Source organism: Chlorocebus sabaeus, chromosome 25, assembly GCF_047675955.1.
Source record: "Chlorocebus sabaeus isolate Y175 chromosome 25, mChlSab1.0.hap1, whole genome shotgun sequence".
Classification (NCBI taxonomy): domain Eukaryota; kingdom Metazoa; phylum Chordata; class Mammalia; order Primates; family Cercopithecidae; genus Chlorocebus; species Chlorocebus sabaeus.
This window is the reverse complement of record NC_132928.1, coordinates 1349749-1410696: the sequence shown is the minus strand read 5'-3', so window position 1 is coordinate 1410696 and position 60948 is coordinate 1349749. Positions and strand designations below refer to the sequence as shown.

Below are 60948 nucleotides of genomic sequence, written 5' to 3'. Positions count from 1 at the left end.
GGGAGGGCTTCCAGGAAGAGGTGAGCATGAGGACACTTCCTAGGGCTCCAACATCCTCCTGTAATTCTGAGACTGCATCTCTGTGGATGCCAAGAAAAAAAGTGGGTGCCCATGGCAGCAGGGGAGCCCTTGGAAGGGGCCCCCTGAAGCCTGGGAGCCACCACCCGCCTGCCTGGCCAGGATGGGAGCTCAGCAGAAGGTGCTAATTGCTGTTTAGCTCCAAGCTGACTCCTTGCTCTCTTTTTGTCTCTCTCTCTCTCTCTCTCTTTTTTTATTTGAGCCTCTAGAGCACACAGTAAACAGTCATTTGGCTCTTGGGGCCCTGCAAATTGGTGTTTATGGTGCGAAGATGAGGAGGATTTGTCCACCCAAACACAGGCTAGCTGGGAGGGAGGAAGCAGGGGTGGGACATCCCATCCAGGCCCAGCTCAGGGGAGCCTCCTTCAGACTGGGGAGCTGTGGTCTCACAAGCAGGGGACTGTGATTAACCCAAGAGAGCTTCTGGGAAGAGGTGAGGCATCGGCAGCAAAAAGACCTCCTCCAGTGGAAGTTGCAAAGGCTCCACCATACCCTCAGGTGCCCCTGGGGAGTACTGCCCTCCAGACCCAGTTGGGATCAGAGCTTCCTGGCTGGGTCCCAGCATGGGTCTCCTTCCAACAGCACACCTCACCTGCCCACCCAGCGGCCAGCTGCAGAATTACAAACTGGAATGCCGAGGCCCGGCCTCCTGGCAGGAGCAGGAAACACGGAAGTCCAGGCGCAGGCATATGGGCTGGATGTGTGGCTGAGAAAAGTGGATTTCCCCAGGTGTCTCCCCTTCATTCACGAGCCTGAGGTGGGCAGACCATGCCCCAGAGCCAGTGCCCAGGCTCCTGTTTTCTTCTGCTGCCCAAACACCCCACCATAGCAGAAGGCCAAGAGGCCAGACTGGCATTGCCCTCTCCCCACTCCATTCAAGGCCTGGCATGAAGCACCTGCCCTGCAGTGCCACTCCTCATTGGAGCAGGCAGCACCAACACCAAAGGCTGGGGAGGATGTGGGATGCTGGACATCAGGAGAATGCAGGAGGGGCAGTGTTAGCAAGTAGTGTAGACCAGAGTGTACAGGGCATGTAGAAGAATGGATAGTGTAGACAGGGTAGTGCAGAGGAATAGCACAGGCGGGATAGTGTAGGGGGATAGTGTGGGGGGATAGTGTAGGGGGGATAGTGTAGGGGGGATAGTGTAGGGAGAATAGCGTGGGGCATACTGTAGGGGATAGTGTAGGAGGATAGCATAAGGGGGATAGCATAGGGGGATAGTGTAGAGGGATAGTGTAGGGGGAATAGCATAGGGGGATAGTGTAAAGGGATAATGTAGGGGGTAGTGTAGGGGGATAGCATAGGGGGATAGAGTAGGGATATAGTATAGAGGAATAGTGTACGGGGAATAGCATAGGGGTATAGTGTAGGGGGATAATGTCAGGGGGATAGCATTGGGGAAATAGCGTGAGGGATAGCGTAGGGGGGCTAGCGTAAGGGGATAGTGTAGGTGGACAGTGTAGGGGGATAGTGTAGGGGACAGTGTAGGGGGATACTGTAGGAGGATAGTGTAGGAGGGATAGTGTAGGAGGATAGCATATAGGGATAGTGTAGGGGGGACAGTGTAGGGGGATAGTGTAAAGGGGATAGTGTAGGGGGATAGCGTAGGAGGGATAGTGTAGGAGGATAGCATATAGAGATAGTGTAGGGGGGATAGTGTAATAGGAACATAGTGTAGGGGGATAGCATGGGGGATAGCCTAAGGGTATAGCGTAGTGGGGATAGCATAGGGGGATAGAGTAGTGGGGACAGCATAGGTGGATAGCATAGAGGGATATCGTTGGGGGATAATGTAGGGGGATAGTGTTGGGCGATAATGTAGGGGGATACTGTGGGAGGAACAGTGTAGGGGGAATAGTGTAGGAGGGATAGTGTAGAGGGGATAGTGTAGGCAGATAGTGTAGGGGGATAGCATAAGGGGATAGAATAGGGGGATAGCGTAGGGGGGATAGCATGGGGATATCATGGGGGATAATGTAGGGGGATAGTGTGGGGGGAATAGTGTAGAGGGATAGTGTAGGGGGGATAGCTTAGGGGGATAGAGTGGGGGAGAGTGTAGGGAGATAGTGTAAGGGGAATACAGTAGAAGGATAGGGTAGGGGGATAGCATAGGGGAGATAGCGTAGGGGGACAGCATAGTGGTGATAGCATAGGGGGATAAGGGATAGCGTAGGGGGATAGTGTACAGGGATAGTGTAGGGGGGATAGATTAAGGGAATAGAGTAGAAGGATAGGGTAGGGGGATAGTGTAGGAGGGATACTGTAGGAGGGATAGCGTAGAGGGTAGTGTAGCGGGGATAGTGTAGGTGGATAGTGAAGGGGTAATAGCGTTGGGGGATGGCGTAGCAAGGATAGCGTAAGGGGATAGCATAAGGGATGGTGTAGGGAGAGAGCGTAGGGAGGATAGCATGGGGGATAGTGTAGAAGAAAACCGTAGGGGGATAGAGTAGGGGAGATAGCATAGGAGGATAGTATCGGGGTATAGTGTAGGGGGATAGCGCAGTAGGGATACCATAGGGGGATAAGGTAAGGGATAGTGTAGAGGCATAGCGTAGGGGGAATAGTGTAGAGAGAATAGCGTAGGGGGGATAGTGTAGGGGAATAGTATGGGGGGACAGTGTATGGGGAGAGGGTAGGAGGATAGTGTAGGGTACCATGTAGAGGAATAGTGTAGAAGGAGAGTGTGGGGGGTAGCATTGGAGGATAGTGTAGGGAGGATAGTGCAGAGGGATTGTGTGGAGGGACAGCATAGGGGGATAGCATTGGGTCATAGTGTAGTGGGATAGTGAAGGGAGGATAGTGTTGAGGGAGAGTGTGGGGGATAGTGTCGAGAAGATAGTGTAGGGGGATAGTGTAGGGGAGAACGTAGGGAGGAGAGTGTAGGGGATAAAGTAGGGGGATAGTGCAAGGGAAAACTGCACGGGGATGGTACGGGGGATTGTGTAGGGGGATAGCATGGGGGGTAGCAGAGAGGGGATAGTGTCGGGGGAATAGTGTAGGGGAAGAGTGTAGGGGGGATAGTGTAGGGGAAGAGTGTGGGGGGGATGGCGTATGGGATACTGTAGGGGGATAGTATACAGGGAGAGTGTAGGGAGATAGCACAGTGGGAGAGTGTGGGGGGATAGGGTAGGGGGATAGTGTAGGGGAGATAATGTAGGATACAGTGTAGGGGAATAGTGTACTAGGATAGTGTAGGGGGATAGCGTACGCGGAGAGTGTAGGGGGAATAGAGTAGGGGGATAGTGTGGGGGGATAGTGTAGCGGGATAGCATAGGGGGACAGTGTCGGGGGGATAGAGTAGTGGGATAGCATAGGGGGTAGCATGGGGGACAACAAAGGGGATAGCGTAGGGGAGATAGCATAGGGGTATAGTGCAGGGGTATAGCATAGTGGGGACAGTGTAGGGGATAACGTATGGGGGATAGAGTAGGGGGAATAGCATGGGGGCATACCATAGTGTAGGGGGATAGCGTAGGGGGATAGCATAGGGGGGTAGTATAGGGAGATAGTGTAGGAGGGATAGTGTAGGGTGATAGTGTAGGGGGAGAATGTAGGGTGATATAGCAGGAGGAATAGTGTTGGGGATAGTGTAGGGTGATAGTATAGAGGGATAGCATATGGGAGAGAGTGTAGGAGGATAGTGTAGGGCGATAGTGTAGAGGGATGGTGTAGGGGGATAGTGTAGGGAGGGGTAGTGTAGGGGGGATAGTGTAAGGGGAGAGTGTAGGGTGATATTGCAGAAGCAATAGTGTAGGGTATAGTGTAAGGGGATGGTGTGGGGGAGAGTGTGGGTGATAGTGTAGGGGGTAGTGTAGGGGAGTAGTGTAGGGGATAGTGTAGGGCAATAGTGTAGTAGGGTGATATTGCCAGGGTGATAGTGTAGGGTATCATGTAGGGGATGCTGTAGAGGGATAGTGTGGGGGGATAGTGTAGAATGATAGAGTAGGGGGGATAGTGTACGTGGGAGAGTACAGGGGGATAGTGTAGGGGAGATAGTGTAGGGCGATAGTGTAGGGTGATATTGCTGAGGCTATAGTGTAGGGGGTGCTGTAGAGGGATACTGTAGTGGGGAGAGTGTAGGAGGGATGGTTTAGGGTGATAGTGTAGAGGGATAGTGTAGGGGAATAGTGGAGGGGAACAGTGCAGGCGGGATACTGTACGGGGATACTATAGGTGGAGAGTGTAGGTGGATAGTGAAGGGGGATAGTGTAGGGCATAGTGTAGGTGGATAGTGTAGGTGATAGTGTAGAGGGATATTGTAGTGGGGATAGTGAAGGGGAATAGTGTAGGGGGACACTACAGGTGGATAGTGAAGGGGGATAGTGTGGGGTATAGTGTAGGTGGATAGTGTAGGGCATAGTGTAGGGGGATAGTGTAGGGGATAGTGCAGGGGTCACAGTGCTGTTGGGGTGTCAAGGCACCGTGCTCAGTGTCCATGATGGTTTGTGTACTTTGTGTCTGGGGCATCACGTGGGGATCCTGCAGACACAGAGTCCTGGTCACCTCCCCGTTTCTGTGTCACTTGGCCTGCCTCAGGTGGAGGGTCAGAGGCCAGTCTGTTCCCTGTTAGTGTGGGCACTTTCCTGGGCTGTGCCTAACCATAGGTGGCTCTGCTCAGGCCATCCTGGTTCAGTGCTGCCTAAAGGTGTGCAGTTGGCCACAACCCACTCTGAGTTGCTTCTTTGCGGGCCGGTCCAGAGTCAGGGAGGAGATCTGGCGTCTGCCTCTGTCCCCTGTTCTGTGGCCTGGGACTGATAAGCAGCCTCCACCTTTATGGCATGAATCCCACCCTGGCCCCTTGGACATCGTGGCCTGCCGTGTAGCACAAGGGGCTTCTCTGGGCTTCCACACCATCAGCCTGGGGTGATGCCTGGCTCCCAGGCTCCAGGCCATGTGCCTAGTCAGCAAATGGGGCCCCTTGACTAGCCCTCAGTGTGACTGCTGTGTGTACCTGCAAGTCCATTGCACCAGTGCATTGGTCGTTTAGATGTTTCCCAGCTGTTGCCAAGGGTTCATTTCTCTCCTGGATCACAAGCACCCCTGCGTGCCAGGTGCACAGGGCCTCCTCCCACCACCTGCCTACTTACTCAGACTCTGTGGAGGCCTCTGGGCCTGGACCACAGCCCTGGGAGGCCCGGATGGGTGCCTAGGCTCTGGGCGAGTGGCTGTCCTGCGGGCCACGGTGACACTCTGTCACCTCCTCATCTATCACCCCCTCCTTTGGGACAGAAGGGGGCCCAGCACTCCCTGACTGCTTAGTTCCTCTTTGTGCTCCTTCTGCTCCAAGGAGTCTGTCTCCCTCACTGCGGCTGAGCCCCAGGGCATACGCTGAGAGGGCAGTGTGACAGCCCTCCCCTGCCCTCCGTGCCAGCCTCCCTTATGGGGCCACCCACCCTCTGCATATTCCTGTGGCACCCAGAACCTTCCACAGCAGCCCTGGCTACTCCCTGCCTCCTGAGAAAGGGGTCTCCCGGGTGTAGGTGTGTAGCTGGGTCTGCAGGTGATGGGCAGTGGAGTGGGAAAGGGCAGGGTCACCGTGCAGTTGCCTGGGAGCCGTGGGCAGCACCCAGACCCCCAAGGTAGGAGTTAGGAGCTGACACAAGTAGGCCAGGACAGGCCAAGGTACTCTGGTGTCCCAGGGCCAGCTTCGCCCTCGCCCTCCCATGGTGGGAACACTGGGGCCCATCAGTTCAGGGTGTCCAGGGGGAGTCTCCTTTTCATTAAGGCCCCAGCAATGAACAAGGTCCCCCACTTAGGCTGGTTGCAGGCTGCAGTGACAGCTATGGGGGCTGGGGGCCCCTGGGGCATGGTTCTGCCCACCCCAGTAGCCCAGGCCTTGGGCACAGGTGGGGCATAGGCAGGCGGGTGCTGGCAGCAGATGCTAGAAAGACAACAATGCCTTCAGCTGGGCTTTTTAATTAACCTCAGTCGCCCCTCCTGAAGGGCCCCAATTAAGAGAAGAATGCACGGTAGAGTGGGGTCATGCTCGGGGCGGGTTTCAATTAAAGCTCTGTGGCCTGGGCAGGAGCGCCCCCGCCTGACTGCCTCCTCCCCTGTTTTTGTGCTGGGCAGCCATGCACCTCCAATGGGTGCTGCAGGCCTCTCCTCCTCCTGCCTGTCAGGACCCAGACCAGCCAGCCCCTCTCTGAGCCACCGTCCAGTCCTGGCATAGTCCCACCCGCCTGCTGGTTCAAGCATTGGCTGAGCGTCTATGGTGTGTCCACAGCAAAGGCAGACAGAAATCACACGAGTAACCATGTCAGATGTGCACATGCCATGAAGAAAGCAGGTGAGAGAGGGACAGAGGGAGACAGAAAGGGCTAGGCCACCATGCCCAGGACAGGAACCTGCAGGAGGCGGACAGGGAATGCATCTGGAGGGTAGGCCCTGTGGACAGGAGCAGGGGCCTGGCTGAGCAGCTGAGGGGTCAGCCTGTGGACATCCACACGCAAGAATGAGAGGGCAGACAGACATGTCTCCCGAGAAGATCTATAAACAGCAGCAGGCACATGGAAAGATGCTCAAAGTCACGAGTCCTTCAGGACACGCAAATCAAAACCACCACGAGACACCAGGTCACCCCATCAGGATGGCAGCTATTAAAGAAACAAACAAAAAAAAGTCACTGGATGCAGTGGCTCTCGCCTATAATCCCAGCTACTCAGGAGGCTGAGGTGGGAGGATCGCCTGAGGCCAGGAATTTGAGATCAGCCTGTGCAACATAGTAGGACACAGTCTGTACAAGAAAAAATATCTTAGTTAGCTGGCATGGTGGTGCGTGCCTACCATCCTAGGTATTCAAGAGGTTGAGGTGGGAGAATCACTTGAGCCCAGGAGGCGGAGGCTGTAGTGAGCTAAAATCATGCCACTGTACTCCAGCCTGGGTGACAGAGCAAGACCCTGTTTCAAAAAATTTAAATTCTTTTTAAAAGGTTAAAATGGTAAGTCCTATGTTATGGGTGTTTTACCACAATTTTTAAAATGAGAAAAATTTGAGGACAGAGGGCTGTGGGTATGGGGGGTTTTCAGCCGCACTCAGCAGAACAGGGGCTGTGTGGGGCTTCTGTGCAGGGACCCACACCAGGGGCCTGGCTCCCCACAAGACCCCCAGCCTCACACAATGTGGTGTGCCCCAGGACTGGGAGCCACACATTCACGGGTCCCACCACAAGAGCACATGCGCCCAAGAATAGCAGCTGGACAGGGCTAGCACGCAGGCATGTGTGTCCTGCTTTGTTCAGGGCATCTTTGCATTAATCACCACTGCAGGACCAACATTCTCCACAACTGGCTTCCTTTAGAAACACCTGTCCTTGGGAGCAATGAATGAAGGAAGCGTCTCCTCCAGGGTCACCATGAGCACTCTCCTCTGCCCAAGCCACGCCCCCTGGCCAGCCCCGACTCTCTCTCTCAAATCTGTGCGCCAAGGACTCCCTCCCCAACAAGGCTTGTGCTGGGGGATCCCTTTGGTTCTTCTGGGGATTCGGGATACAGTGTGCCCAGGAAGGGAGTAGTCTGATCCTAGTAGCCAGAGTCACTGTGGCAACAGGTGACATCAAAGCCCAGCAGCCCTGAGCCTTACATGGGACCCAACCTGCTCTCAAACTGACCCATGGGAGAGATACATGCTTGGCTGGGCAGGTCAGGTGGCTGCCTGCAGAAAACTCATGACCCTGAGGCTGTGTGGGCAGACACTCCATGCAGGGGTGCAAATAGGATCATCTGAGGAACCCCAGTGCTTTTAGCCCCAGGTATTTGACTCTCCCAGCCTTGGCACCAGACATGAGGGAAGGAGGTGTACTGGCATCACAGGGTGGCCACAGCAAGTTACCACAACCTGGGTGGCTCACAGCAGCAAGGGAGTTATTTCCTCGCAGCTCTGCAACCAGAAACCCCACATTGAAGTGTCCCGGGCATACTGTCTCCAAAGGTTCTGGGGAGGACCCTGCACAGCTTCCTCCAGCTCCTGGTGGCTCAGGTGCCTCAGGCGCATGGCCACACACTCCAGTTTCTGCCCTGTCCTCTCACGGCTGGTTCCCCATCTGTGCATCTCAGATCCCCCTCCCCTTTCTCTTAGATGATCACCTGTCACGGGTCCAGGGCCCACCTTAATTCAGGATGCCCTGGTCTCAACGTCACTCATTGAGGACGTCTGCCAAGATCCTGGTTCCACAGGAGGTCCTGCTCCAAGGCTCCAGCTGGACGTGAAGGGGGGTGCCCAACCTACCCCACCACAAAGCCTTCGAGGTAAACCCAGGCACTGACACCTCAGTTGAGACCTTAAGCAGAACCAGGTTGCCATGGAGCCCAGGGTCCTACTTCCCAAGAACTGTGAGAGACGAATCTATGTGGACTGCCGTTTTAAACCACTAACGTTTGCTGGAATTTGTCACCAAGCCTTGGACCACATACTGGGACCAACAGTTCCCCTCTCCCCAAACAAGACACGGGCTGTTCAGAATCCAGTGCCTTTGCTGCGGACTGCTGTGTCCTCTGGGTCCTGTCTGCCCTATGTGGAACAAGATCTATTTGGTTTTTTGTTCTTTTTTTGTTGGAGACAGAGACTCGCTGTCACCCAGGCTAGAGTGCAGTGGCATGATCAAGGCTCACTGCAGCCTCGAACTCCTGACCTCAAGTGATCCTCCCACCTCAGCCTCCTGAGTAGCTGGGAATATATATACACCACGACACCCAGCTAAGTTTTTAATGTTTTGTAGAGACGGGGTCTCACTGCGTTGCCCATGCTGGTCTCAAATTCCTGAGCTCAAGTGATCCTCCTGTCTCAGCCTCTCAATGTGCTGGGATTACAGGCTGAGCCACCATGCCTGGCCACTTTGATTTTAGTGTCCTTCTCTGGGGTGGTGAAAAGTTGACCACCCTACAGGAGTCCCCAATATCGTCCTGAGACATTACTGCTCCGTGCAGCCCCCAAGCTGGGGAGGTCACACACAGGGTGAGTCTGTGATGCATCTTGGAGACAAGGCCCCCAGCCCAGGCGTACCCCTCCTGCTAGCCTCTGCCTAGAAGCTTGGAAGGTGGAGAGGAAGCCCTGAAAGAGAGGTATAGACTCCAGTCCCCTAAAACCTGGAGGTGGGTCTCAAAAGTTAACAGCTTTACCCAAGGGGAGCCCAGCAGGCACCTTCACAATGTGCCTCTCCCTTTCCCCCATCCCTGGGAGCTGGCCCCTTTCTCACTCCCCACCCCACCACCTCATGGGAATGTCACCCAGGGGTTGCCATGGTCCCATGCCCTGGTCAGCCACCTGCTGGTGTCCTCATCACACCTCCATGTGGAACCTCTCTCACACCCACCTACAGGCCTCAGCCAGATGAGACTCCTGCCCCTTCACCCACACTGCCCTTCCCAAACGGGGCACACTCAGTCATTCTCTAAGGACAAAGGGAACCCCCCCAACCAGCTTTCCTCACCAACACATCTCTCCCATCTCTGACTTCCTGCCACATAAGGCTCGCCTTAAACAAGCCTTACTTGATGCCAACATCCCCTGACAAGCAGAGCCTTTTGTCAAAAGTCTGCTTAGCCTCTTGTGTGCCCACAGCAATGTGGTAGCTCACTGCCAAGATGCTTCTACATTTGGAGCTGCAATCTGTTCTTCTGTGTTGGCCCCGGCCACTAGGCTGGCTGTGTCCCCTGCCACAGACACCCTGTCTGTCCCCCAGTCCCTGGTTGCCCCCAGAGAGCTCTGACTCAAAAAGGCCCTAGAGTAAAATAGCTCCACACCTTCAGCTATGTCTTTTCAAATCCCTGGGGCAGCACCCAGTTCATTCCCAGGGCTCTGAGCTCAGATACAGGTCTCGACGGTGGCCAAGGAGATCCCAGGCAGGCCCCGAGCTGTGGGGCAAAGTTAGTCACTTTACAGAATCCCAGGTTCTGACGTCCAGCCTGGAAGTAGACGGGAAAGATCCCTCTCCCCAGGATTCCCCCGGGGTCTCAAGGCTCAAATGGCCATTATCATGCCACTCTACTCCATCTGGGGTGACAGAAGGAAGGAGGGAGGGAGGGAAGGAGGGAAGGAAGGCAAGGTATTAGGGTGGGGAGTTGGCAGGCAGACAACTTGCCAAAGTCCCACGGGCAGAAGGGAGTGTCTGAAAGTAGGCAGAGGCCCACAGTCAGGGCCACTATCTGAGTCCAGGACAGGGAGAAGGCTCATGTGTGCAGGCAGGCACCACTCTAGCCAAGTGGGGTTTCACCAATGCCTAAGATAAGTGATGCACGGGACTGGAGAAATGGCGTCATCAGACACTTTAAGACTTGTGGCATGTCACTTTGGGGATGCCATGTATTTTGTTATCCTGATGGCAGGAGTGGATCAGTACGTGTACCCAGAGTCAGAACTACTTTTGTTATTAGCACCTGAAATGTTAAAACCAGGCCACCTCTGTCACTTCAGTTGATCAGGGAGTTTAAACAGTATTTCCAGCCGGGCGTGGTAGTGCCCCCCTGTACTGCCAGCACTTTGGGAGGCTGGGTTAGGAAGGTCACTTTCCCAGAAATTCAAGACCAGCCCAAGCAACAAAGCAATACCTTGTCTTTAAAAATAAAAAAGAGAAAAATATCTTTACAGATTTCATGCAACAGCTCTGAGATGAAAAGTTCTGATATTTCAGCAACAAAAACCACAGGTACTGCTAATACTCCTTTTTGGGAATGCTGCTTGCATTCAAGATGGGAGGAAATGCTAAATGTCACTCAGAGGTTAAGAAGAGCCAAGATGTGTTTTTCTGCAACCCCTCCCCAGGGTGCTCACCTCACTGGCTCCCCATTTGTCCCCCTAGGCATGATAAGAGGCTGGAACCAGACAGAAAACAGTCCTTGCCCTGAGAAGCCAGCCTGCCTGGGAAAACAAGGTCCCCTGAGAGCTAGTTCAGAGGAGGGGCATGTGCAGCTCTAGGCTTTCATCTGAGGTTTGGAGGGCTGGCATGAGATGGGGAAACTGAGGCTGGAGTATTAGGGGAAACAGGTGATGCTTCAAAAGGACCAGAAGTCAGAGGAATATGAGCTAACTCCCTGGAGTTCACGGAACTCAACTGTAATTTCCTAAGCCACTATGTAGTGCAGGCAATCCCCTGGAACTCCCACCACTGGCCACCAGCTTCCCAAATGACCCCAGACCCCAGCCCAGGCTCAGAAGGCAGGGCAGGGCCACCCTGAGCTGGGAGGTGGGGGCCTCTCCCAGGGCCCATGCAGTCAGAACAGCCATAATAATTCCTGTGGCATGCTCCAGGTCCTGTAGTGTGACCAGCCAGAGGGTAGGCTTTGGGTAGGGGTCTGGAGGAGAAGGAAACAGGGCCAGGCAGAGGGGACAGCAAGGTCCTATCCCCACCTCACCCCCCAGAGAAGTCTTTAAGGGTATGAATTCTTCCTGCTACAGGTCTTAGAGGTTGAGTGTTTGGACTAAGCCCTGAGTGTGAGGAGAAAGTACTGATTTTGGTGGAGGCAGTGCCACCCCGCAAAATGCCCTGGCATCTTGCAGTGTGATTCTCCAGCTTTAGTCCATCTATAGTCTCCCAACAGAGAGAGCCGGCAGAGCAACCATGTGGGAGACAGAGTGGGGCAGGAAATCCAGAGAGGAGAACTCTGTCTTGGGATGCCTGGTGTAGTAGTGAGCTGCCCATCACTGGAGGAATCCAAGATAACATTGCAGTCTGCAGAGGCACCAAAGCGCTTGTTCCCCAAGAGGGAGGGCAGGGCTGGGGAAAGACTAAAGGTGTTGGCAATAAGCAGACTTGGGCATGGAGTAGTCAAGCTTCAGAGGGGTTTCATCCTAGCTGGGTGACATCAGGTACATGTGAGACCTCTCTGAACATCTGTGACCTGGCTCAAATGCCGCACACTTCATAGTCCTGCACTCAGAGGTTGACCAAAGTGCCTGCCAGGCCTGAGGTGGGCTGGGGTCCCCTTCACCTAGCCACAATGGCTGCCTACTAGGTCTCCAACATGGGTATTCCTGCTTCTTTGCTCTAGACAGCTCATCTGTCCCTCTAGCTGCATTCCCTAGGAGGCCAGCCCGTTCCGTTGTTTGGCATCCGTGTCTCTGACCTGGTTCTCAGGTGAAGAGAGAAGCCCAGCCCCACCTGAGCTGGCATCTTTGAGACTGACAGCGGAGGCAGCCACAAAGGCTGGAGGGTCCCTGTCCAGCCTGGCCCCCAATCCCCTCCCTCTAGCCAGCTCATCCCACCCCTCTTGGCTAAACCTCATCTGATCCCAGGGACCTCAGAGTAGAGAGAAAGGGATCCCTACTCCCTAGGCAGTGTTGGGAGAGCACCGGGGCCTCAATTTCCCCAGGAACTCACTGCCTGACACTTCTTAGCTCCCTAGTGGGTCTCCTTCCAGGGGAAGAAATCAGGGTGTGACTACCTGGGCTCCCCTGTGCCTGTCTGGCTTGAAGACATCACTTTTGTCCTGGTGGTGGTGGAAATCAGGAGCACAGAATCAGCAGAAAGGGACTTTTAAAAAAATTATTATTATTTGCAGACAGGGTCTCACTCTGCCACCCAGGCTGGAGTGCAGCGGCAGAGTCCTAGGTCACTGTAACCTTGAACTTCTGGGCCCAAGCGATCCTCCCACCTCAGCCTCCCAAGTAGCTGGAACTGCAGGTGTGTGTCACCATACCTGGCTATCTTTGTAAAATTTTTGTAGAGATGGGGTCTCATCATGTTGCCCAGGCTGGGGAAGGTACATTTCTTAACCCTACGGCTGTGTATACAGAAATCTATTTTATTGCTTTTTAAACTGTGCATGTATCTGACATACACTCTTTCCTGTCTGCATTTTTTCACATTTAAAATAAAATATTTTAAAGGGGCGAGGCACGGTGGCTCACACCTGTAATCCCAGCACTTTGGGAGGCCAAGGCTGGTGGATCACCTGAGATCAGGAGTTCGAGACCAGCCATGGCCAACATGGTGAAACCCTGTCTCCACTAAAAATACAAAAATTAGCTGGGCGTAGGGGCAGGCGCCTGCAATCCCAGCTACTTGGGAGGCTGAGGCAGCAGAATTGCTTGAACCCAGAAGGCGGAGATTGCAGTGAGCCAAGATTGTGTCACTGCACTCCAGTATGGGCGACACAGCAAGATTCCATCTCAAAAAAAGAAAAAAAAAAAATAGAGTATTTTAAAGGAAGGGGAAGCAGGCTCTGGTTCCCACACAATCCCCACTCAGTGACACTGGAGCCACCCCTGGCCATGCTCTGCCATCAGAGAACCAAAGCCAGGTCCCTTCAGCCCTAAAGTGGCCATAACCACATGTATCCCCCATGAAATGTCCGCACACGGCCCAGTTCTGGCTGAGCAGGAGAGGCAGCACAATCAGAAGGCTCCACAGGCATCCACACCCCTCCCTGGGGCTTTCCAAGAGTATCTGAGATGCCTGTAGGGTGGGAGGGAGACGTCCTTCCCCTAAACAGACAACCTGCCGCAGCTTCACAGAGGTGAGATTTCAGAGGGGAGCCCCAGGCAGAAAAAGGGACTGAATTTGGGGGCAGGAGGGTCACCACTTCTGGGGTCCTTCGAAGCCCCCGCAGGTGCAGCCCTGGGGGAGAACTCCGACCATCGCAGCCTGCAGTGGCAGTGAGGATGCCCTGCCCAAGGGGCAAGCAAGGTAGGTGATGGCGGCAGCAAAGGGGCACAGGAGGCCTGGGCCAGGCCCAGTGACCCCACCCTTCAGGCCCTGCCCCTGGGCCTCCCCCGGACAAATCAGGTTGATTCCCGACCTCCAGAATACCCAGAGAACTGTGCTGCAGGGACACTCTCCCACAAGCCCAATCCCTCACAGCTGCACAAGGGAAGAGGCAAGAAGACCTGAGGGTGGTGGGCAGAACCAGGCCTCTGTTCCCTTCTGACCAATCCAGGAGGGCTTCCTGGGAGCGGGGTCTCCTCCGCCTCAACTGGATCTCAGCTTAAAGGCCAGCTCATTAGAGACCGCTGTGACCTCCCTTCTGGGCACCAGTCCCCAGTTCTGGGCCCCACCCCCACAGCCCCGGCCTCCCCCCGGGGTCCCCAGGCCACCTCCTCCTTTGCTTCATCTGTAGCCAACTCCCCGGCATGAGCCCAGGCATGAGCCCGCGCGAGTCACTGCGGCCGCCGGGGCGCCGAGGCCAGTGCGGGGACATAGCAGGCCTCCCTCCTTCGGACCTTCCGCCGCGGCCCCGCGAGTGCCACAGGTTTCCACAGGGCCGGGGCACACGGACCCGCGCAGCCTGGGAGCCAGGGACCCCAATCCCAGCGAAGGGGCGCCTCGCACCCCAGTCCTCACGCGGTCCCCGAGGGCTCGCGGTGACTGCTGGGTCGGGGAGGAGGAGGGTGGCAACCCGGCCCCGCGGCTCCAGTGGCTGCAGCAGCCCCCCGGGCCTCAGTCTCCGAATCTGCCAAACGGGCGTGTGGCAGCCACAAGGTGTCTTTTCGGAAGACTCACAGGCGCAGGCGCAGACGGGTGCGCACCCCTAAGGCGCGCGCGAGCTAGGACCTCGGCCCGGGGCGGGGTGCCCCCGGTCCCGCCCCCTGCAGCCCTTCTGGAGCCAGCGCGCCTGCGTCGCGGGCGCACGGGGGCAGAGCTCCCGGCGTCTCCGCCCCTTACCCGGCGTTCCCCGCGCCCGCAGGCGCTGACGTGGCCGCCGTCAGAGCCGCCATCTTGTGGGAGCGAAACCAACGCCTGGCTCGGAGCAGCAGCCTCTGAGGTGAGGGCGAGGGGCGCGGGTCGGTGTGGGCCGCACACAAGTTGGAGCCGGCGGGGTCTGGGGACTGGCCTCGGGGCGACTTGAGGTTCGGGGCGAAGGGCACCTCGATCCCGGCGGCGGCGGCGGCGGCGGCGGCGACAGGGCCGGGCCGGGGGCGGACGAGGACGGGCCGGGCTGAGGCTGGGGAGTCGGGGCTGGGAGGGCGGGCGGGCGGGCGGGTCGGTGAGCTCCTCGCGCCCCTCACAGGTTCCCGGAGTCGCCCGCGGCCCCTTGTCCTCCTCTGCCAGTCCCTGCCCCCGCCCGTCGCCCGGAAGTCAGCCGGGACGCCAGGCTCTTCTCCAGGAAACCTGGGCTTCCTGCTTCCCTCACCTCTGCCCCTCACGTTTCCCGAGGCCGCCCGCGCGTGGAGGGTTGGGGTTAGCGGTCTCGGGGGCCGGTGGGGGTTGTAGGGCCTCCTCCACCCGAGTACAGGCTAGCGAGCGGCATCCGGGCAGACCGCTGCCTCGGGGACCGGGAAACTGAGGCTCAGGCGGCCCCAAGACGCCGTCAAGGTCACGTAGGTGGTGGGGGCTTGCACCTTCGCCTCCCGACTCCATCCAGCCCGTGTTTCCTCTGAGGAAGGCACTGGGTCAGGGGCGGTGAGAGCGAGCGGGCGGGCAGTGGACATGGACCCTGCGCCTTTCCCTGTCTGCTGAACGGAATGCGTGGACCTCCGGGGAAGCCCAGAGTGCCTCCCTTCACAACAGTGAGACGCGATTTGGGGTCAATATGAAGTCTCCGGTGGCTTCCAGAGGGCCGGTCGATGTTCGCTTTAACTCCAGGGTGGTTTCCTTGACGTTGTCGGCAGTAGATAAGAAGGCCTCTTTTGAGCTGGTGAATCTTTAACTTGCCTGCGGAACGACCTGCTCGCAGACTCTAGGCCGCAGAGGCCGGCCCCAGCGCTCTCTCGGGGCACAGCCTGGGTGGTTGGTTACGGCTTGTGAGATTGGGTCTGGACAGCCGTGCGCACCTAGAGTGTTAGATAACCATTCCGACGGCACCTCCTGGCGCACTCCCTTTCCGTCCAGGCAGCCAGTTGCTGCTTTGCAGGAACTGAGTAGAAATGCGCTCGGAATCGCGGGCAGGAAAAGGAGGGAGGTCGGAGTCTTTGGATGGTCCCCGAAGTCGCCGCCTAGTTGAGAGCTGTAGAGTTGGTGCCACTGCCCCTATTGGAGTGGGCAGTTGTATTTCTTGTTTCAGAACTAGTGGTCAGCAGTTTTCTCTGCCGCCGGTTGTTGCAAGGCTGGTGGTTCTGGCGTTTTCCGCAGTGTGTTGGGAGGAGTGTGAGATGCCGAGGTGCAGTTGTGTGCGGCCCCTGTGGCCCTCTGCTTTTGCGTTAGCCATTGTCTAACACGTGTGACTGCGTGAATGGTGTCCTCATTTAATTTGAATTTTCACCAGCACTACCAAGGTAGCCAGAACCATAAGGTCCTGAAATGCCGTACTATTAGCTGGGTCCAAAATTGAGAAGAATTGACTAGTGTAAATGTTAGTCACACATCTGATTGGCCACATTGTTAGAGGTGTGTTGTCCACGTTTTCACATGTTGGTAGACCGGAGAATATCTGTCACTTGTCTTTAGGTGTATCTTGTTGAAAATAAATCCAAATCATTGCAGCAGTAGGAATATGCTGTTGCCTGTCAGGCAGTTTTTCAGATTTGCTAGTTGAAAAAGATTTGAAACAGTTGGACAACAGCTGAGTCACACAGTAACTGTGAGTGAAAAGCAAAAACTGGTTCTGTGCCCCTCACAGTTCTGATTTTGTACATCATGTAGTCTAGCTATGCGCTGTACTTCTTGCACAATATGGAGAGGACATTCAGACATCTTCACCTGCTCATCTGCCCCTACGGACTGGACAGGCTTGAAACTATAGGAAGATGCATTTGGCCTTTCATTTTTCACTTCAGTAAAATTTAATATGGACTGTCAGCTGCTGCAGTGATCATAGAAGTAGACCTAACTAAGAGAAAAAAACCTGTTGTGCAAGTTCACACGCAAAGTATATGACTGTGGTTTCAGAGAGTTGAAGCAGTTCTTTCTAGATTCTTCAAATTAAATGTCTCATTGGTGTATTTAAACCAGCTCTTAGTCACAGGCCATGCTCACCAACTTTTGTACACACTTCTTCCTGAGCTGTGACCATTCTCTTGAGCAAGAGGCTGCAGCCAGCCTGGGCTGGCGGGCCCATACTGTCTCTCATAGGCATTCTGTCCTCTCCCCCTGACCTTTCACCTCGGTAAGCTCAAGAGGGTGAAAGGAAGTAGAGTGCACTGTCAGAGGTAATTGGGAGAGAAACACGAAAAGGCCTTGCAGTGGGGATCTTAAATTATGAGAACTTGTGTTTTCTGTGTTGTGTCTGCTCCTCATTGGTGTGGTTGGTTGGGAGGGGTATTCTGCCCGTAGCATCTGAAGTGGTCTTTTTGAAAAGGTTTAGCCCCTTCATGTTGGGATTCCAGGACTTGCCTTCATCCTCAGGTTCATATTTTCCTGTGGTTGTTTTAAACTCTTTAAAGCATAGTTGCACTTATCGCCTTACAGCTGTGCAGGTGCCCAGCACCGTCTTGGAAGGTAGTTTCACATTCTCAGGTGGGTCAGATGACCTCGTTAGCAACTTGACAGACATGTCCTGGATGTTTTTTGTTCCCAGGAGGCTCTCAGGTCCTCCCCCAGGGTCCTGTCACTCAACCATCTACAGGGATGAGAAGACAGTGAGGCTGGCTGATTAGCCATAATGTCCTTGACTAATCCTGGTTTCCTGGTTCTCACACAGTGGTAACAAGGGCTTGCAGCCGGTTGTCAGCCAACAGACTGGGAAGGGTGGTGCTTCTTACAGGCCCTGATAACAGGAGAAGCCTAAATGACATCAAGAGAAGAGACAGGGAAAGCATAAAAGGCAGATTTTCACAGGCACAGCAATTGAGAATGATTCTGTTTAGAAGGCAGACGTTCTCCCACACCCCTGAGGCCCAGGGCTCACTGTTAGTGTACAGCATGAAGTGAACGGGAGACTTGATGCAGTCCATGAACATTTCAGGAAGTTAGAAGTCTGTAGTTGTGGATTGCAAAATACATATCTGGCCTGCCTCCCATTTCCTGCCACACAACTACTAAAATACTTGGAATCTCCAAAGTGATGATGTCTTTTTGTACCCTAATGAGTTGACCAGTGACGGGCAGCCCCTACGAAACTTCAGGGTAGGGCTAGTCACGGGGCCAAGGCAGGATTAAAGGGTTTCAGCCCCACCCTCCAATTTCCCCAGAGTGGAGAGGGACTGAAGATTGAGCTGGTCACCAGTAGCCAATAATTTAATCAATCACACTAATATCATGAAGCCACACTTTTGCCTTCAGTAGTTAACAGCATCTACAGCCCCGTGTTTCCACATTTGTACAAAGGAATGTTCAGACTGAACCACACTTAAGTACAATTCTGAAATAGCATGAAATTCCTTGTTGATGGGAAATACCCAAAAGGCCTGCCTGGGCTTTCAGAGAGCTTCCAGAAAGCTGAATTCATGGAGGTTCCTGGAGGGTGGCACGCCCAGGAGGGCAAGGTAGCTCCGTGTCTCTTCCCTCATACCCCACCCTATGCATCTCTCCATCTGTATCCTTTGTAATATCCTTTATGAAAAACCAGTAAACTTTAGTGTTTTTCTGAGTTCTGTGAGCCACTCTAGCAAATTAATTGAACCCAAAGGGAAGGAGTTATGGGAACCCTGATTTATAGATGGTTGTCCAGAAGCACAGGTAAAATAACCTGGAGCTTGTGATTGCCTCCAGGTGGACAGTGTCAGGATTGAACTGAATTAAAGGACACCTATCCGGTGTCTTCTGCAGAACGCAGAACTGGTTGCTTACTTGGCATGTGTGGAGAAACCCCTGCTCATGTGGTGGGAGAAGCGACCTGTGTTATAAGAGTGTGTGAGAAACTGAGTTTGGGTTTTCCTGTGTCCTCAAAATAGTGTGTTTTGAAAATCTTCTAGGCAGAATGTATTAAAATAGTTTTTACTCCCTGAAGGGATGCCAGCAAGCTAGAAAGATTCATTTCCAAAGGACTTCCAGTGGTAGCATGGCTAGATATGAGACATCTTTCCATTTGTGTCATACAGCAAGTTATTTTTGCAGTACCATATACACTATACGGGAAACTTTTAAGTATTTTATAGGTTTTATTTAGGTATAAATGGTCAAGAGGACTATTGCTAGATATTATCTAGACTCATCCCGAGGATTGGGAACGCAGGCAGTTAGATGTGCCTGTGCTTCGTACCTTCTGTAGATGGGAATGCAGTTGCTCACTCACTAATCAAATGTATTGATTTGTATTAAAATACTATGAATACATCTGGCAGTTTTGGTGGTGACATATTCCTTAAAATATTTGTATTAACCAGGCACTGTGGCTCACACCTGTGTAGTGCAATCTACTTGGGAGGCTGAAGCAGGAGAGTGGATCACTTGAGCCTAGGAGGTCAAGGTTGCAGTGAGCTGTGATCATATCACTGCACTCCAGCTTGAGTAACAGAGCAAGAACCTTAGCTCTTTAAAAAAAAAAAAAAAAAAAAAGTATACCTACTCACCAGCTGAGGACCTGGGGGCAGGTTTAGAAAACAGATTTTGAACATGCATCCCTCTTGTGGTGTCTGACATCCCTGAGCTGCCACACTTTTTTGCCTTCAGCATCCTCAACCCCTTTTTTCCACATTTTTACAGTCAAATGAATGTTCAGACTAACCCACACGTGAGTACAGTTTTTAAACAGCATGAAATTCCTTGTTGACGCGATAGGTTTTTCGTGACAAACTTAATTTTTAGGGAAAGCACATCTGCAGATGTATACAGTTGATCTTCATGAGCCCTAGGGGCCTGATAAACATTCCTTTGCCATTGTTTTCTCCTCTCCTTGGTGGTGAGTCACTTGTGCAGTGCCCAGCGGAAGAGGGTGGGAGGCTGGGGAGGAAGGCCTGTTCTGGGCAAAGGAAGCCCTACTTGATGAGCATGAGGCTCCACGGGGGCAGGGGCTGTGACAGTGAGTGCCACGCAGAGCCACCCACACTGGTGGAGGGAAGGCAGGGAGATACCAGGACCATCCGGAAGGGGCTGTCATTTGACAGGTGCCATGTGAGCAGAGAAGTGGAGTGGCCTGGGACAATTAGGGCAGAATCCCTGAGGTGGATGCGCTGGCTGAGTTTGGAGACCTGTCAGGAACAGGGTGCATACTGGGTGGGAAGCCTGCTGGGGTGTGCAGTGGCCCTCAGAGGGGGTCTTCGATCCCCAGAAAAAGGATTTGGGGGATCTGGGGGGGCATTTTGGGTGGCAGTACTGGCACCTTTGGCAGTGGCAGGAACACTTCCTGTCTGACCTTCATGTAGGGGAGGTCATCTAATGTCCCAGATGACCTAGACCTATGTCCTAGACCTGTTATAAATATGAAAAAAAAAAAACAAAAAAAAAACTTTTGTGCATAGTTTTAACAGGTGTTCTGAAGTTTCAGGAACAGAATCACCTTATAAATCAAAGATGATTGTATATTGTTCCCTTCAGAATCATAGCAAGAATTCGGTTTCCAGAAGGAAAAACTACAGTAGTTGCTTCATGGACACAGCTTGCCCTTGAGATTGGAGGTGTCCGTTCATGAGCAGCCTGGTAAGGGTGGTTCTCTGGCTGCCACCTTTGGTCCTCTAGTGTAGTTGTGAAGTCACTTTCCTTTACTCCCCGTTGCATCATAGTTGGGGCAGAGCATTGGTTCTCTGCCATCTTGTGTGAGTGCTGGGATGCTGTCTCCACTTCCTTTTGGGTTGCCAGAGGCAGCATTTAGAGCACAGTGTGGGCATTATGTTGTGGACCAAGGCAGCCTGTTGCAAGGACCTGATCTGGAAGCAGCTGTGGGGCAGCTCTGAGCAGAGCATGGGGTCACCTGGCTGACTGGTGTGCTGAGAGCACGCAGGAGGAGGCTGGAGACAGGGTTCTTCTTGCCTGGGGAGAAGGAGGGAGGTTACTCGAATCACAGTGGAGAGTGCTTGTTGGGTTTGGGTGGGGGGTTTCCGGCAGCAAAGCTGGCTGTCAAGGGGCAGGAATTGGGAGGAGGGTCTAAAGCCTTGAAGAGAAATATGGGGTCGCTGTGTAGGGGCCGCCATCACCTGGAGAGCAGGGCAGATGCCAGCGTGTGTGTGAGACCTAGGTCACCTGAGGGGAGGTCCCCAGAGTGTGTCCCTGGGGTGTGCCTTTCTCTTACCTTCTGGAGTACATCCAGAAGCGAGGATTTCCTGCAAGGGTGGTGGCCTCCCAGGGCCTGTGGGGGTCGTCCCTGTCTCTTTACATGTCTGACCAGGGTGGAGTGGGATAGCAAGGCAGTGTTCATCCCAAAGCTGGGGGAAACCTGGTGATGGCTCCCACTCCCATTGTTGCACTTCGCTGTTGATTCCTCTGGAAGAGCAAGTCTTTGTGTGGTGTTTCCCCTCAGCCCACATTTTTAAAATGAAAGTTTCTTGAAGGCAGAAATCAAGTTTTAGGCATTGGCTCAATCACTGGTGCAGCCACTGCATTAATTTTCTTTAACCTGGTACGGAGAAGCTGCAAGGGCCCCACCCCCGCCTAGTGGTTGGAGGAAGGAGCAACTTGCTCTCCCAGTTTATGACAGCAACACCAGCAGTGTGCTGTTCCAGTTCCCCATTTTTTTTTTTCAAGTGATGTGGAAAGGGGCCTTCAGGGCGCTGGATCCCCCGGCCCCACACAAGGGTGGGCCCATGTTCACCCCGAACAGCGCCTGGCAGTAGCTCAGTGCCCAGCATGTCTGTGGTCAGTGTGTAGTTCAGGAAGTGAACTGGCAAAGCTGAATAAATGAGATTTACTTCCCAGCAGAAGTCAGAGGCCCTTTCACCCTCTCTTCCTGGGTTCTTGGCACTCCCCTGAAAACCAGGGTAGCATTGTCACATCAGATAGCTCTGCCATGTCTGCACTGACCATGCCGAGATGGGCACTGTGGACTCAGCCTCTGGTCATGGCTGGAACCAGCGGCCTCCATGTGAGGTATAGGGGAATGCACTGCTAGCAGATGGTTGGGGTATGGACACTCCTCCTGCCCTCTTGACTTGGTGCTGTGCCATCACAGTCACTCGCTGTTTAGCATGCTGTTTAGAGTGAATCACAAGTGTCCAGGCCCCTGGGAGTGCCGCCCCTCAAGTTGGAAGAGCCCTTGGGCACGGCATAGGCTCCTGGCAGAATTGGGCTGGGCCATGATCCAGGGCGTTGGCACCTCACCTAGGAGTTGGGGTTCTAGTCAGAAGCACTGTGGAGACAGGGTCTCCCCTGTAGGCACCAAACTGACCTCAAACTGCTGGTTCTTTGGCCCTGGGGACGGGGCTGGTTGAAGTATTCTCCCTGCATCTGTCACCTGCACAGCAGGGATGCTGTGTTTCTTGACTGTTCCGCGTTGCAGTGTTAAATCCCTGCAGGTTCCTCATTCTCAGCTTGTGTTGTGAGTTTCAGTGTTGTGGGCTAATGTGGATTTGCATTTCTGGTCTTGGTTTTCCCAGTGACCAGTCTGTCAGCCACTGCACTGGGGGCCAGGTAGAGGCTAACTGCACCCTGCCTGCCAGAGTAGAAATACTGGTAGGCCCCAGGCTCTGCTGCCCCTTCCATGTCCTTGTGTAGGCATCCATGGACAAAGCTCACTCACAGGGTTTGCACAGCTGCAGGGAGGCCAGGAAACATGGGTTTTATTCTAGAGGGCCTTGTGCTCAGTGACAGACCGGAGTCCCATCACTGAGAGAGCAGGGCAGGGGCAGCACAAAGGACTGGACAGCGTTTACCATGATGCTGTATGCATAGCCAGCGCAAGTCCCTCATTGTAGCTGTGGTCAGGGGTCATAAGACACTGCCCTCAGAAGCCCTGGGAGCCTACCTGGTGTGTGCTCAGAGCTGTGCATCTGCATATTTCAGAAGGGCTTATGTTTGGTGAGGTGCTTTGAGGACAGTTAAGTGACACTTCACAAAAACCAAGTAGCAAGAAATACACAAATAAGCAGTTAGTGGGCAGTGACTCTTTGGTGTTCACATTAGCTGTAGTCCTAGAACTCAGTCCATGAGGTGGAATCACAAAAATGGAATTCATTTCTAGCTGTCAGTACACAAACTGATTTAAGATATCACCTTGAATCTTAAGCTGACAAACAGTGATCTAAACTGAATTTCACTGATTGCCTCACCTGAAAGAACTGATAGATAATGCCCTCCCTTAACTCAAGGCCAGCAGCACATGTGTTAGAGGGGACCGTCGTCTCCTAATGGCTTGTGGGGTCACTGCATCAAGTTGTAATGCCTAATGAGCTCCTCTAAAAACATCTGAAACTTTAAAAAAAAAAAAAAAACCAGCAGACTCAGCAGGACTCGCCTTCAGATGCAGGCCAGAATGAGAGTTCTAGAATGTGTGTGCTGTTCTTTTGTCTCAGTCTGCATGATTGCAAGTCTCTTCAACATGATTGGGTCCATAGAGTGTCTCAGTCGTGTGTCTTCCCCTCTGATCATGCCTTTTGATTCGCACCTGTGTCACAATTGTGCTGGCTTGTGAGATGTGTCTGCCTGTCACCATTATCGGCACGTTTAGTTTTCCCTTTACATGAGTTTTGGTAAAATAGTGACAAAATGTAATGCAGTGCTCAGTTGCAGAAAAATGTCAGGCCTACAGAAATGGAGCATTTGGCTGGTGGGTAGACTGATGACCATAGGCTTTATTTGGCTGCTGTGGTAAACAAGCAGCAGCTTGTGCAGGTGAGAATAAATGGCCATATTGCATTTCATTTTAAGGACTCTCTCAAAATGAAAATCCTTGTGTGGGAAATGAACACAGGCTTTCACAAAATTGATCATCTACACTATATGTATGACTGTTGAAAGGCTGCTGTTCCTCAGAAATCCTTAAAATGTTGTATAATGTACATGAGTCCCTTCGGGAAGTCATCGGCTTTGTTCAGTTTCCTCAGATAGTAAAATTGAGATTATGAACTATAAAGATGTGTGTAATTTATCTGTCAGTGAACTTGACTTTAATAAAAGCTTTTTGAAAAAGAGCTCTGGGTGGGTTGCATTGGCTCACACGCATAGTTCTAACTACTGTGGAGGTCAGGGCAGGAGGATTACTGGAGCCCAAGAGTTCAAGACCAGCCTGGGCAGGATAGCAAGACCCTGTCTATAGAAAATATTAAAAATCAGCTAGGCGTGGTGGCGTGCCCCTGCAGTCCCTGCTACTTGGGAGGCTGAGGTGGGAGGTTCGCTTGAGCCCAGGTGTTCAAGGCTGCAGTGGGCTGTGATCGAACCGCTGAATTCCAACCTGGGTGACAGAGTGAGGCCCTGTCTCAAAAAGTGAACTCTGGATGTCACTGGCTTTCCATGTAAGCAGAGCACACATCATGTGAGCCCCATTTGTGGATGTCAGTCAGCGGAATAGAATCTTGGACCTGGAGCTTGTTTGTCCTGTGCTAGAGGTTGGAGGTATCTCTGTCTTTCTGTTGGTTCTTGTCAGTTCAGGTCACTTAGAGATTCTGTTAACGTACACCAGCTCTGACAGGTTGGGGAAAATGATCTACCTTCTGCCTGAGCCTGTTCCTTTCCCTGACTCATGCCAAAGCATCCCTGAGATCTGCAAGGGACCAAGGATAGTACTGGCTGGTGGTCTGGGTACAGGCCACAGAGGCACTGGCTCCCCTGTGCATCCGGACCATTTTGGTTGGATCCATTCATAGACACAAAACGGATGTGAACTCACAGAGCTACATTTCTCCCCACCCCGTTCAGTGAGGTGTCAGGGAATGTAGCTGCCAGAGGTGACTGTCCTGTTCTCTGGTGTAATGCCTGAAGGCCACGTTAACCATTGGTCTCTGGTCCTCACTGAAGAAAAAAACATTTTTCCTAAAAGACTTTTTTCCCCCAGAGTTGGAGCCCACAGCGTGGTCAGGAAAGAGAAGTCGCCACTGGCAGCTCCTGGCATCCTCCTGCTGGGCAGCCCTCCTCTCATAGTGTGAGGGGTCCCATCGTGTACAAGCAGGAAGGCTCTGAGAAAGCCAGGGTTTGCTGCTACCACAGGATAATTCTGATGAACCTGAAAAGAGGGTTTTGGCTTGTGTGTGGGGAACTCTGGTGGAAGAAAGGGTGACAGCACTTGGCCTGGGCATCACACAAGTTAGGCCCTGGAATTGAGAGTGGGGTTTGCTGTGGATCTTTCTCCCTCGTCCTAGACTCTGTTGGGTCTCCACCTGTCACAGAAGCAGTAAATGGTGCAGGGGCTGCCAGGTCCAGGGTCCTGTGGGGATGCTGGAATGTGCCGAGGCAGGATGTGCTAGCCACCCTCTGCCCGTGTGTGCAGCAGGGCCGCAGATGTGCTTGTGGGTGGGAGAAACTACGCTGTCTGTGCTGATGTCTTGACACCTGAGGTTCAGCCCTCCTGGTTCTGCCATTCCCTTGTAGGGCCGCTTCCCTCCTCTGGGGACTCTAATGCTTTGGTCTGTTAGGAAAAAAAAAAAAAATGCCGGATACGGTGACTCACTCCTGTCATCCCAGCACTTTGGGAGACCCAGGTGGGCTGACCAACATGGTGAAACCCCATGTCTACTAAAAAAAAAAAAAAAAAAAAAAAAAAAAATTAGCTGGCCGTGGTGGCACGCGCCTGTAGTCCCAGGTACTCCAGAAGCTGAGGCAGGAGAATCTCTTGAATCTGGGAGGCGGAGGTTGCAGTGAGCTGCAATTCTCCCAAGCGCCAGCATGTGTGGATCGTGGACAGTGCTGGGGTCAAGTCCTTCTAGACTTGTTAACTTGTAAAGTTAACAAGCCTTTGACACCACACACCCTTGCCTTAGCTTTCCAACACCCCAGTAATAACATCAGGACTCCCTGAGTATCGTCCACCATATGTTTTCCTGGAGTAACTCATAAAAGGCCCTCTTTTCGTTCCATTTCATGTTTTTGAGTTTTTCCTGCGAACCTGTCATTAGTTTTTCCCCATTGCCCAGAGTTGCCCAACTCCATAATACAAGAACACGTAGATGGTGTGCCCCATTCTTGCAGGTGTCCACTTCCTGCTCCAGTCTGAGGGAGTTGGCTAGGCTGCTGCACTCTCTCCACGTTGCTGTGGGCTTGCATCCTCTCCCTGGATCCCTGGGGGAGCTTCTTGCGGGGAGCACGTGAGAGGTCTGAGGCCCTGCGGTTTGGGAGTTATTTTCATTCTCCCCTAACACTTGTTGGATACTTTGGCTGGGTATAGAATTAAAGGTCATGTTCTAAGGGTTTTGAAAGCACTGTTTCAGAGTCTGCCATTCTCTGGGGCAACAGAGGTGTCATTTGCCTCTGGGCATTCTGGAGTCCACCTTGAACCTTTAGTGGGTCTCATCTAGGTCCTTGGCTTTGTGCTTCGGCCCTGGGTCCCCGCGCTGGAACACAGAAAAATTTCACCCCGTAATTTCATACGTTCTTTCTTTTAGGGTTTCTGTTAGTTGATATCTTAAAATAGTCTTCTGTCTTCAGTCTCCTGTCTTGGTTGCCTCCTTCCAGATTCCTTTTATATTTGGGTCTCTTATGTTGGTGGCCTTTCAAAGGCAGACAGGCCAGTCTCTTTAGGGGGTGGGGATGGAGCTCCAGTTGCTTGTGTGTGGATCTGCTGGGGCATATAGGACTCTCAGGAATTACTCTGGAATTTCATGGCTCAAGTGTGTTGTCATGGCTTAGCGCAGGCCTAAACCCTGCTGCAGCTGCTCCCCTAGACCAAGCTTATCCAACCCTTAGGCCGCATGTGGTCCAGGATGGCTTTGAACCTGACCCAACACAAATTTCTAATAAAACATTGATATTTTGAGGGGGGGGGGTGGTTTGTTTTGGTTTGGTTCATCAGCTGTTGTGTTAGTATATTTTGTGTGTGGTCCAAGACAATTATTCTTCCATTGTGGCCCAGGGTAGCCAAGATTGGACATTCCTGCCCTAGACAGTCCCAGCTTCATCCCTTGGGTCCCAGGTGGTCCAGTTTTCTCTGCCTGGTCAGTCATCACGTCCAAGGTCTTCCTCCCTTTTCTCTCTGCCCTTCAAGGTGTGTGTGTCATTTTGGTGTCTTCATTGGCAGTGGTTGCAGGAGTGGACTGAGGGGGCATGTATTCAGGCTCTTCTGTGTTCTGTGGGTGGTGGTCTTCCTCTGGGCTTAGAAAACCTGGCTATCCCCAAAAAGGGAACACTACAGTGAAGGTCCTTATAAATTCCAGAATTCATTTAAGTTTCAGAATAGGTGACATGTTCAAAACGAAGAGCAAAGTGTCCAGAGGACACTGATCCAGCTTGAAGGAGTTCTGCAGCTCGTCTGGGATGATGGCAGTGTCAAATCAGATGCGGGCGGCCAGTTCACACCCACTGAAACACGCAGGCATGTGTGGGCCCTCGCCAATGTTGAGAAATGGAGAAGAGGCATTTCCTTGAAGTAGTGCGTGGGGGTGACTGGATGAGAAAGTCACCAGCAGACAGTCATGGCCAGGATTTAGCCAAAAGCTGCCTTCATATAGAACCCCTGATGGAGGAGGTCTGATGAGGGGTGGGTGTGGTCACAGGCTCCTTGCATGTCCTCTTGAAGGCAGAAGCCTTCTTCACTCAGGGTAAGCCCCCCTGCGGGTGCAGTGAAGAAGCAGTCAGTGTTTCAGAAAGTGACCAGTTTTTTCTAAAGTCCCTGTTGGGAATAAAATCACCTGATTTGTGAAAGTGCCAGCTGGGCAGTGAGGCCAAAGCCTAACAGCTTCAGTGTCCTTACAGAGGCATCTGGGCATTGGAGGCCCTTCCTGCTGGAGTCTCTGCAGGGCTCTGATGGTGGGTGCCAGCCAGTCGACTTAATTGCTGTCGCTGATATTTGTGTTCTGCTGAGGAAACCCCTACCATTGCAGTGTGGGGCACACATGGTGTGCGTGCCCCATCAAGGCGTTTCCTCATAGGAGTGTGTCCCTGAAGGTGTCCTGCTGTGTCTGGCCTGGCCCTGTGTGCTGTGGTCCTTGTGAGTGTGGGGAAGCAGAGTGAGTTCTGTGTTGGGGTGTAGAGGAGCCTTGCACGCACCTGGAAGCCAGTCCTCAGGCAGCCAGCGTCCCCTCCTGCGTAGGCTGGGATGAGGCAGCCTTTCTGGCCATGCAGTCGTGGGGACAGCTTCCCAAGGTGAGGGCAACAGCTTCTCAATTTCTGACTCAGCCGTTTTCCCTCAGCCCCCATCCTGAGGTGGATTTGGGGGGCTTGGGAAGCAGGGCTCTTTCCCTGTTTCCCTGCAGGCTTCCAGGAGGTGGGGTGAGGCAGTGGTGTGTCCCTGGGTGGGCGGGCTCTGAGCAACTGCTGCTGGGCAGCACAGAACCAGACATGGAGCACCTTGTCTCTCCAGGTGTCCCTGGCCAGTGTCCTTCCACCTGTCCACAAATATGGGGAACATCTTCGCCAACCTCTTCAAGGGCCTTTTTGGCAAAAAAGAAATGCGCATCCTCATGGTGGGCCTGGATGCTGCGGGGAAGACCACGATCCTGTACAAGCTTAAGCTGGGTGAGATCGTGACCACCATTCCCACCATAGGTGAGGTGGGGGCCAGCAGGGAGTGGGTTGGGCTGGACTGGGCCAAGGTACAAGGCCTCACCCTGCATCCTGCACCCAGGCTTCAACGTGGAAACCGTGGAGTACAAGAACATCAGCTTCACTGTGTGGGATGTGGGTGGCCAGGACAAGATCCGGCCCCTGTGGCGCCACTACTTCCAGAACACACAAGGTGAGTGGCTGGGGCCTGGTCCCATGGGCCCTCCTGCTTCTAGAGAGGGGGGCCAGCCCATAGATGCAGCATCGATGCCCATAGATGCGGCAGGGGGCCTGTGTTCCCATGACCATTTGACACTGGGTGCCCTGCAGGCCTGATCTTCGTGGTGGACAGCAATGACAGAGAGCGCGTGAACGAGGCCCGTGAGGAGCTCATGAGAATGCTGGCCGAGGACGAGCTCCGGGATGCTGTCCTCCTGGTGTTCGCCAACAAGCAGGTAGGCACCCGGGCCAGCCTGGGTAATGTGAGGCACCAGCATGGGTTCCTCCAGGGCACCTGGTGGTAGGGGTTACTGGAGGCTGGTGGGGCCCCTTTCTCTGTCCTGGGGACAGCCCTTCCCACCAACCCTTCCTTCCCCCAGGACCTCCCCAACGCCATGAATGCAGCTGAGATCACAGACAAGCTGGGGCTGCACTCCCTACGCCACAGGAACTGGTACATTCAGGCCACCTGCGCCACCAGCGGTGACGGGCTCTATGAAGGACTGGACTGGCTGTCCAATCAGCTCCGGAACCAGAAGTGAATGCGACCCCCCTCCCTCTCACTCCTCTTGCCCTCTGCTTTACTCTCATGTGGCAAACGTGCGGCTCGTGGTGTGAGTGCCAGAAGCTGCCTCCGTGGTTTGGTCACCGTGTGCATCGCACCGTGCTGTAAATGTGGCAGACGCAGCCTGCGGCCAGGCTTTTTATTTAATGTAAATAGTTTTTGTTTCCAATGAGGCAGTTTCTGGTACTCCTATGCAATATTACTCAGCTTTTTTTATTGTAAAAAGAAAAATCAACTCACTGTTCAGTGCTGAGAGGGGATGTAGGCCCATGGGCACCTGGCCTCCAGGAGTCGCTGTGTTGGGAGAGCCGGGCATGCCCTTGGCTTTAGAGCTGTGTTGAAATCCATTTTGGTGGTTGGTTTTTAACCCAAACTCAGTGCATTTTTTAAAATAGTTAAGAATCCAAGTCAAGAACACTTGAACACACAGAAGGGAGACCCCGCCTAGCATAGATTTGCAGTTATGGCCTGGATGCCGGTCACCAGCCCAGCTGTTCCCCTCAGGAACATGTGGTGGCGCAGCAGACCGCGATCAATTCTGCATGGTCATAGTAGAGATCCCCGCAACTCGCTTGTACTTGGGTCACCCTGCATTCCATAGCCATGTGCTTGTCCCTGTGCTCCCACGGTTCCCAGGGGCCAGGCTGGGAGCCCACAGCCACCCCACTCTCCCGCAGGCCGCCCCACCCACCTTCAGGCAGCCTATGGGACACAGGGCCCCATCTGTCCCTCGGTCACCGTGTGGCCAGAGTGGGTCCGTTGTCCCCAACCCTCGTGCTCGCTCAGACACTTTGGCAGGATGTCTGGGGCCTCACCAGCAGGAGCGCGTGCAAGCCGGGCAGGCGGTCCACCTAGACCCACAGCCCCTTGGGAGCACCCCACCTCTGTGTGTGATGTAGCTTTCTCTCCCTCAGCCTGCAAGGGTCCGATTTGCCATCGAAAAAGACAACCTCTACTTTTTTCTTTTGTATTTTGATAAACACTGAAGAAGCTGGAGCTGTTAAATTTATCTTGGGGAAACCTCAGAACTGGTCTATTTGGTGTCGTGGAACCTCTTACTGCTTTCAATACACAATTAGTAATCAACTGTTTTGTATACTTGTTTTCAGTTTTCATTTCGACAAACAAGCACTGTAATTATAGCTATTAGAATAAAATCTCTTAACTATTTCACCGGCTCTCCAGTGTTTCCACGTAGGCATACTGCCCCCAGGAGATTGTGGATCAGCCAGCTTTAGGAAGTGCAGGTGACTGCCTAGGGCCACCACCTGAGTCCACACCCTCTCAATGTCCCCTCCTGAGTGTGCGGGCACTTCTCTGTGTCTGTGTGAGAGGCTCTTCCAGCATGGTTGCCCACACTGACCTTGGTCTCTGTTCGCAGTCCTGTTGGGCCCAGCCAGTGAGAACTGGGCCACACAGGGCAGGGGTCAGCAGGCACCATGGAAGACCTCAGCCTCCGTCACTCCCTCAGCCTGCTGCTGAACCCGCTTTGTATAACTGGCTATGGGGCAGGGCTGCTGCTAGCATACATAGTGCTTTGTGCCAACCGGGGAATGGTTCCTGAGTGGGCACAGCCCCCAACTCTCCTCAAGATGCCATGCAGCAGGGAGCTGCCAGTCGGGGGGTACCTGTTTGTGGGATGTGGCCATCAGCAGGTCTAAGGTCTGCCTTCTGTTGGGCAGAGTCCCGACAACCTTCATCCCCCTTGATAGCACCCAAAACAGCAGTCTCCACTCCAGTAGCTACGTGAGGGTGAGGGCAGAGGTCAAAGCCACAGGAGCCACACTTTGGCCAGGGCCCTGAGGAAGGTCTGCTTAACTTCCTTTGAAGTCAGAAATAGGCCAGGCGAGGGAGCTCATGCCTCTGATCCCAAAACTGCAATGCTGCAGTGAACTATGATGCAGCCCAGGTGCCATCTTTATGCCATGCAGTCTGGTGGCCACACACATCCTGAACAGCCTGATCCTCCTTAGGGCCAGGCAGAGGGGACACCCACCCCCCTGGCCCGGGAGAAGCAGACCTGGGGGTTGGGGCAGCAGGCAGTTGGTGGAGTCCCCCAACCCCCACACCCAATTGAGGCTGTGCCTCCACAGACTGCAGTCCTTGACCTCATCTGTTGCAGGGATAGGGCTCTCTGCCCCAGGTTCCCACATTGCCAGCTGAGCACCCGCTTCCATGGCCTCGGCCCTCCCTGGGTTTTGGTAGGGCTCTGGGCACACAGGGGAGGACTATATTCCCCCAAGACATTGAGAATCAGATGGACACCGTGGCTCACGCCTGTAATCCCAGCACTTCGGGAGGCCAAGGCGGGTGGATCATCTGAGGTCAGCAGTTCGAGACCCAGCCTGGCCAACACAGTGAAACCTCGTCTCTACTAAAAAATACCAAAAATTAGCTGGGAGTAGTGGCAGGCGCCTGTAATTCCAGCTACTCAGGAGGTTGACAGGAGAATCGCTTGAACCTGGGAGGCGGAGGTTGCAGTGAGCTGAGATAGTGCCATTACACTCCAACCTGGGAAACAAAAGCAAAACTAAAAAAAAAAAAATCACCAGGCCTCAGACTCCTGGAAGACAGACCCCAGCTCCAACCTCCCAGTGGGATCTCATTTAACTCCTGACACTGACCTTCTAATTAGGATGATACACCTTCCTTTTAAAATATATTTATTGAAATACAAATAGTCAATATAAGGAAAAATAGAGGTCACCATACTTGGCCACAGTTAGACCGCTCATAGGCCCATGGCTGCTGTCTCTACTGGCAGAGGGAGTCCAGCTTCTACTGGTACCTCTGGGCAGGTTCACCTTCACAGGGCAAGCCATGGGCAGGTTCACTTTCACAGGGCAAGCCAGGGACCATCCCCGCTATGTGAAACCTGGAGGTTTTCCAGAGCTAGCTGTCTAGCCATTAGCCCCACAGGCTGGTGCCCAGAGCCACTTCCACAGGAGCAGCCCCGGGCTTCACCCACACACGAGGGGCTTCCAAGGCAGGAGGCAAGCAAGGCAAAGGGAGAGTTCAGGGTCCCACAATAGCAGTGAGCAGGGTCCAGCCATCAGGCCTCAGAGCCTCTGTCATGCCACCTGCGAGACGGGCTTCTCCTGTCCCCACTGTGTCCCCGCTTCCTCCTCTTACAACAAGGGGAGTTGGAATAGGAGTCGTGGTGGTGCCTGGGCCTGGGGAGACCAAGGGCAGTCACTCAGAAGGAGTCAACCAGGCTCCCACCCACAAGAGGCAGACATGGACCAGGGCATACCTCTCGGGAGATGTGGGAGAGGAGGCAGCCTCAGCTGGCTGCCTGTGCTCTTTGTCTTTCTTCTTCTCTTTCTTGTGTTTCTTCTTTTTCTTTTTCTTCTTCTCCTTCTTGCTTTTCCTGTGGCTCTCAGAGCTACAAGGAGGATACAAGGCGCACCTCAGACCCTAGTCTTGCAGGCCAAGAGAGTGAACACAGACCCCAACCAGGAGATGAAGCCACCACCCACAAGTGCGTCTTTAAATCAGTTAAATCAGACTACGAATTCCACTCCTCAGTAATGCAGTCACGTGGCTAGTGGCTGCCCTGGGTTAGAAACTGATGCGATATCCCTATCTCCACAGCACGGCCCTGTTACACCCCAGCTGTGCCCTTGACAGGTTGACACCTTCCTACTTGCACCCACCAGGCCACTCTTGGGGTCAGGCCCAGGCTCACCACCCAGGAGAAGCCCTGGAGGTGCCACCCACGGAAGGAAAAGGCCCCACCACAGGTCCTGAGCGCCCTCCCACGGCGCAGCCCGCAACCACTGCCAGTACTTAGGACCTCTCTTCAAGGGTGACCCGAGAAACTCCCCTAGAGAAAAACCTAGGAGTAAGTGGGACAGGAAGTAAAGTAGGGCAGGCCACCGGCTGGGCCGGTGAGCCAAGAGAAGCTGCCACCTGCTGGAGCGGGAGCCGCTGAGTTCCTCCCGAGACCCCCTCCAGCGCGCAGCTCGCCCAGTAGGTGCAGCCTCACCTGCTTTCCGTCTGATCCTCCGCGCGCGGCTTCCTCCTGGCCGAGGTTGCCGAGGTCCCGGGCCCGCCGCTCTCTACGCGGTGATGCTGCGGGAGAATCGCGCTCTGGGGAGGAGTCTGAGGGCCGGCCCCACACCACGCCCCCGCAGCGCCCCGGGGAGCTACGTTCAGTGCCCCCCGCCCCGCGCCACCCCTGTTGGCCCCTGTTGCGGTCAGACGGGGCGGGGGATTACCGTGAACACAGACAGCCCCAGTTTGGCGGCTTCCTTGTCCTCTCGGGACATCGCCACGCGGCCCACGGAGCCACTGCAGGAACACGGCGATGAAGACAGTCCGTCAAGGGCCCGCCTCACCCGAGCAATTCTGCCCTCCCCTGGAAACCTGCTCGCACCTGGCGCTCCCCAGGCCCAGCAGCCGGTCCACGCCCTTCTCCTCGGGGTCGCCTCCTTCCCGCTTGCAGACCTCCGCGAAGTCCTGCAGGTGCGGGAGCACAGGCAGCGTTCGGGACGGCCCCACACCCACGGCCCTCCACGTGCCCCCCACCCCAGGGAGTTACCTCCTTGCTCAGGCCCGTGGGCTGCTTCTTCACGTTCTTGTAGCCACTGCGAGAGGACCAGGGCAGGCGTCAGGACGGACAGACCTCCTCCCACCACGGGTCCTCACCACTCCAGCCTTCGTCCTGAGGGTCCCACCCGCGCAAGTCCCCGCAGCCCCGCCCCCGTCCAGCCCGACCCCCAGCCCCCGCCCAGCCGGACACCCAGTCCCCGCCCCGGCCCCACCCTGCCCCGGCAGCGCAGTCCCAAGCACCGACCGCTGATGTCCGCGAACACTCACAGGGCGGCCAGCAGCGCCTCCCGCTCCGCCTCCCGCACTGCTGCCAGTTCCTCCTCGCGGCTCGGGCCCGCGCACGGCGCCCGGCCCTTGGCGTACCAGGTGAGGTCGCGGCCCTTCTGCCAGCGGCCTACGGGCGCCATCAGCGAGTTGCCTGCGGACGTAGGTGCCGTGAGCCCAGCGCCCGCCCGGGAGGCCGCCCGCCGTGCCCACCGCGCCCACCGCGCCCACGGACCCAGGTAGTTCTCCCGCTGCTTGTCAGTCTTCACGTCCTCCCAGTTGAACTGGTCCTGCCCGCCGCGCACGCCTCCGCGACTGGAACCGAACATGGCGCCCGGGAGGCAGTTGCCTGGGGCCTGCGGCCTGCGACCCGCAACCCCGGACCCTCTGTACCCACTACCGTCGGACCCAGGCCCGACCCCGCCTTCGCGTCGCGCGCCGTGACGTCACCCGGCGCCCACCCGGCTTCGCCCCGCGCGCCTGCGCAGCGCACTGCGCCGGCTCTGTGCTCCCGCGCGTCACCGCCAAGCAGGCTTTGGGCGCCTGCGCACTGCGCCTATCCTGCCCAGCGCGGGAACGCCTCTGAACTGGACGTTTAAAAATGGTTAAAACCGCCGGGCGCGGTGGCTCATGCCTGTAATCCCAGCACTTTGGGAGGCCGAGGCGGGCGGATCACAAGGTCAGGAGATCGAGACCATGGTGAAACCCCGTCTCTACTAAAAATAGAAAAAATTAGCCGGGCGCAGTGGCGGGAGCCTGTAGTCCCAGCTACTCGGGAGACTGAGGCAGGAGAATGGCGTGAACCCGGGAGGCGGAGCTTGCAGTGAGCCGAGATTGCGCCATTGCACTCCAGCCTGGGCGACAGAGCGAGACTCCGTCTCAAAAAAAAAAAAAAAAAAAAAAAAAAGGTTAAAACCGGGCTGGGCGCTGTGGCTCCCGCAGCACTTTGGGAGGCCCAGGCAGGCGGATCGCTTGAGGTCGGGAATTCCAGACTAGCCTAGCCAACATGGTGAAACCCCGTCTCTACTAAAATACAAAAATTAGCCAGGTGTGGTGGTGCACACTTGTAATCCCAGCTACCCAGGAGGCTGAGGCAGGAGAATCACTTGAACCGGGAGGCGGGGTTGCAGTGAGCCGAGGTCGCGCCACTGCACTCCAGCCTGGGCGACAGAGCGAGACTCTGTCTCAAAAAAAAAAAAAAAAGTTAAAATGGGCCGGGCGCGCGCACTTGCGCGCCTGTAGTCCCAACGCTTTGAGGCTGAGGCGGGAGGATCTCTTGAGCCCAGGAGATCGCGCCACTGCGCTCCAACCTGAGCAAGTGAGCGAGACCCTGTCTCATAAAAAAAGAAAACACATACGATGCGCCTAGCTGTCACTGCCAGCCGCGATTCCATATGGGGAGCTTAACAAGGTAATGCCCTAATGATTTGTGGAATTTCTGAGTATTACCCAGTAAACTTCTGGATGAACCAGCAGCTACCCAGACACCCTCAGAGCACTGGTCCCATCCCTGCCGTGGTAAACTGAATGTGCACCCTAACTCCCACGTGAAATCCTCAACCCAAGGCGTTGGTGCTTCGGAGGTGACTAGGTCATGACGACAGAACCTTCATAAAAAAGACCAGAGAGCTTTGTGCAGCTTTCCACTGTGCGAAGGCAGCGGGAAGTCTGTAGTCTGGAAGAGACCCCTTCCCAGAACCTCAGCATGATGGGCACCCTGATTTTGGAGGTTGTGCCATCCCCCTGCTTCACGTTTCCACTTTCATTCCCAGTGGTGACCAAGAAACAGAGTCCCTTGGCCGCTCTGTGACCTCGCCAACGGTATAATTTCGTCTGCAGATTTGAACCTGAGCCATAGCCATGAACGTTCCCAGGCACAGATGACAGCATCTAGGTTGTTGCTCAAAACACAGAAAGAAACTGGACTCAGCCTGAGCCAGATTCCTTAAACCCTCATATAAACTCCATTCAACAACCCCCTCCCCATGGACATACCTAGAGAGAACATTCATTTCTCTCACCACCCGTTGCAAGAACTGCTGCAGCCCACTCTGTACAAAAGCCCTGCTAATAAATGCTCTGGGCGCATTACCCTGGCATGCTCAATCTTTCTATAGAATCCTAACCAGCCCCATCTCAGCATGGTGTGGGGCACTCCCTTGTGGGAACTCTACTGCCACCACTTTTGGGGCAATTCCAGCCACAGGTTGAACTGGATGAAACACAGGTCTAGTGTCCAGAACTGTGGGAAATTTGTTTCTTAGTTACCCAGTCCATGGGTCAGGCTGTTAGAGCAGCCTGGCAGACAGCCCATCTGGCTCATCTATCTACTTAGCAAGTACCGGCTGCCATCTCCCTCATGAGGTGCTGTGTGAGCTTGCATCATGGAGCAGGTGCATGGCAAGGGCAGAGCAGCAGGCCACAGCCTGGCACACAGAAGGTGACTGGCCCACTCCTGGGAAGTCTTCCTTGGGTGTAGGGCATCAACTCCTGGGTGCAATTGTGGCTTGCCAGGCCAGGGTGGACTTGGGCCATGTGGGCAGGGCCCGGCTGTGGAGTGTGACCACTGACTGGATATCAGGTGTGGTGGAGAGGGGATAGCAGGGCCAGGTGGACGTTGGGGAGGAGTCCAGGACGGCTCTGAGGCTCTGGTCTGGGCAACTGTGAGGATGAAGCAGCCACCTGTCAACAAGAGGACCAGGTTTCTGGGGAAGACCTGGTCAGTTTTGAGCCCATTAGCCTGACAAGCCGTAGGCCACAGGAGGAGGGGTCACCGCGGTGGAGGTTGCATGGCCTATGCCTGCTGGGTGGAGGCCCAGCTGGGGGCACTGATCACAGTGGTGTCCTCTGTGACAGCAGCAAAGCTGGACCCAGGAGGGTAGAGGTGAGGGAGTAGAGGGGCAGTGGAGTTCCCAGGGGAACCCACTATAGAGGGAGGAGGCTGAGTACACTGGAGGAGAGGGCCAAGTGACTGCACAGTGTGGCCAGGCAGCTGGCTCTATATGCCACAGGGATTGAGCCACAACTTCAGAGACGGGGGCTCCAGGGAGGCTGCTCAGGAAGTAACCCTGCAAGGCAGAGTCCCAGGCGGCCACACAGCCCATCCATGTGAGGTCAGGCACTGCTGGGTCACAGGGACAGGGGATATCCCTTGCAGGCTCTTCTCAGCAGAGCTGAAGGCCGGCAGGATGAGCAGAGGGCCAGGAACAAACTTAAGGGACAAGGGAAGGGCCTGCGAGGTGGGGACACTGCCCAGGCTCCTCAGTTACAAGCACTGTCATCACAGGGGCGCGACAGCACACTCTGACCTGCCTGGCAATCCCAGAACACCACTGCAAGAAGTGTTTGTTGGGCACTCCAGGTGTCAGTGAGACAGCCTGCCAGCTGGGACCCAGTAACACCCCAGGACAGGGACAGGAAGCAGTCCGGGCCCTGAGCTGTCCAAAACCTGGGCTGATGTGTGTGTGAAGGTGCCTGCACATCAGCTGGAGCTGGTCCTAAGTGAAATCAGCCTCTGGACAGATGGAGCAGAGTCTGTGGATCTCCCTGGGCTGTGCTTTTCAGACCCCATTAGCAGTCAAGAACCACCAGGGCTGGCTGCTCCTCTGGGGACCCTCCCAGGGCAGGACCTTCCCTGGGGCAGCCTGGGAATGCAGGGCCAGGGCAGGGAGCTGCAGGCTGTGGTCCAGATGGTCCTAGGGCTGCCCCACCAAGGTTGATGCCTGAGTCCCAGAACACCCAGGCCCTCCTAGGAATCAACCTGAGGGCCACTGTGCTGTCAGGAGGGCAGTCGCCTTGGTGCCTCTGAGGCTGGGAAGGCACAGCTTAGAGCTTGGAGGTATTGGGTGCTGCCCACACAGTTGTCCGTGGGCACCACAGCCCCAGAGCAGTGTCCAAAACCCACAGGTTTGATCTAAACCAACGCTCACCCTGCTAGTCCACTAAGCCCTCTCTATGCTTGAGCTCGTGCCTTTCAGGGGACGAGCTGCCAGTCTGGGGCTCACACCAAGTGTGGGGACAGACACAGACTCCAGGTGGCAGCTTCGAGAATATGTGATTTAAGAACAGCCCTCCCATCTTATCAACGTCCCGGGGTGGCTGGAGCCACGGTCACTTCTTGGTCCTGTTCCAGAACTGTTGGTAGTGCTCCATATGAAAGTCATCACTGAGCTCTTGCTCGTACTCCTTCCTCGGCTGGAGCTGAGCCTCACGCTTCCGCAGCCTGGCCCGGCGTTCCTCAGGAGACAAGGTGTCCAGATCTATGGGCATCTGCAGGGGACAGACCAAGTTTTGTCCATGTGGATCGAGGGACCTTGAGAACTACTGAGGGGACAGCCCAGGGCCTTCCTGTCAACTTGTGTCTTCCATCCTATACTAGCTTAATTTTCAAACATTCTTATTGGTCTCTCCCTTCAAAGCTTTCAATCTTCAAAATAAATTGTTCTGTGTTTTCCCCAGATTTGATGTTTTTAAAAACACACAAGGCCAGGCATGGTGGCTCACTCATGCCTGTAATCCCAGTGCTTTGGGAGGCTGAGGTGAGAGGATCACTTGAGCCCAGGAGTTCAAGACTAGCCTGGGCAACACAGAGAAACCCCATCTGTACAAAAAATATTTCAAAAAGTTAGCGAGGCATGGTGGTGTGCACCTGCAGTCCCAGCTACTCGGGAGGCTGAGGACCACATGAGTCCAGGGGGTCAGGGCTGCAGTGAGCTGAGATCATGCCTCTGAACTCCAGCCTGGTTGACAGAGCAAGACCCTATCTCAAAAAATAAATTTTAAAAATAAAAACACACTACTGGTTAGTCCTATCTAATTTTGGCACTTAAGAGTCAGTTTTGGATCTAAGCCTTCCTCCAATCCTTCAACAACCACCTGCTCCCCTGACTCCTGTCATGTGGTACAGTGACCACAGCCACATGTCCATCCTAAGGCAACTGGCCACCAGCACCGCCACCACAGCCTGAACCCCAGCCCAGCACCTGGAAGCACCTGGAGAGGGAAGCTTACCGCCAGCATGCGCCGCGGCTCCCTGTAGCGGATGTGGATGGTGGAGCCATCCTGCTTCACCAGCAGTACAGGGTAGAGTCGTGCATAAGCTTGGCGGTGCACACGACTGAGTGAGGCCCTGCTGCTGTCGGCCTGCCAGGAGGATGTGTGCAGGTGGCGGAGTGCAGGTTCGGTGGCCTTCACGGTGCTCTGCCTCAGCAGGCTGCAGATAAACGTGTAAGCACTGGTCCAACATGACTGAGGCTGGCTGTGATGGGGCACTGCCAGGCAACAGGAGACACTACCAGAGCTGGTGACCCATGCCAGGAGCAGGATGAGCCTCAGGGCTTCCTGAGGAGCCGCAGGCTGTGGTCAGAGCCGCTCTGGCCCCCTAGCCAGGAAGAGCCTGCCAGGCTGAGCAAGGGCACAAAGCTTCCAGCACAGGGGACAGTGGATAATAGCTGGGACTAGGCAGGATTAGAATGGCCATTTCCTGCTGAATAGAGGGGTTCCCTGGGGTGGCCCCTGACAGTAATACCCAGGGACCTAAAAGTCCATGCTTACCCAAGCAGGCTGCCCACGGCCGCCATTCCTCCTTAGAGTCCCGTGGCACGTGGTGGTGGTAAGTACAGGCCCTGGAGTGCAACCTGCTAGGCAGAGAATGAAGACATCTTTTTTTAAAAGGAAGGTTCTTCCACCTAATGGGTTCACATCAAATCCCAGCCCAGGATGCTTCCAAGACACATGTAATCAACACGCCACTCACCAACCTCTCCCAGCAACCCTTGGACTTCTCAGAACCGCCTGTAGAGGTTTTTCCAAAAGCAGAAGTTGGTCACTACTCCCAAAAATTCTGACTCAGTCTGCGGCAGGGCACAGGCTGTTTGTTCTGGCCGTTACCGAGTCTGGGAAACCTCTCTAAATGGACTGCAGCCTCAAAAGTGGAGCTGAGGTCATGCCTTGCTTTCTAAGGTCATTGCTAGTTTTAATAAAAACCCAGTCAGGTGAGGATTGTCATGCTTGCTTAAAGGAGAATGGAGGCCCAGGGCTGCTTTGCTGTGACCTGGATTCCCATGGGAGTCTGTGCTGAGTTATCCGAGGTGAAAGCCCAGTTTCCAATACTCAGATTCCAGGAGACGAGGCTGCAAGGCGGCCGAGCGCCCAGCTTCCTCTGGCGTACCCCTCTCACCAAGGAAGGGACCTGAAGACAGGTCCGGCTGCCTCTAAAACGGAAATCCTGCTCCGTGTCCTATGCCGACATCCCTCTCCCTCGGCCTCACGAGCACAGGAGCCTGGGGCTGGTCCAGGAGGGTCTTCAGGGGAAGCTCCCTCTTCCTCCCTGCTAGACCGCATGGGGACAAGGGCCCAGTACAGGTGCAGCCCCCAGTCCCCTTCCCTGCCTCCCTCTCTCCGGACTCCACAGGGAGAGTACAGCGCCCCCCGCCTCTGCTCCCGGCCCACACGAGGCGCCAACCTGCAGCCGCCACAGTCGCTGAGGAGGGGCCTGAGGACAGACGGTCCTGACTCCCACTGCCCGGTGGAAACTAAGACCAGGGACGAGGGCGCGCAGGAGGTCACAGCACACTCACTGCGTTGAGTGCTGCAGCGCTGCAGCCCACAACGTCACTGGCAGGCGCTGCGTCGCGCGGTAGGACGTATTCCATGGCGGGGCGAGGCAAGAGTGGGCGGTGAAACACGAAGATATACCCCCCGTTGGGCGGGGCCGGCGCGGTGTGATGTAATCTTGTGGGCGGGGCGAAGCCTAGGTAGGCGGGGCCTGCGGGGCGCTGTGGCAGTTCGAGGAGCGAGGCGGAGTCGGCCAGGTGACCTCCGTTCTTACGGGAGGACCAGGGCAGGCCAGCGGGGTCGAGGGGGACCCGCGGGTCTGAGGGAGGACCCGGGGTGGGGAGTTGAAGGAGGATCCGCAGGGCTGAGGGAGGATCCAGGAGAGTTGAGAGAGGTCCCGGAGGTCTGAGGGAGGACCCAGGGGTCCTGAGGGAGGACGCAGGGGAACTGAGGGAGGATCCGCGGGGCTGAAGGGGCACCAGCTGGGCTGAGGGAGGACCCAGGTGGGGCTGCTGGAGGACCCCGGTGGGGGCTGAGGGAGGGAGGATGCGCGGGGCTGAGTGGGCACCAGCTGGCCTGAGGGAGGATCCAGGGGGAGCTGCGGAAGGATCTGCGGGGCTGAGGTAGGATCTAGAAGGGGTGAGAGAGATCCCAAGACGCTGAGGGGGGATCCGCAGAACTGAGGGAGGTCCCAGGGGGCAGTGAGGGAGGATCCTTGGGCGCTGAGGTGGGAATCAAGGGAGGCTGAGGGAGGATCTGTGGGGATGAGGAAAGTTCAAGGTGGGGCTGAAGAGGGACGCAGCGGGCTGAGGGGGACCTGAGAGGCTGAAGGAGGATCTGAAAGGCTGATACAGCAGGGCTGAGGGGGGATCCGCGGGGTTGGTGGGGGCTGAGGAATGACCCTGTAGTTCAAAATGGAGTAATTTATGTCACAAGGTAACCAAAATGGAGTGGGGAGGGCCCTAAGGAAGCAGCTGTCACGCATTTCTGAAATGCCAGTGAGGCTCGCTATTACCTTGTAAACAGAGTTTATTCCGGGCATTTCCACTGGCCTGCAGTATTCCAGATGAGATGTTTGGACCAGGGCAGGCAGATAGCATCGCTTATCTGCCCCAGTGAGCCAGGGTCACTTTGTGCAGTGAGTTCATGAGACCAGGGCCTTTGTTTTGTGAAAGTTACAAATAAGGAATGAAATCACGTTGTCAGGCCCAGACAGACAGGGCTGGGAAGGACAGGAGGTTCAGGCTTAGTGTGTGAGATAAGAACTATTTACAGGGACTTTCGAAAAACCCGCAAGAAACCCTTTTGTGTCATTCGCGGGTCTCCTACTTTGATAAAATTTAGACGATCTTTGTGACTACAGTAATTCAGATAAGATGCTCGGAAGAAACATTTGCCCAGTAATGGCAGCTCCACCAATGAACTGAGGACAACTTTGAGCTTTGGCGTTGGGCCTCTGGAACCAATGAACTCTTTCTAAGCAGCTTCTGTGAACCTCTCCCATTTCGCTGATAAAAAGTTCCCTCTACCCTTCCCTCACTAGGAGTGCTGGTGGCTTGCTGTTGTTGACAAAAAGAGTCAAACTGTAAAATATTTCAAGAGATTTATTCTGAGCCAAATATGAGTAACATGGCCTGTGACACAGCCCTCAGGACAGAGGTCCTGAGAACATGTTCCCAAGGTGGTTAGGGTGCAGCTTGGTTTTATACGTTTTAGGGAGGCATGAGGCATCAATCAAATACATTTAAAACTTATATTGGTTTGGTTCAGAAAGGCATGACAACTCAACGTGGGGGTCGAGGATGATGGTTTCCAGCTTATAGGTGGACTTAAAAATTTTGTTTGACATCTTGGTTGAATTTACCTAAAGACCAGGGATTAACAGAAAGGAATGTCTGGGTTAAGATAAAAGACTGTGGGCCAGGTACAGTGGCTCACGTCTGTAATCCCAGCACCTTGGGAACCTGAGGCAGGCGGATCATGAGGTCAGGAGTTTGAGACCAGCCTGACCAACATGATGAAACCTCCTCTCCACTAAAAATACAAAAATTAGCCGGGCGTGGTGGTGTGTGCCTGTAATCCCAGTTACTCAGGGAGCTGAGGCAGGAGAATCACTTGAACCCGGGAGGCAGAGGTTACAGTGAGCCGAGATTGCACCACTGCACTCCAGCCTAGGTGACAGAGTGAGACTCCATCTCAAAAAAAAAAAAAAAAAAATATATATATATATATATATGTATATATATATATATATATGATTGTGGAGACCAAAGTTCTTATTTGCAGAGGAAGCTTTCAGCTATTAAGCTTCAGAGAGAATAGGTTGTAAAATGTTTATCAGACTTAAAGTCTATGTTGATGTTAATGCCAGAGAGGTATAATGAGGCATGTCTGACCCCCACTTCTTATCATGGCCTGAACCAGTCTTTCAGGTTAAATTTTAAGAGTTCCAGGCCAGGCACGGTGGCTGACACCTGTAATCTCAACACTTTGGGAGGCAGAGGTGGGTGAATCACTTGAGGTCAGGAGTTCAAGACCAGCCTGGACAACATGGTGAAACCCAGTATCTACTAAAAAATACACAAAAATTAGCCAGGCATGGTGATGCACGCCTGTAATCCCAGCTACTTGGGAGGCTGATGCAGGAGAATCACTTGAACCCGGGAGGTGGAGGTTGCAGTGAGCAGAGATCGCACCACTGCACTCCAGCCTGGGTGACAGAGCAAGACTCCGTCAAAAAAAAAAAAAAAAAAAAGGAAAGAAAATTAAGAGTTCCCTGGCCAAGGAGGAAGTTTATTTAGATGGCTGGGGAGCCTTATAAGTTTTTTTTTATTTTTGGTTTACACTTGATACAAGAAAAACTTCAGCTGAATTAAATTTAAAGTTTAATTGAGCAATGAACGATTCACTAATCGCGCAGCCCCCAGAATCGCAGCAGATTCACAGAGACTCCAGTGCAGCCATGTGGTGGAAGATTTGTAGACAAACAACAGGTAAATGATGTACAGAAATTGGAAGTGAAGTACAAAACGGCTGGATTGTTTTCAGGTTGTGTTTGCCTTATTTGAACACAGTTTGAACACTCAGCACTATATGAATGGTTGAAGTGCAGCCTCTGGGATTGGCCAGGAGGCAGCTATTGTTACAGTTGCATACTCCTGTTAGGTTTTCAATCTATCTACCTTAAGCTAGGTTGCAGTTCATCCGCAAGAACTCAAATATAGAAGTATGAAGTCCTTCTCAGGCCATATTTAGTTCGCTTCAACAACTCCCCTCTTTTGGTCATTTTCTCAATTTTGAGAGATTGACCAAAACTTTAGTTGTTGTCACTGTCACCATTGTAGATGTACTTATTTGCTCCTGAAACTCACTGGGAAACAGTAGAACAATGAGTTTTCCAAAGGTAGGAACAAAGACTGAGTAGAGGGTATGTCTTTATGCTGGAACATTCTGTTTACAGGAGAAAAAACCTGGTCTGTTCTAGGATTTATGTGTATCCTTAGTTTGATTATGTTACATGTAGCATGAGTGACTCCATTTTAGTTTGGTTTGGCCTGTTGGGACCTAGTGCATGAGCTAGTCCAAAACAATGGCCTCCCATAATTGTGTTTTTTTTTAAAAAAATTTCCCCCTTTTTGGTCAGGTTCTCACTTAGGTGAGAGTGTGACCAAAATTTGGGGCCTTAGCACCACTCTGTTACCATCATTTTGGGTTTCTGGTGTCAGCACATCATTCATAGGTTATGGTATCCTCACGGTCACATATTTCTTTCAGCTCTTTCATTCCAGTTGAAGAGAGACCATTTGAGGTTCTAGAGATGGCTGCATGCAAACATTTAAAACCTTAGAGAGAATACAGTGCACCAGGCAGACTATTATTATGCCTATTGGGAGGATAATACCAAGAGTTTGGAGTATGCTCGTTACCCAGGGTCCCCATAAACCAAACCGCCTAAAATTAAATAGATTAAAGAATGAGTGAGATAAAGGGTCTACTTGCTTGACTAAATGATCTTTTCATTAATCCTCTACAACTGAATTTTTTTTTTTTTTTTTTTTTTTTTTTTTTTTTTTGAGACAGAGTCTCGCTCTGTCACCCAGGCTGGAGTGCCGTGGCGCAATCTTGGCTCACTGCAACTCCGCCTCCTGGGTTCACGCCATTCTCCTGCCTCAGCCTCCAGAGTAGCTGGGACTACAGGCACCCACCACCATGCCCGGCTAATTTTTTGTATTTTTAGTAGAGACGGGGTTTCACTGTGTTAGCCAAGATGGTCTCGATCTCCTGACCTCGTGATCCGCCCGCCTCAGCCTCCCAAAGTGCTGGGATTACAGGCGTGAGCCACCGCGCCCGGCCTGAATTTTTATAATCTACATATAATGTATTCCTCCATAGGCCACAAGTGCCAGCAGCTGCACAGGTACTTTTCTGTTTAGCTAATTCTATTATTTAGCATAACTTTCACAAGAGAATTTAAAGTCTGTTGTGTAATGATAGCCTTTACAGTAGAATCTGCTAGAGAGCCTATTATGTGGGATACATTTTTAATTATTGCCTATTTTATTCTAAACCAAGGTAGAAGGACCTAACAAATGACGTCCTTTTAGAAAAGTGAAAGCCCCCTGGCAATGTTCTCTAAAGAGATTCCGTTAAAACCCATGATGTGGGTTAAGAGGAGTTTTTATGAGGAAATGTATGTACAATTAAAGTTTTTCACCTACATTGGGCCTTCATCTTGTCTTTATCAAAGTATAAGATTATTCATGTATAAGGCTGGCTGCAAAATCCTTCACAAATAAAAGTATACCATATAACTGAACATAATAGAACCCATTTTCTATTGTTCATAGAGGCATAAACAGGGAAAAAATATTCAAAGATAAGAGTCTTATGATAGAAGTCTCGATCCGTGATCTTGGGAAAAGCTGTTCACGTCAAGGATGCCATCTTCTTCTGGGAAGAAACTTTCTGGGTTAGTTTTACCTTAAGGATTCTGAAAGGTGTACAGTTCCAAGAGTGTAGAGGGACCCCTCTCAGTTGTTTATGAACCCAAGGTTCAAGGTTCCAAAGTTTTGTTGCAGTATAGAAGGACAGTCTATCTCTGATGTTCTCAGAGGATTCAGTCTTCAGGTTCTAGATTGTGAAGGGGTTGATTGTCCTCAGTGAATCATAAAAAGTGTTCTTTATCTGGTGAAAATATACTCTGGCATAGTAATTAGCTGCTATAACATAAAACATGCATTGAAAATGACAGTGCAGTGAAATTCATTTATACATGTTTAAATGACCCATTGGCTTCAGGTAGCCAAATGTACCTGAAGGTTTGATTACCTTCCCAGGAATATGGAACCAACCATTGGTTTTATTTTTTATTTTTATTTATTTATTTCTTTTGAGATGGAGTCTTGCTCTGTTGCCCAGGCTGGAGTGCAGGGGCCTGATTTCGGCTCACTGCAACCTCTGTCTCCTGGGTTCAAGCGATTCTCCTGCCTCAGCCTCCTGAGTAGCTGGTACTACAGGCACCCGCCACCACACCCAGCTAATTTTTACATTTTTAGTAGAGACAGGGTTTCACCATATTGGCCAGGCTGGTCTTGAACTCCTGACTTTGTGATCCTCACTTTGGCCTCCCAAAGTGCTGGGATTACAGGCGTGAGCCACCGTGCCTGGCTGCTGTTTTTTGTTTGTTTGTTTGTTTTTAACAAGAATCATCTGCTTATTTATTTTACAGAGTAATTATTTAAATTGAGTACATTTGGACACAGTAGATATTGGACATGAAAAGTGTTTGTATCAGAATGAGCATCAGAAAAATAGCAACTCATCTTACACATAATAACTAGAAAATATTATTCTGTCTGATCATTTAAGTGTTACAGATCCTGAGAATGTTATACACTGAACAAATTAGGTACTACCTTAAAATTAAATCTTGCTTGGAAATAATCCTTTAAAAAATGATCTGAGGTACAAATCATCTATGTATTAAACGTGAGTCTTTGACATTATACAAAGAGTTTAAACAAATACATCAATTACAGATTAGTGACTCTTAAAATCCTTACCAGTCAGGTTCAAGGACACACTGTTCCACAGTTTCCCATAAGCTGAGGTTTTCCATTGCAGCCTCCACTTGCTCTTTGTTGTTTATCTGTGTGCTGATGTCTTCTTCTGTTGAGTGGGTTCCTTCAGAAATGTAGATTTCCAACTTATGTTTAAATGGTAAACACTGCCGAAGTTTTATTCTTAAGCACAGCCCCATAAGAATCGCCAAATATCAATGAGGTACTCTGGTGTAAACTTGGTAATAACCAGATAGTCTTCTTCATTTATCTCCTTAACTTCCGTGTAACTTTCCTTTACCAATTCCAGTTCTTCTAATGTATTGAGCTTTTCTAGGTCCCAGATAGTTTGAATCAAATCATAAACCTCTAGTGCTTTCTCTTCCATGATCCCGGGCTGCCCAGCAGCTCCTCACTCAAAAAGGCCCGAGAGCCACAGGACTCTGCTCAGTGTCCAGGAGAGCAGCCTCAGCTCTGCTGTCCCTGGCAACTGTGGAAGCACTGGTTTTAAACAAATTAATCACATCAGTATATTCAAATTGGATCATTTTATCTTTTCCATGATGAGTCATAAAATCCAGAACCTTTAATAACAAAAGCCTTAGAGTCTCAAGAGGGACAAGGTGGCCATCCTGGTTTTCCATGAGTCCATGCTTAACATTGGACTTATGTCCTCTTGAATACCAGTTTTTTCTCCAATGTAGGTACATAGCACTGATAACTAATGGGTTATCATAGGTAATTTGACTCAGACCTTGAAGTTCAAATTGTATATCTAAACAATTTTAGTATTGGCTAGTTTAACATGAAAATCTGGCAAAGTATTTTCTTGGAATTTAAATAATTTTTTCTTTTTTTTTTTTTTTGAGACAGAGTCTCACTCTGTTGTCCAGGCTGGAGTGCAGTGGTATGATCTTGGCGCACTGCAGCCTCCACCTCCTGGGTTCAAATGATCCTCCTGCCTCAGCCTCCCAAGTAGTTGAGATTACAGACCTGCACTGCATACCCAGCTAATTTTTGTATTTTTAGTAGATACGGGGTTTTGCCATGTTGGCCAGGCTGGTCTCGAACTCCTGACCCTGTCAGGTGATCTGCCCACGTTGGCTTCCCAAAGTGCTGGGATAACAAGTGTGAGTCACTGTGCCTGGCCTGTATTTAGTTAATTTTTTTCTGTTCCACTCGGGTTAGCAGTTTTATTCAAGGGAATCTGGTTATTTCTGTCATGTATAATAACATAACCATAATTATGATTGACAGTATATACTCAGACATATTAGAATTTTAGAAATCCTATAAAAATTTTTTTTTTTTGAGATGAAGTCTTGCTCTGTAGCCCAGGCTGGAGTGCAGTGGCACCATCTTGGCTCACTGCAAGCTCCGCCTCCTGGGTTCACGCCATTCTCCTGCCTCAGCCTCCCCGAGCAGCTGGGACTACAGGCACCCGCCACCACGCCTGGCTTATTTTTTGTATTTTTAGTAGAGATGGGGTTTCAACATGTTAGCTAGGATGGTCTCGATCTTCTGACCTCGTGATCCACCCGCCTCGGCCTCCCAAAATGCGGGGATTACAGGCGTGAGCCACTGTGCCTGGCCTACAATTTTGGAACATATATTATTGTCCACTAAAATATAAACTGATGATTAAATATTATTTTTATTTGGACAATGCTTCCATGTAACTTAACATGTTAAATAATTATGTTTACCTCTCTTTTGGATGCTTTAGGGGCCCTCTGTAGCACTCCAAAGTTACAGGTCAGAAAAGACCATTTTGGGGCCAGGCACGGTGGCTCATGCCTGTAATCCCAGCATTTTGGGAAGCTGAGGTGGGTGAATCACCTGACGCCAGGAGTTTGAGACTAGCCCGGCCAACATGGTGAAACCCTGTCTCTACTAAAAACACAAAAAATTAGCTGGGCATGGTGGCAGGTGCCTGTAATTCCAGCTACTCAGGAGGCTGAGGCAGGAGAATTGTGTGAACCCAGGAGAGGGGGGGTTGCAGTGAGCCAAGATTGCACCATTGCACTCCAGCCTAGGCAACAAGAATGAAGCTCCAGTCCAAAAAAAAAAAAAAAAAGACGAAGAAAGACCATCTTGGGCTGGATGTGGTGGCTCACACCTGTACTCCTAGTAATCCTAGCACTTTGGGAAGCTGAGGCAGGCAGATCACTTGAGGTCAGAAATTTGAGACCACCCTGGCCAACATGGTGAAACCCCATCTCTACTAAAAATACTAAATTTAGCAAAGCATAGTGGTGCACGCCTATAGTCCCAGCTACTTGGGAGGCCGAGGCAAGAGAATTCCTTCAACCCAGGAGGTGGAGGTTGCAGTGAGCCAAAATCATGCCACTGCACTCCAGCCTGGCTGACAGGGCAAGACTACATCTCAAAAAAACAAAACAAAACAAAAAAAAACAAAAACAAAAACCAAAAAACAGAGAAAAGACCATTTTGAAGATGAAATTTGATTTTGGGAAGACTATTAAGTATGTTAAAGGTTTAAGGCTGGGCATGGTGGCTCATGCCTGTAATCCCAGCACTTTGGGAGGCCAAGGCAGGTGGTTCACCTGAGATTGGGAGTTCCAGGTCAGCCTGACCAACATGGAGAAACCCCGTCTCTACTAAAAATACAAAATTAGCCAGGCGTGGTGGTGCATGCCTGTAATCCTAGCTACTCGGGAGGCTGAGGCAGGAGAATAGCTTGAACCCAGGAGGTGGAGGTTGCAGTGAGCTGAGATCGTGTCATTGCACTCCAGCCTGGGCGACAAGAGCACAACTCCATCTCAAAACACAAAAAATGTTAAAGGTTCAAAATATTTGATATTATGAACTAGAATTCCAGTTTACCATAAGTCATTCATTTAGCCAAAATGATGACTCAAAAATTTTTCAAAAGGCAAAAACCTTTACTCATTAATAGAAGACTTACCTTTCCAAATAATCTGTCTTGTGTATTCCCTCCCACCTTTTTTTTTTTTTTTTTTTGGTAGTGTATTTAAAAGGCAAACAAAATCTTTCATTATCTTTCAATATTACATGAAAATTTTGTTCAAGAGAGAAAGCCACATTTCACCCTTGCGTTACTGGACTATTAATGTCAACCACAGTTTTTAATATAACCTCATAGACAAACATATCCAGTCTTAATCAGTTTGACCATAAGGCGAGATTTTCATAAACCTTTTATAATCCTTTACAAATTTTTGTCAAAGAGCAGATTAGTGCTTTAAGAAAACCCTGTTGTGCTTTTATTTAGATGTTCATTTTAGGGAAAAAAAATTAATACCCCTTTAAATTTAGTCAATATTTTCACACATAGAATTTCTTTTACAAGGTTAATTTTTACAAACCTTCCACAATTTCTTTAAACCTTTAGTTTAATTTAATTTAAAACAATCCTTTAACCCTCTAAATTAGGCAAAAATTTATATTACCATGCCCTCTTATAATCTCTTAACCAAAAACACTTAAAACCTATTTTTTTCAGTAGTTTGAATTACATGTTATAATGGTAATTCATAGCAACTTTCACTTTTGGTGCATAAATTTTCTTTTATGAATCATTTCACAACTTACACAGAGCATCTATGACATGCTTGGACTTCCTGGCTTGTCTTAAACATCCCTCTTTTAAACAACCAGTCATTTTACTTTAGGACAAGAATTTAGCTTACAAGACGCTTTCTTATATAAAGTCTCTTTTCTTTATAAACTTCTTTTCATAGCTAGGGGGCATAGCTAATTCCACATATTCCCAGGCCTTATTTAGAATTTAATGTCTCCAAAATTAGTTGAACAATTTTCAAAAGTCAAAGCAGTTTATGACCTTAAAGTATGAAGAAAACCTAATATCTGACCTGCATAATTTAGACTAAACACTGAATACTAAATAAATAAATTTTAGGTTAAAATAAACATCTTTATTTTTTCAATAATTTTTAAAGCTGTTTTTATTTTCCAAAGATTACTAAAGTTACCTGAATTAAAAGGCATTACAGTTTTTATTTTTCTTTTAAAATATTTGATTTAAGTGCCTATTTTTGTTCAAGTCAATCAGAGATCTTTTATGTAAACATTACACACACAACAACACATATATAATTACACAGACAGACAGAGGAAGATTACTACAGTAGTAAGATTTTTTTTTTTTTTTTTGCCAGTTTTTAAGTTTCTTAATTGGATTATTTGCTTTAGGGTGGATTCCTTGGAAGAACAGGGCCAGGAAAGGGTTTCTGGTGCCTCCTGTTTTCCCCAAGGAGCCCCAGGCTGTTAGAGCTTGAATATCTGCTTTTAATTAAGCTGACTTTTAACCATAGAACTCTTTAATAAAGTCCTTCTAAAATTTCTTATTACCTGACTTTAGCCAGGCCAAATGGTTGATATTTCTGGCTTTTAAACTTTACCAAAAATAACCTCATAGATGCTCTGAGAAGGGAGAATTCAAGACAGCTTGTGGAGGGGAAGAGAATTTAAAAATGGCAAAGGTCACCCAAATATTAATGAGAAAGGCTCATCCCCTAATCTAGGGATTGAACCCTGAACCTGGCCCGCCATTGTGAAAAGAGAAAGCATGGTCACATAATTACAAGGTCAAGCTCCCAAGGACATAACTGACCAATTTGCTGAACCATCTTGAAAAGTGGGCTTACAGGCATCTATTCTAAGGTACCCCTCTTCGTGACAGAACAATACAGAAAGGCACGCAAAGCACACCAGATTTGCTACAGTTTAAGACTAGCCTCACAAATCCTTTCTTCCATTAATCAAAATTTACAGAGGAGATAAACAGTGATTTTTACCATTCATTCAATGAGTTTGCACAGAGAGAGAGGGAGGGAGGGAAGGAGGTGGGGGAGAGAGAGAGAGAGAGACCAGAAGTCTGACTGGGAAGAAATTCTTACCCTTTTGCTGGCGTGACAGACTTCTGGGTTCTCTTTCCCTGAGTGGCCCTAATGACCCAGCTGGCTGCACCATAGCCCTGGGGGCCAAGACACAACATAAAGGAAAATTTTCTGTTTCCATTCTGGCCAGAGCAAAATATGTGTGATAAAACACAGACATTAGCCACTCTGCTTAGGAGTCAATATCAAACTGGCAAGTCTTAGATTTGTCCCCAGATGGGCCCCATCATCTTTAATCCAACCTCCAACTAGGAGTTTCAACATACGGTCTCTGGGCCAGATGGTTGCCCTGAGTAACAGAAAAGATAGGAAAGGAAAGGTAGAGAAAGAAAAGTATTACCTGTGGCAGGATGGGGAAGGTGAAGAGCTCAAGGAGGCCAGAGAAAGAATGACTCATTGCAGCAATGCTGCAAAGTTCAGGTGGCTGTTTGTCAGTAGCAAAGATATCTTTTCCTGCAGTCCCATCAGCTTTCAAGTTTCCCCTTTCGGGAGGAAAAAGCTCCCCATGTGCCACTATCCTGTACATACATGCCTAATCCTGTCACCCTCAACCATCAGCAAAGAGTGCAAGGCAGGTTATTCCAAAGAGAATAGCAGTTAACATTCCGTAGTGCCTAACCCGTTCTTAGCCAAAAGGGACTTTTTTGAGAGCCCTTATTTTTAAATGTACTTCAATGCATTGCTCATTCAGAACATTCCACTGTAAGTTATCTCTAGTAAGATTTTGCCATTTCTGTAAGACTTTGCTGCCTCCTAGGCCTAATGTGTAATCCAGAAGGAACTCAGTTTTCCAGAAATTAAGACTCCTATTTTTACCTAAAATATTGGCTTTATTCTCAGGTTCTCTTAATTAGCCAGTGATTTTTCCTACCTAAGTGCACAAGAAAAATGAAACAAAGGGGTAGAACACAAAAATCCCTGTGAATTTTCAAAAGCCAAATTGTATAACCCATGCAATATTACTGCTTACTACCAGTTTGTTTCTGACCCAGTTGTATGTAAAAGGCCTCTAACTGGATCAAAGCCAGTTAATTCCCAGATCAAATCCATTCCTGTACCCAGGCAAGTTTCTTTTTTTTTTTTTTTTTTCTGAGACGGAGTCTCGCTCTGTCACCCAGGCTGGAGTGCAGTGGCACCATCTCAGCTCACTGCAAGCTCCACCTCCCAGGTTCATGCCATTCTCCTGCCTCAGCCTTCTGAGTAGCTGGAACAACAGGCACCTGCCACCACACCTGGATAATTTTTTGTATTTTTAGTAGAGACGGGGTTTCACCGTGTTAGCCAGGATGGTCTCAATCTCCTGACCTCGTGATCTGCCTGCCTCGGCCTCCCAAAGTGCTGGGATTACAGGGGTGAGCCACCATGCCTAGCCACCCAGCCCAGTTTCTGTCGTGACCTCCAAACCCAGTTTGGAATCAGAAATTTGCTCAAAGAAACTCAGAGAGCTCAAAACACAAATCTGTGGAGCTCTGAAATCCGAGAGCTTACCCACAATCCTCAGCTGCTCCAAGAGATTAGTGGACACAAGTGGGTCCTGCAGGTAGCTTGCATATTCACTCAGCACTCCTGGGGGTTGCTAGAGGCCCTACCTCGAATCCCACTTCTGACACCACCTGATAAAAGAGACGTTTCAGCCAAATTAAAGGAGTTTTAACTGAGCAATGAATGATTTGTGAATTGGGCAGCCCCCAGAATCACAGCAGATTCACAGAGACTCCGGTGCAGCCAAGTGGTGGAAGAAGATTTATAGACAAAAAAAGGGAAATGATGTACAGAAATTGAAAGTGAGGTACAGAACAGTTGGATTGGTTACAGGTTAGTAGTTGCCTTATTTGAACACAGTTTGAACACACAGCAGGGTATGAATGGTTGAAGTATGGCAACTGGGATTGGCCCAGACTTTGTTATTGTTACAGGTGCATACTCCTAAGTTTTCAGTCCTGTCTACCTATTAAACTAGGTTGCAGTTCATCCACAAAAACTCAAATATAGAAGTATGGAGCCCTCAGGCCATATATAGTTCACCTTAACACACTCTTCTGTGCATTCTGAATTATAATCCTCATTTCTCATTCCTGAGTAAACTCAACATATTTAGAGATAATTTTCTCTACTTTTTTTCTTAGGTTGATAGTTTCAAAGCAGTTTACAGGGATTTCTGTTTGTCTGTAAAACTCCCTTTTTTCCCGATTTTCCTCAGGTGGGCCTATGACTTTCATAGCATGCTGAGTGGATTAAAACAAACACAGTTTTTCACATTATACTCTCAGAACACATTTTTTTAAAAATTCTTTAATCATTGGCTATCACAACGTGCTTCTGACACCAGATGGGTATTTCTCCCCACACATTAAGCAAGCAATCAGTTCTTCAGCGGATAGCAGCTGGGTTTCCTTTGTTCGGCTCGACTCTATTTGAATGCCAATCTTGAGCCCAGGTTGCTTTACCTGTATTCTGGCCTACCAGCAATAAAGTATGGATCCTAGGACCCCCTTTGGATTCAATTAATTTGCTAGAGCAGCTCACAGAACTCAAACACTTAAGTTTCCTGGTTTATCATAAAGCATACAGATGAAGGGATACGCAGGGCGAGTTATAGGGCTGAAAGCTCCACGCTTTCTGTGGGTCAGCCACCCTCCATGAACCTCCACGTGTTCAGCTACCCAAGCTCTCCAAACCTAGTCCTTTTGTGGTGTTTATGGAGGCTTCATTACTTAGGCATGATTGACTAAATCACTGGCCACAGGTACTCAGTTTAACCTTCAGTCCCTTTCCCCGCCCCAGACATGGGGAGATGGGGATGAGAACGAAAATTCCAATCCTGCCTTGATCTTTTCAGTGACTAGCCCCATTCTGAAGCTACCTAGGGGCTGCCAGCCACCAGTCAACTCATTAGCATACAAAAAATCCCTTACTTATAGAGATTTCAAGGACTTTAGGTGTTGTATGCCAGAAAAGGGCTTTCACCCTCCAGATTTGCTGAAAATCATCTGACAAAACAGAGGAATATATATGGCACACAAATTTATTAATATGATGGGAGAAAAATCTCAGAGTGACTACCCCACCACTGAGTGGGGTACAGATGGATATATGCCCTTAGGGGCAAGGGAGATGGGGAAGCATACATGATTTTAGGAGCTCAGTAAATGATTTTTAGGGGAGTTCAAAGGGCTTGAAGAGCATACAGTAGCCTCCATGAAGTCTGTTGGGCTCACAGGGTAGGCGGTGGTTTGTGACATCTGTCCAGGTGGATTGACTTCAGACTTTCTCCCTGCAATATGAATTCAGTTAATAAAAACTCAGGGAAGGGACCAGAGGTAATTGTTTTCTTCTTTAGGCAGAAAAGGGAGCTTCAGAGAACAACTTTATCCTGTGCTTTGGGAGAGACAGAGAATTGGGAGACATGAGGTGGGGAAGGTCAGAGAGACCTTGCAGCTTCTTCATTTCCACATGTTTTGACACCATATTTTGGGGATATCTGTTTCTGAGGCCCCAAAATGGAGACAAAACCTAAATATGTATATTTCACAATATCACACATGCATACCTTTGGTTGCAATCTTTTGCTATTCCCAAATAAAATGTTTTCTTCTAGAAAGCCAGTCTTAATAAGGCTGAAAACCCAAGGGGGTGGCATGGGTTGACTAAAGCCAGGCCTGCACAGTGGTGACCTATGTCACTGCAGGGGCAAGTGGGGTGGGCCAGTGCAGAGCTGTGACATAAGCAGGTGACTTTCTCTATCAGAACTTTCAGTTAAGTCACTTCTATGAAGAGCCTCTATAACAGTACTGACTCCATGTTAGAAGAAAACTTGCTTGCTTGAACACAATTATTACTTTGCTTGAGTCTTTAGATTATTCACTAAAAATGGCCTCAGAAAAAGAGGACCTTCAACAGAGATTTTTAAAAACATGCCAACCAACAACTCTGGGAATGAATTGGCCGGCCTGACCATACCCACAGAAGGCCACAAAGCATTGACCAAGAAGGCAAGGATTAACCGCCCACCTGAGAATGCCCACATTTCACAAGAATGTTTTCATTATTTTCCCTAATTTCCCTTAACAACCTCTGATTTAGAAGCATGACTCAGAATGGTGGTCTTTGAACCCTAGTTCACTGCCTTCCCTGGGTTGCTGGCATCTTGAATAAAGCTAACTTTCCTTTTACCAAAGCTTGTCTCTTGAGTTTTTGCCTTTCAAGATTCAAGTGGCCTAGACCTGAGTTCAGTTACACCTCTGCTAGCAACAGCCAGCACCACCAATGAACAAACACCATCTGCAATAAGCCCCTGTGAACAAGAGTTTCTGTTTCAAAATATCTTGCATGTGCTTACTCTTCTTTGCTTTCAAAAGCTTCCTCTTGTCCCAACCCCTCAAATATGCTTATGGTCCACCAAAGCACATGCATCCCAGATTACAATTCCTTGGCTATTCACAAATAAACTCTTTGTTTTGAGAGTTGGTCTCTCTTGCTCATTTTGTTACAGTAGGTAGTTAGGCAGACATGAGCAGGGCAGGAGAGGCCCTCTCCCAAACCAGGAATGTCAGATGATCACCAGGTGATGATCAGGCGGTTGCTAAACTGTTGCTTTAAAATAATTGATTGCAGCTGGTGCCAGGGAAAGCCGTCTCCTAATAGACAGATAACACCTGAAGCTGTTAAACAGCAGCTTCCAAATAAGATCTCAGGAGTTGGGTGAGTAGGGTCAAGCAGGAGCACTAAGAGGCAAAATGGCAGAGTTTAATTGGTGTATGACCTTCCTCTAGGAACACTCAACTGGTAAGGGAAGAATGCCTCAGATGAGCATGCATAAAATTTCAGTAAACACACTGTGCATGTGGCCCCTCCCAAGTGCTTGCAGGCTACTGAGCATGTGGACCGCCCACCCCAAGGGAAGAATCAGGGGAGAAGAGATGCAAGATCTCAGAAACATGCCAATGTATAAGACCCCAAGTTGAAGGTCAGATCGCGCACTTGAATCTCTCAAGTTGCCCTCATGGTCCTCTTCCAAGTATACTTTACTTCCTTTCATTCCTGCTCTAGAACTTTTTAACAATAAACTTTCATTCCTGCTCTAAAACTTGCCTTGGTGTGTCAAGAATTCAGGTCGGTGCAGACCCATACAGATTCACCACTGCAAACAACTTCAGGCTGACACAGAAAGGAGGAGCTTTTCCCAGATTGGCAACATCTGGAACTGTATGCAGTACCCACCTGAGTCCATTGCGCTCTCAGCTTCCATGAGTAATCTTTCTTCTGTGTGGTTTAGTTCTGTCTTGGATTCAAACTCCCTCCTTTTGGTTAAACTCTCTGACTTTATTCGGGATTTGTTTCTGTTGACACCACATCCTTTCTTGTGTGTTCTGCACTGGAACAGCCTATGCAAACCTACCTGCAAAAGGCCGGGGGAGCTGAGAGGCTGAAGAAAGAGGCTGACAAATCTGAAATCTCAGGAAAAAAATTTGATAGAGACTTATGGACAAAAGCCATGACTCAGGCAGCCTGCAGATGGTGGATCCCTGCACTGTTACCCCCCAGACTCAGGCCTTTATAAGGAAAGAATATGTAGGGCAGTTGAAGTCAACCCTGCAGGGAAAGATAAGAATTTTCCAAAAGGCAGGATTTATGGTCACATTTATGATAATATGAAGAGACTGTTTTGACCTATAGCAGGATATGCGGTGAGTCCACACTCCTACAAGTCCCAGAACTGGGGTTAATCAGAAGTGAGCATGGAAGACTGGCATCCAAGATGGAGTTGCTTTAGCCTCCACATGGTGAGTATTCTTTTGGTTTCATTTTTGGCTGCTTGCATGCAAATTAGACCTTTTCCCCTTGTTTTCATTGTTTCTAAACATCATTTGAGAGCAAAATAACACAACATTGTTAGACACGGTTGAACACTTAAGAGTCACTGGGGTGCTCACCACCATTTTATAACAGATTAGAGTCTCCAAAGTCAAAGACTCCTTTGAAAGGACAAACTGGTCACAGATAGGCAATATTACCACTGGGGGCCTGCCAGTTTCAAGAGAATTTATGTATAACAAGGGCTTCGTAGTCACAGGTCAGACAACTTAGAGCAAAGGCCATCCACCAAGCAAAACAAGCATCCTGTGAAAGGCATACTTATGAAAGCAGAACACTTTGTTCATGAGTTTTAGTTTCCTCAAAGGACTAATAGGATTTTCTTTTTGCTTTTGAGAGATTAAGAAAGGGAGTGGGATTCCCAAATTCTAAAGCATGCAGGGCAACCCTCCTTCAGGACCCCAGTCAGCTCCATGTCCAGACATTCAGGCTCACCCTTGTGCACCCTTTTAAACCAATGGACAAATTACACCAAGGATAATTTGGAGCTCCAATGGCCATTTGCAGATCAAACTTTCGAAGTTTACTTTTCTGAGAACTAAATTAGGAGACCGTGGCTATAGCGTCAGTCTGAATGGGAGACATATTACAATTGGCATCTTGAGGCTTCAAAGCACATTTAGGACTCACAAATTACCTCTACACAAAACGCTGTCTCAAAGCCAGTTGAGACAAGTAAACAATTAAAAGAGGCCAAAAAAAAAAAAAAGAAAGAAAGAAAGAAAAAGCCTTAGAGGCCCAGACTCTCTTCTCCCTGGAACCTCCTCCTCCTCCCCTTCCTACAGCCCTTCCTATGAGCACTGATGACCCAGCTAAATCCCAAGTCTCCTATGTTCCTTTGACCAAGGCTTGGACGAAGGTTGAATTCGGAGCCATTGCCAAGGAATTCCCAAAAGTCACTGAAGACCATAACTGATTTGCTGATGAATTCAACATGGTAATCCAGGCCTATCAGTTCGGCTTCCCCAATCTATACCAGCTGCTTCATACACTTGTTGATGAAGGCCAAGCCCAACATTGGATGGCTAAAGCTAACTGGATCCCATCTGAACTAGACAAATGCCCCAATACTGGGAACAAGCTCCCAATCTAAAGAACCCCAGAGCTATCTTTAAGTTTTCCTTAAAGCCATGGATTGGAACAAGATTCAACTTGTACCCAAAACCAAATGAACCAGTTCAGAATTATTACAATTGACTCCGCATTTTCTTTAAGGACAATTCTGGACTTCTGTAAATGTTTATTCTACCCGAGTAGCCTTTAATTCTATGTTTGTGAATAGCCTAACTTGAGAATTTTCCCAACCTGTTAAAATAACCCACATGGAATGGGGAGCCATGTCCACTCCACATTTAGTAAGGTTGGCTGATCAGCTCCATGAGGATACCAATAAAAAGAAAATTGTCAAAATCCTCAACCACCAGCTGCAACAAATGGAAGCCCCCAAACAAAATCCTCCTGGCCCCTACCATTATTGTAAAAAACTGGACACTGGAAGAGAGGTTGCTGTAAGTTAAAGAGAGTTAAAGACCCCTCCCTCAAAACCGTCAAGGTATATATTCCTTTATTAGGCTGTTCTTGAATTGCTATAAATACCCAAGACTGTGTAATTTTTAAGAAAAAAGGATTAATTGGCTCACAGTTCTGCAGGATGTGCAAGAAACATGCAGCATCTGCTTCTGGAGAGGACTCAGGAAGCTCCCATTCATGGCGGAAGGTGAAATAGCAGCAAGAGAGCATGGGGGAGGTGCCACACACTTTTAAACAACCAGATCTCTCGAGAACTCACTTGCAAACATGAGGACTGCACCAAGAGGATGATGCTAAACCATTCATGAGACATCCACCCCTGTGATCCAAAACCAGGCCCCACCTCCAATACTAGATAGAGATTGCAATTTTCTTTCTTTCTCTCTCTTTCTTTCTTTCTTTCTCTCTCCCTTCCTTCCTTCCTTCCTTCCTTCCTTCCTTCCTTCCTTCCTTCCTTCCTTCCTTCCTTCCTTCCTTCCTTCCTTCCTTCCCTCTCTCTCTCTCTCTCGATGCCTGTTACTCAGGTTGGAATGTGGTAGCAAAATCTCAGCTCACTGCAACCTCTGCCTCCCAGGGTCAAGCAATCTTTCCACCTCAGTCTCCTGAGTAGCTGGGACCACAGGCGCACATAACCATGCCTGGCTAGATTTTTTGTATTTTTGGTAGAGACAGGGTTTTGCCATGTTGCCCACACTGGTCTCAAACTCCTGAGCCCAGACAATCAACCTGCCTCAGCCTCCCAGAGTCTTGGGATTACAGGTATGAGCCACTGCGCCCAGCCTGGGGATTACAATTCAACATGAAATTGGGGCAGGACATTAAAACCATATCAACTCTCAATAATGGACTCCAAAGAATTATAGGGATTCTTCTCATCCCTCCCCACAATCATGTTAGGGAAATAACTCTTAATATCAAGAATGAGGTCCTAACTGTCCTTATAGTTACTGGAGCCACACTTCCAGGGTTCAGCTCCACTAACCTCAACCAGCCTCTGCCTTGAAGCATAAATACAAATAGTGTTCAGTCTACAACAAACCTCAGGATGTCTTTGTAGTCCTGTCTATCCTTTTCTGCCTCAGTCTCTTACAGGATCTCCTTTGTTCTTACTAATTCAGCTCCTGTCCACATTCTTGGTCAATACTTTTAAAAAAATATTTTTTATATTAATGGAGATGGGTTTTTGCCACGTTGGCCAGGCTGGTCTCGAACTCCTAGCCTCAAATGATCTGCCTGTCTTGGTCTCCCAAAGTGCCGGGATTACAGGCAGGAACCAGAGTGCCTGGCCTGCAAACAAACATCATGCAGGAGTTTCTTTCTCCCAAAAGTGGAAAATAATTTTTGGATTTGACAAACCAGGTCGAACTGACTCAATCCTGGAACTTCCTGACTCTTTAAATTACCTCAAACAAGGAAGATCTATTGGTCATAAAATCCATCACTGCAGCTTATAAGGCACAAAATCTTGTGATGTCGTGTACCACAGTTCTTTAACACTTCAATTATGCCAGTAAAGAAACTTAATGGCTGTGAGTAGAGATTTGTTCAAGACCTTTGTGCAATAAACAATATGGTTGCACCTCACCACTCAGGTGTCCCAAACCCCCATACTTTGCTGACCTCAATCCCAACTGATGGTAAGTTCTTCACTGCAATTTATCTGTGCAGTGCCTTCTTTAACATCAGGTCAGCCAGGCCAGTCAAGGCCTTTTGCTTTCACTTGGGAAGGCCAACAGTGTACCTGGACGGTCATGTCCAGCGCTTCACTGAGAGCCCTTCTTACTTCCAAATTCTGAAGGCCAACCTGAAGGATGTCACTTTCCTCATGGGTCCACTTTATTGCAATATGTGGATGACCTCCACTGTTCTCCCTTACGGGCAGCATGTGAGGAAGATAGTGTACACTTGTTAAAACTCTTAGCTGGTAAAGGCCATTAAGTTTCTAAGGAAAAATTACAACGGGTAAAAACCCAGGAAAAATATTTAGGCCACCTAATTTCAGAAAGTGGACCACACTCAGACCTAGACTGCATACAAG

General features: G+C 50.8%; 3 protein-coding genes and 1 pseudogene across 9 annotated transcripts; 1 reads left to right on the top strand and 3 right to left on the bottom strand.

Moving 5' to 3' along the window:
* Nucleotides 1–14670: 14670 nt before the first annotated feature.
* ARF1 (ARF GTPase 1) lies at nucleotides 14671–30343 on the top strand. 3 transcript variants are annotated; one of them, XM_007988209.3, is made up of 5 exons: nucleotides 14671–14776; nucleotides 28205–28389; nucleotides 28469–28579; nucleotides 28717–28841; nucleotides 28986–30343. In XM_007988209.3, the coding sequence occupies exons 2-5, from the start codon at nucleotides 28242–28244 to the stop codon at nucleotides 29145–29147; spliced, it is 546 nt and encodes a 181-aa protein (XP_007986400.1). In that variant the 5' UTR covers nucleotides 14671–14776; nucleotides 28205–28241; the 3' UTR covers nucleotides 29148–30343. The 3 variants fall into 3 exon arrangements, with proteins under 3 accessions (XP_007986400.1, XP_007986398.2, XP_072867558.1); XM_007988207.3 differs by lacking the exon at nucleotides 14671–14776 and adding an exon at nucleotides 15520–15538; XM_073011457.1 differs by lacking the exon at nucleotides 14671–14776 and adding an exon at nucleotides 27072–27217.
* A 1477-nt stretch (nucleotides 30344–31820) lies between these two features.
* On the bottom strand, nucleotides 31821–34454 carry C25H1orf35 (chromosome 25 C1orf35 homolog). The gene is made up of 8 exons (XM_007988206.3): nucleotides 34224–34454; nucleotides 33992–34142; nucleotides 33714–33759; nucleotides 33549–33631; nucleotides 33391–33463; nucleotides 33159–33244; nucleotides 32424–32555; nucleotides 31821–32343 (listed from the first exon to the last, which is right to left on the bottom strand). Exons 1-8 carry the CDS (start codon nucleotides 34315–34317, stop codon nucleotides 32223–32225), a joined length of 786 nt encoding a protein of 261 aa, XP_007986397.1. The 5' UTR covers nucleotides 34318–34454; the 3' UTR covers nucleotides 31821–32222.
* A 3571-nt stretch (nucleotides 34455–38025) lies between these two features.
* Nucleotides 38026–40672, bottom strand: MRPL55 (mitochondrial ribosomal protein L55). 5 transcript variants are annotated; one of them, XM_007988203.3, is made up of 5 exons: nucleotides 40452–40654; nucleotides 40167–40319; nucleotides 39542–39624; nucleotides 38999–39200; nucleotides 38026–38257 (listed from the first exon to the last, which is right to left on the bottom strand). In XM_007988203.3, the coding sequence occupies exons 3-5, from the start codon at nucleotides 39565–39567 to the stop codon at nucleotides 38099–38101; spliced, it is 387 nt and encodes a 128-aa protein (XP_007986394.1). In that variant the 5' UTR covers nucleotides 39568–39624; nucleotides 40167–40319; nucleotides 40452–40654; the 3' UTR covers nucleotides 38026–38098. The 5 variants fall into 5 exon arrangements, with proteins under 5 accessions (XP_007986394.1, XP_007986393.1, XP_072867559.1 ...); XM_007988202.3 differs by lacking the exon at nucleotides 40167–40319 and adding an exon at nucleotides 39744–39781 and having other exon boundaries at nucleotides 40452–40605; XM_073011458.1 differs by having other exon boundaries at nucleotides 39542–39627; nucleotides 40452–40597.
* A 5118-nt stretch (nucleotides 40673–45790) lies between these two features.
* LOC140710318 (cytosolic iron-sulfur assembly component 2A pseudogene) lies at nucleotides 45791–51903 on the bottom strand (annotated as a pseudogene).
* Nucleotides 51904–60948: the final 9045 nt, after the last annotated feature.

Excerpts from the sequence above, each read along its gene's own strand:
- ARF1 (XM_007988209.3), top strand. The coding sequence starts at position 28,242 with ATGGGGAACATCTTCGCCAACCTCTTCAAGGGCCTTTTTGGCAAAAAA. Across the intron at positions 28,390-28,468 it reads GACCACCATTCCCACCATAG|GCTTCAACGTGGAAACCGTG; the intron begins GTGAGGTGGGGG and ends TCCTGCACCCAG. Across the intron at positions 28,842-28,985 it reads TGGTGTTCGCCAACAAGCAG|GACCTCCCCAACGCCATGAA; the intron begins GTAGGCACCCGG and ends TCCTTCCCCCAG.
- C25H1orf35 (XM_007988206.3), bottom strand. The coding sequence starts at position 34,317 with ATGTTCGGTTCCAGTCGCGGAGGCGTGCGCGGCGGGCAGGACCAGTTC. Across the intron at positions 33,760-33,991 it reads GAGGCGCTGCTGGCCGCCCT|TGGCTACAAGAACGTGAAGA; the intron begins GTGAGTGTTCGC and ends GTCCTCTCGCAG. Across the intron at positions 33,245-33,390 it reads TGGGGCTGTCTGTGTTCACG|CATCACCGCGTAGAGAGCGG; the intron begins GTAATCCCCCGC and ends ATTCTCCCGCAG.
- MRPL55 (XM_007988199.3), bottom strand. The coding sequence starts at position 39,567 with ATGGCGGCCGTGGGCAGCCTGCTTGG. Across the intron at positions 39,201-39,541 it reads GCCGTGGGCAGCCTGCTTGG|CCTGCTGAGGCAGAGCACCG; the intron begins GTAAGCATGGAC and ends GTTTATCTGCAG. Across the intron at positions 38,258-38,998 it reads AGCCGCGGCGCATGCTGGCG|ATGCCCATAGATCTGGACAC; the intron begins GTAAGCTTCCCT and ends TGTCCCCTGCAG.